Below are 60,948 nucleotides of genomic sequence, written 5' to 3'. Positions count from 1 at the left end.
TTGCTATGTCAGAATATTTTCTAAGGCAAGTCTTAAATACTTCAGAAGACCACCCCCTTCACGATACAGCAAATTGAAAAGAATTATATGGTACCCGGGAAAAGCAATACTTTTATACTCTGAAAATTTGTCAAAAATGCAAACGAACCCTGTGTCCATATAAGGAGATAACAACTAGCCTTTTCACAAGAAATGTTTTTTTCATAACTTCTTTTCTAGCAACTTCAAGTGAGTTTACCATCTGACTACTTAGACCATCACCTCTCCTGTTGCTATTTCCAAGTACTTGTCCTTGACACTCAGAAAGGTCATTCTTGTGACTTTTTATATGATCCCTAAAGACTAATAAAGCACCTTCTGAAGTTGTTATATCACTTACAAACAGAACAGCATCTGCTACCTGACAAGGGCAACAATCACTGAATATTTTATACCCTGTAACCATATTAATCATGGACTCTTGCCCCTGGAAACTTCCCAAGAATCCTTGTTTAATTACATTCACTGGGATTTCACATCAATTTTTAAGAAAAAAATACATATACAAAGATACCAGGACATCAGTCACATCAATATGTATATATTGATGTATATTGTGAGAACCCCCCAAAAGTCAAGCTGTGATCCCCAAAAGGTTTGGGAGAATGGGATGTCTCCTCCCAACATGGACTCTCAGAATGCTGAGAGTTTCCCAAAAAAGTCTATCTGTCCTGGCTTGAATTCAGATTTCCATCCCCAGATGTAAGGTATCTCCACATCAAACTTTCTGGGAACTTGGGGAGAGACAAAAATCTATGCTAACCATAAGTCATTTTACTGCTTACACCTGCTTCTTAAGAGGAAAAAAAAGTTATTTATCATGTAAGTAAAATTATACCACATGATTGGTGCTTGTGACTTTGAGGAAGTTGTGGCTTCATTTGCTGCATATGCACCTGTACCCTCCTCAATCAATACCTTGTAAAATGGACTCGGGACACCTGAGGCTGGCAGAAAATTTCAGGCTCCTGGTTCCCCAAACCTCCATTTGACAGTCTGTGTTCATTATTGTCTCGTCCCCACCCACTGCAGATTGTGACACATATACATTGCAGAATGCTTGAATTGACTTAAATGTATTTACTTCACCAATATTTCTCATTTTTTTCTGGTGACAGTTTTCAATATCCTTCCTTCTAGGATTTTGAAAAGTACAGTGCATTGCCATGTACAGTCACCCTGATAGACAAACTAGAACTTATTCTTAGCTAGCATGACTTACAGTCCACTGACCAATCTTTTCCCACCACTCCCTTGCATTCTTCCTGCCCACTGGTAACCACCAATCTCATCTCAACTTCTATGAGACTCAATGTTGGCAAAAAGCATTTTGTTTATTTTTATTGTAAAGGTGATGTACAGAAGGGTTAGAGTTACCTAGGCCAAGTAATGAATACATTTTGTTTTGAACAGTGTCACCCTTCCCTCATTTTCTTCCTGTTTTTCCCTCCCAAGTCTCCTCCCCCACAAGTTGTATAGTTCATTTTCAACATAGAGAAAAAGTGTTTTGTAGATGCAAAGATATTGGTTGGTACTGACTCAACTTCCAGTTGGGGCAGGTTTTTCCTCGTGTACTTTCTAGAAATAACAAAATTCTGGCTATGTCTAGATCAAGACCTTTGTCTCCATAAATGAAAAAGATATCTTCTCATATGATGAATGTTAGCCACTGATTTTCAAGGTCATTATTTCTCCTGTGGACATCATGTAGCAAGCTTTGAATAACAGGGGAAGATACTGACTTGAGTTCTATTCAACTAGTTTATATAACATTATGTGGATTTTATGCTCTCTCAAAATCTTAATCTTTGTTCATATGTACTGTGAAAAGTTAATGTACAGTTCATCACATAAGCCTTGGATGTGGCATTGTATAAAAACTATAGAACAAACTGCTTGCCACTCAGTGGTACATAATAAATTCCATGGCTTTTGTTGCCTCTTCTTTTCTTCACCAGTGTCATATTTCTGTCCTTTTAAAAGATTTGTGACTTATAGAAATGTACACGTATATTATACTAAGAAGCCATGAGGAACTTTTTGGAATCTCCAGAGTGAAATTTTGAAAAATTGGTATAGGATGGAGAAGATAGATTCGAATAACTCACCTTAAAAATTGGTATATCTGCAAAAGAGTCAAAAGAACAGAGAGCAGGAAGAATAAATAGTCATGACATCTGTATTTTCCCAGAATATCTAACTTTTTTGTGCAATTTTTAGACAGTGAGTGTGCATTGCACGATCTATGAAGAATTGTGTTCATGATTCTGTGGAAGAGATTTCCCAGGACATGACTTAATAAGTTAATGATCCATTAATATAGTAGAAATGCAAGTATAATCTTTTGTTGCTTAAAATATGTGCATAGATAAACTGCTTACATGTATGTGGATCATTTATCTAAGTATAGATACATCTATTCAACAACATTCCTATGCATGAGACTTCTAGTTATGTCCAAGAAATGTACACTTCACCAAATATCCAAACTGATCCTGACAGTACATACTCTGACATATACTGTTCACGAAGCCCAGAATCATTTTTACAGTTGGTACTCTGAAGTCAACTTTTCACCCAGAGTTGCTTCATTGCATTTTTCACCTCTGTGTTTCTGAGGGTGTAGATTAGAGGATTTAGCATAGGTGTTATCATAGTATAAAACACAGCCACAGCTTTATCAATAGAGAACGTGGTAACTGGGCGCAGATACACAAATATGCAGGGTACAAAGAATAAGACGACCACAGTGATGTGAGACACACAGGTGGAGAGAGCTTTGCGCCTGCCCTCAGAACTGTGAGATCTCAGAGTGCCTAAGATGACCATATAAGAGATCATCAAGAGAAGAAAGTTCAGCAGGCAGATGAATCCACTGTTCGCAGCAACAAAGAGTCCAAGAGTATGTGTGTCCATGCACACAAGTTCCAACAAAGGGTTCAAGTCACACATGAAGTGGTCTATGACATTGGGTCCACAGAAGGGCAGCCAGACTGTGAAGAGGATCTGAATGGTTGCATGGATAAAACCCCCAGCCCACGCCACTCCCACAAGGAGGCTACACACCTGTCGGCTCATGATGCTTGTATAGTGTAGGGGTTTACAAATGGCTACATAGCGATCGTAGGCCATGACTGTGAGAAGGATGATCTCGGCAGCACCAAAAAGATGCTCGGCAAAGACTTGCGTCATGCAGCTACCAAAAGAAATCGTTTTTCTCACAGAAAGAGAGTCTGCTAGCATTTTGGGAGTCATAGATGATGAACAGCAACCATCTAAAAGGGACAAGTAAAAAAGGAAGAAGTACATGGGGGAGGCCAGGGCCCTGCTAGTGCTGATGGTAACCATGATGAGCAGGTTGCCTGCCAGGGTGGCCACGTAGACCATTAAAAACACACAAAAAGAGAGTTTCTGAAGTTTCATATTTGGAGTCAAACCCAGAAGGATGAACTCAGTGACATTATTCATCTTCACTGTCTATTAAGTTGATGAGACAAATGATCATCCCCCAAACAAAAAGCCATACTCATCATCAGTAATAAGAAGTTCGTTTACTGAATAAATGCACCCATGGCTGCTCTCCTCTTTTCTTTGAGCCAGTCCTGGGACTTGAACTCAGGGTCTGGGTGCTGTCCCTGAACCTGTGTGCTCAAGGATAGCACTGTACCACTTAAGCCACAGCTTGACTTCCAGATTTTTGCTGGTTGCATGATGGACTGCCACATGGGCTTTCCTGCCCAGGCTGGATTCAAAGTAGAATCATCAGATCTCAGCCTCCTGAGTAGCTAGGATTACATGCTTTGATTTTTTTCTAATTTTAGAAGAAGAAAAAGAAAGTCCAGCTGTCAATGTTTTATACTCTACATTCTATAGGTCACAGTGAAGGTGTGCATATATTATTTCTTATAATTTTATTATTTGTTTTCAATTTTGTACAGTAAAAAAGTGAGTACATTTTTTAAGTCAGAACACAAATGGTATAATTCTTCAAAAAGACAAAGTTAAAACCTAACCAAATAAATACCAGGAAATGGGTACTTGCAAGAGAGGAGGATGGGACCAAGGGGAGAAGAGGAGAAGAATGTAGGACAGAATGGGGGAGAATGCAGGCAAGAATTCACTGTACATACCACAGAACTGAGAAATATAAGGGAAGAGGTGGGCCAAAGAGGGGCGAAGATGTTGACGTGATGACATAGTTGTACACATAAACTTCTTTGTTAAATTGCAAAAAGAAAATTCAATATATAACCTAAATTTAAATTAAGTAATAAGGAGCAGATTGGAGGAGTGGGTGAGAATGTTGAAGGGGTTGACATGGACTAAGATTCATTCTATTCATAAACTGCTTTGGTGAATGACAACTCCTTTGTAAAGGACTTAGAGATCATAAAAATATTCAAAACACAAAAAATCAGGATACCACACATCAAGTTACAAAGTCAATCCATGCTATGGCCAGCTATACAACACATATAGGTAAAAAAATGATGCATGTATTTTACCTGATGGTAGATAGAAATACCAGAGAAAGGTCCTATTTTTTCTTCCAATTTTTACACCATTCAAAAAGAGTCAAGGACCTATAGATTCTCTCCTTCTTTCATCCTTGGTCCTACTTTGGCATCCTCAGCACTAAGATGCTACTACTGCATCCCTCCACTCTCAGTGGCTGTGGTAGAATCTGCCACATAGCCTCATGCTCATCACCTGCTCAAGATGCTTAAAAACAAAACACTTGTTTTATGACCATTGTACTTCTCTTTATTTTTATATCCATAGTGCTGGCCCAAAGGTAAACATTCATATAGCTAAGGAAAGAAGGTTTAAAAACTAGTTAAAAGAGAAAGAAAGGAGATGTGTTAGAGAACAGCAAGGGAGGGCACACACCTGTAATTCCAGCACTTGGAAGTCAGGAGCAAGAAGATCATTAGCTGAAACCAGCGTGGGCTTCAGTAAAAAGTTTAAAGCCATCTTGGGGTATACGGGGAAACTCTGTCTCCAAATGAACAAAAGAAAGCTAAAACAATGAAGAAATGGGAAAAAAGAGAATCTAAAAAATAAATAAAACAAAGAAAGATAAATAGACCCAAATGTCCAAAATAATCCCAATTCTAAACACTGTTATATGTATATTGTTTTATGTATATTGCCTAGCGTGTGTGAGGCCCTGGGATCAATTCTAAGTATCTCACAGGAAAATGTTTCAAAAAGAGAGATTTAGGAGAACCAGAAAACAGAAAGGAGGAGGGAAGGGGGAAGGTGGGTAAATATGATCAAAGTATATCAAATATATAAAAGATAGATGATAGATGTGGAAGGTGATGATGAAGATAGATGAGGAGATAATAAGTGATAGAGATAGATAGATAGATAGATAGATAGATAGATAGATAGATAGATAGATAGATAGATAGATAGATAGATAGATAGATAGATAGATAGATAGATAGATAGATGATAGATAGATAGATAGGTGAAACTCACTAACCACTGTTTAAAAGAGTATAGGAGAGAGAGATATAAAAAGAGAAGTAAAACTAGGCACTGGTGATGCATCCTTGTAATGTGAGCTACTCAGGAGGCTCAGGTCTGAAGATCATGGTTCAAAACCAGCCATGGCAGGAAGTCCATAAGATTCTCATCTCCAATTAACCATCCCAGAAGTGGAGGTGTGGCTCCAACGGCAGAGCATTAGCTTTGAGCACAAAAGCTTAGAGGCAGAGCGCAGGCCCTGAATTCAAGCCCCAGGACTGGCAGCAAAAATATAAATAAATAAAGAGTAGTAGAAGGGATGAATTAGTACATTTTATAGAAATATCCCAATGAAACCCCTTGTGCAACTAATTTATACTATTTTAAATGCAGAAATGTGAAAAATTTTAAATAAAATGAAATTAAAACCACGAGATTAAAAAAAAAACAAAAGCATGCTTAACTTAAAGAAAAGTTTAATTACTACTTATTTGGTATTTTTGTTTTGTGAGAATTTTTGTCTATTCATTTCATTCATTTATTTGTTAGAACCATACAGAACCAACAAGAAACCAAGAAGAAAAAGACTAAAACCAAGAAAGAAAAGGAAATGACTAGAGAAGAAAAAGGAATGAGAAAAGCTGTAGAGTCACTGAAGAATGACTTGCTCTTAAGTGAATTTTTAACCAACTCACTTGTTGGTCATGGCTCTCAGGATTAACATCAAAGAAAAATACTAGCAAATAAATTTCATAGATTATTCTTCCATGAAGAAAAGGTAAGGAAAAAGGGGATCATTTTTGCAGATGCGTATTGAATGCCTGACCTGTCCTTAGTTGGTTAGAGATTCAACAACACTTAAAATAGATATTATCAGAATTTGCTTCAGCACTATGTTGTACAATTAGAGTAACATTAATTTCCTTTTAAAAAATAGTACTTCTAGACACAAAAACCTAAAGGAAGATCAAATAGAAGAAAATAAAAAACATATTAAGTGAAGTAAACTAGACCCAAAGAAACATAGATTCCTATGGTTTCCCTTATTTTCAATAATTAGTATACATCTAGGATAATCTTAGCAGCTGAGCAGAATAGCTCAATAGCTATGTGCAAATGATCATATAAGATGACACTAAGTAAAATGAACTCTAAGTCATGGATACATGAGGTTTTTCTTTGCTGTTGTTGTTTTTAAGGTACTATGTGATTTTTTTGTTTCCTTTGTATACTCTTCCCCTTATGGTTTATCCCCTGTTGTCACCATATTTGATTTTGGTGCCCTCGTACTGTATATATGTTTATTTGAATTAAGGAAAATAAGGGGGACAACAGAATGGTGGAGACAAAGGACAAATGGAGAACCAATGCAAAAGCAACATACACAAGACAGTATGTTAGAAATGATGTATACAGGTTGTGGGGAGGAGGGAAAGTAGGAGAAAAATGAGGGAAGGGGTAGCAAGTTTCCAAGAAATGTACTTATTACCTTACTTACATAACTGTAACCCCGCTGTACATCACCTTAACAATAAAAAAAATTAAGTAGGTTTTAGTTCTTCAACTTACCAATGCTTACATTCTTCAACTTACCAATGCATGCATCAGAATTCTCACTGTGGCCTGGACATTTTCAGCAACACATTAGTCCAGATAGTGATACATTAATTTTGCATTTAAATAGAATTTGGATTTTGAACAGAGTGAGAGGACCTGGGTAGCACTGGCCCATTTCCTTGCCATAGACATCTTAATGTTTATATCGTTTTATGCCTAGTTATGAGAAATAAGCCATTCTTTCTGAAAGATTAAAAACAGTCAATAAGCTATCACTTTTTAAAGATAAAAAGAAAATCACTCAAAAAGTGTCAGCAGTTAATAAAAGACCACCTCGATGAAAAAAATCTCAATCTCTTCCAAGTTTTTGCTTTAGAGTGTCAACGCCTAATAGAGTGCCACATATTTTGGCTCTTGGAAGTCAGGCTCCTTTCTCTCAGAATTTCAGCAGAATTCCAAGTCTTGGCTTCAGAATGTATCTGGGAGAGGCATGGCCTTTGAGATGAGCTCTGGTCCAGAAGTCCTCATGGCATCACCTTCTCAGTTTCTTCAGCTCTCTTGGTTTGAATACACAAGTTTTATATGATGGGTAACTCTCCTCCCTGTAATTTCCTCAAGGAACCGGCAATTAATTTTAGAAGCCTTGGCCAACATGTCAACCAAACAATCAGCCCACCCCCTCCAGTCCCTCTACTCTGAATAACCATTTAGATGGAGGATTCAGCTAAAGAGCTGAGATCTCTTTCAGCTATATTTGGAATGTTTTATCTCCTTTCTTAACTAATGTTGTATAGCATTACCCATGATAGTAACTATACAATACTATACGCTCTCTATTAAACACATTACACACTGGGTGGCATACAAACAATTATAAATGAATTAACTGAAATGTAATAGAAATAATGGAGTCCACAAACAGATTAAGCCAAAGCTCAATAAAAGGAGTATTAGGATTCGGGTGGGATACGTGAGGAGATGGGATCCAGAGGAGAGGGGCAGAAGGATGGATGGGGGAATGAATAGAATGGAGGCAAAAAGGCATTGAGCATGCCACAGAACTGAGAAAAAATAAGAGAAGTGGTGGGCAGAAGAGGGGATGAAGATGTTGAAGAGATGGCCTGGCTCAAGATGCAATGTATATCTGAATTACTTTGTTAAATGGCAAAAAAATCAATATATAGCTTAAAAATTAAGAAAAGTGAGGGAAGGGATGGAGTGGAGGGGGTGGGTGAAAATGTTGAAAAGAGGTGACATGGATCAAGAAGCACAGTATTCAGAAACTGCTCTGTTGAATGGCGACTCCTTTGTACACTACCTAAAGAAAATAAAAATTTTAAATATATTACATGGTATACCTTTTGTAATGGATGCTATTATTTCCATTTCGCAAATGAGAAGACTAAGGCACAAAGCCACCCCTATACACAAAAAATCAACTCAAAATGGATTAAATACATAAATATCAGGCTCAAAGCTATAAAACTACTGGAAGAAAACTTAAAGAAAATGCTTCCAAATATGTGCCAACAATGATACAGAGATATGGGTGCCAAAAGCACAAATAACCAAAGTGAAAACAGATTAGCTAATAATTGTGTGCTCAGAAGGGAACCAAATGATTCAACCTGTGGAATGTGAGCAAACATTTGCAAAATAGATATCTGATGAAGGTAAAAATTTTTTTTTTAAAAAAAAGAATCAGGCTCCAGCATTTTACTGTAATCCTAGCTAATCAGGAAGCTGAGAACTGAGAATTGCTGTTCAAACCCAGTCTGGGCAGGAAAATCTGTGAGATTCCTATCTCCAATTAATCACCAAAAATATCCAGAAGTAGAGCTCTGGCTCAATTGGTAGAGTGTTAGCCTTGGCTCAAGTGGCAGAGACACAGCCTTGAGCAAAAACTTTGAGGGACATCACCCAGGCCCTGAATTCAAGCCCTAGGAAAAGACAAAAAGTTTACAAACTCATAAGTAAATACATTGGATGGTATACAAATGTGCACAGAAGTATCAGCAGAAACACAGTAGATTCAAAGGAGAGCTCAAATACTGTAATTACTTAGAAAAGCAACATCAAAGTTCTGAAGAATAAAACACTAGGAAGTGGGTACACGGAAGGTGTGGGATTCAGTCAAGGGAGAAAGGGTAGGCAAATGAAAAGAAGAGAGGAAAAAGAATCCAATTTACATGCTATAAAATTAAGAAGAGGGAGGGAGGGTAAGTAGAGGAGAGATGGATGCGAATATTGAAAGAGATGACAGTGATCAAGACATATTGCATTCATAAAATGCTTTGTTAAATGTCAACTCCTTTGTACAACCACCTAAAGATAGTACAAACGGTTAAAAGGAATTCATTTATGTTATTAAATCAATAATAAAAATCTAAGCAATTAAAAATTGGCAAAGAATGATAGTAGATACTTCACAAAGGAAGTTATGAAAATGTCTGTTCTATGTAAAAGAGCTTAAGAGAATCATCATAGAAATAATTATCAAACTCTCATGAAATCTCATCTCACACTTATAAAGCTGGTTGTATCTGCAAGAAAAAGAAGGAAAATGATGGTAAAGATGTAGAGAAAAAGGAATTATTACATGCTGTTAGTGGATGTAAGAATTTGATTTGAACCTGTTGCAACAATGAGAAGTACAAGTTGACATGTCCAAAACAAGCTTTACAAGGTCGGTGCGGGGGGGGGGGGGGGGGGAAGGGGGGAAGGAGAAGGATTGAGATTGGGGGGGAGGGGGGAGGCTGGGAAGGGATGTGAAGGGTAAACCAAAGGAGGAGGCTGCAATGCTTGGTAAGAAATGTACGCATTATCCTGCCCATGTAATTGTAACCCCTCTGTACAGTATGTTCACAAATAAAATTAAATTAAATTAAATTTTAAAAAAAAGAATTTGAGTTGATATAAGAATGAACATTCCTCAGGAAAATATATTTAACTTTCTCCAAAAATATTTGCTTTACTTTTTATTTTTTATTTTTTGATTATATCATTATATTATTTTGCTTATATCAGTTTTCCAACAAGATAAACCTGTAATTCACTCTGCCTCGGTCCATAAGAAGAGGAAAATAAAAAACAAAAAACACCAAATATGGAGGGTCAAAAATTGGAAGCTAGCTGGGTGCTGGTGGCTCATGCCTGTAATCCTAGCTACTCTGGAGGCTGAGTATCTGAGAATCTGAGAATCACAGTTCAAAGCCAGCCGGGCAAGAAAGTCCATGAGACTCGTATCTTCAAGAAACCATCAGAAATCCAGAAGTGGTACTATGCATAGTCAAGTGGTAGAGTGCTATCCTTGAGCTGAAGAGCTGAGGGATAGAGCCAGGCCCAGAGGTCAAGCCCTGCAAATGACAAAAAATAAAATAAAATAAAATAAAATACAAATTTTAAAAAATAGGAAGCTTCAGAATCTATTCCAATCAGATTTCAACTTGCCTTTTACCCCCTTTTTTAAATTTAATTTCATTGTCAAGGTGATGTACAGAGGGGTTACAGTTACATATGTAAGATAATGAGTACATTTCTTATTGAACAATGTTACCCCCTCCCTCGTTTTTCTCCCTCTTTTCCTCCCCCCATCAATCCCTCCCTAAGTTGTAAAGTTCATTTCCAACATATTATCTTGTGAGTATCGCTGTTGCATTGGTTCCCCTTTTAAATCCATGAGGACTTTAAAATCCAGCAATTCAACTTTGAGTGCATATTGCAAAGGTAAGCAAATCACTTATCTCACAGAGATACTCCTAATCCCATATTTCTTACAGCATTATTTATACTAAACAAGATGTAGAAGCAATCTAATCATCCATCAGTGGAAGAATAAATTAAGAAAATAGGTCTGTGTACTATGTTGAATGTGAACTATACAACTTGGGGGAAAGGAGATGTTCAGGAAGGGAATACTAGAAGAAAAGGAGGGAAGAGGTGAAAAAAAGAAGGTACTCATTACCTGATTATGTAACTGTAACACCTCTGTATGTCACCTTTACAATAGCAATTTTTTTAAAAGAAGAAAAAAGAAAAGAAAATAGATCTCTTATGGGGAGAGATTCCATATAATCATAATTAATCAAATACTATTGAATCTTTAAAAGGATTTTCTTCCATTTGAGACAATACGGTGGATATTATACTAAGTGAAAGAAGTCAGTCAGAAAGACAAATATTTTATGATCTTGCCTATGGGCAGAAAAATGGAAAATGAACAAACTCATACAGTAGAGAATATAACAGGAAAGGAGAGATGTTGTTAAAGATGAACTAATTTGCCAGATGCCGGTGGCTCATGCCTGTAATCCTATCTACTCAGGAGGCTGAGTTCTGAGGATTGCAGTTCAAAGTCAGCTTGAGCAGGAAAGTCTGTGAAACTCTTATTTCCAATTAACCACCAGTAAACCAGAAGTGGTGCTGTGGCTCAAAGTGGAGAATATTAGCCTTGAACAAAACAAAACAAAAAAAAGGAGTTCAAGGACAATGCCCAGGCCCTGAGTTCAAGCCCATGACCTACCAAAAAACAAAAAGCACTAAGTTTCACTGGTTTAAGAGAAATGGCTTTTAAATACCTAATGTGCAATAAAGTTATACTTTATATTATACTTAGTAATTATACTTAATAATTATACTTAATAATTCTATATTGTACATTTGAAATTTGCTAGTTCTAAGCTTCTCATTGTCAAAAATAATGATAAATATGTAAAGTAACTAACATGTTAATTTTCCTTGAAGTGACTATTGTATAGTATGTGTATATAAAAAATATTTTAAAACTTTGGTACATTTTAAATATAAACAGTTTTGATTTGTCAAATATATCTCAGTGAAAGCAGGGCTACATCAATGAAAAAAGACTTCTTTGGAGAAAAGTACATTAAAATGGCTACTGTTAATGTTCTGTCCTCATTGCTCTAGTTCACAAGAGGTAGATTTCAGGCAAAGTTTGAGACTGATAAGAAAATTATGTCGAAAAATGGACTTTACAACTTTGGTGCGGGGGGCGGGGGAGTAAGAGAGGAGGATTGGGTGGGGGGGGGGCAGGGGGAGGACGGGGAGGGGGGGTAGGGGGAGGACGGGAAGGGGTGGGAAGGGGAAACAAAGGAGGAGGCTACAATGCTTGATAAGAAATGTACTCATTATCTTGCCCATGTAATTGTAACCCCTCTGTACAATATTTTCACAATAAAAACATAAAAATTTAAAAAAAAAGAAAATAGAAGCTCCCTGTGTTGCAAGAGCCAATACAGAAATTAGAACAAAGATTCTGACACTGGTATTAGGCCACAGTGATATTCACATAGCAGATGTCCCAGTAAGGCCAGATCATATAGCATGCATTCCAAGGGTAGAAACATACAATTCCCTACTCAACAATGCTTTCTTCCCCCAATATGTCTCTCCAGAATATCCACTGCTAAGACAAAATTTTTCCAACAAAAAAGATAATTAAATCCCTGGAGAGAAAGCACAGTGCTGTGTTTTTAAGTCTTTGTGGAAACCTCCTATAAATCCATGTAGTGCAAAATGAAAAGAGGTTTGTTGTTCATGTCTCCAGATAAAAATCCATCGTGAGTGGAGTGATTCATCTGAATGTAGTTTTTTCCACCCTTTCTGCCGTTTGCCCTGTGGGAATCGTAGCTTTTCACAGTCTATCACTTCTTCATAACATGTCAACGAAATCCACCAATAATTAAAAGCTTAGATTTTTCTGTGGAACTATTTTGAGTCTTCGGGTTTAAATGAGATTTATGAAGACACTCTCTTAACAACTGGTGGCTTGATATCAAATTATCTGAAGGGTGTTTTTCATGTGACATATATTTCATATTGAAAATTGTTAACTGCAAGAAGAGGAACTTGGAAGATGTGATTGTTTCCAACATCATTAGAATAATCTAAGGACAACTAAGGTAAGCTTTTCTGTTAATTGTTATGCTTACAAAAGATTCATTTCCTTAAATATTAATAAATACTTTTCAGTTCATTTTAAATACAATATCAGAGCCTTTCCAGACCTAGGGCGCACAATGGATAAACATCACTCACATAGTGTGACAGTTGAAAGCTTTAAGGATCATGGATTTAAGCAATTAAGAATTCTGGGGACCTGAGTTTTGGAGAGATACTAGAAAAGGGGGAAATAATTGTGGGTTGAGAGAGGCTAAGATAGAAGGTAGTACCACTGCTGTTTTAATGTGAAGATTTTCTTATATATCTATATGTCTGATATATGCTATTGAAAATGTGCAAACTGAATTTTCCTCTATAATACCATTAAAATAATTATAGTTATATTGGTCATAATAAAAGATTTTACTATTGCAATATACTAGTCAAGCACTACAGAATATGGGCTTAAAGTCTGAATTAAAAGGAATACATAAGAATAACATGAAACCTAATCTTGGCTCTGTACTTCATTAGTTGCTTGATCTTAGAATATTTAACTTCATGTCTCTAGTTTTTCATATGTGAAATAAAAATAATAGCACCATATCCTAAGAAGATGAAATCAGGAAGTGTCTGCAAAAACATTATACACTAAGTATAAGGTGATATTCTATAGTATTATTGTCATTATGTCTAATCATTTTTTAATATTTTTGGTGCTACTCCTGGGCTTGAACTCAGAGTCAGGGTGTTGTCCCTGAGCTTCTTTTGCTCAAGGCTAGTGCTCTATTACTTGACAGCTTTTTTTTTTGGTAGTTTAATGGAGATAGTTTGACAGACTTTTCAACCAGGTTGGTTTTGAAGATTGATCCTCAGATCTCAGCTTCCTAAGTAGCTAGGATTACAAGCAAGAGCCACCACTGAGATTGTGACTCATTTTCCAAGTGGGAACAACACCAGATTGACCACATAAATTGTTATAAACATTGAATGGAATCATTTATGTAGAAAACTGGGTGACATTCTGTTCACATGGCAATTAACAGTGTAAAAGTATGTATTGTTAGCCATTACAGAATAATCAGCTGCCACAGAAAAAGTTATTACACTATCCTTTACGTCACATAATTCCCACCCTCTTACTTCATCTCTTCTCTAAACAGTCTGCTAACTGGGGTTCCTTTTTCTGTTTTTAATTTTCTTACTGATCATCAGATTACCCTGTTTAAGCATACCTACAAATTTTAAGTAATATCCAAAGTTTTCCTTTCCTCAACCCTCTTCATCTTTCTGTTCATATTATCAGATTCCAGCTAGGCCTGTAATCCTAGCTACTCAGGAGGCTGAGATCTGAGAATCATGGATCAAAGCCAAGCAGAGCAGAAAAACTCATTTCCAATAAACCACCACAAAACTGGAAGTGGCACTGTGACTCAAGTGGTAGAGCACTCGCCTTGAGCTGAAGAGCTGAGGGACAGAGCCCAGGCCCAGATTTCAAGCCCCATGACTGACAAAAAAAAAACCCACATATTATCAGATACCTTCCAAGTGTTTCTACCTCTTAAGAATGCAGAGACGCAAAAAAAAAAAAAAAAAAAAAAACCTAAGCATAGAACTTCCCGTTGACCCAGACATACCACTCCTGGGTATCTACCCAGGACATTACAGCTCAGGATACAGTAAAGACATTTGCATATCCATGTTCATTTCTGCACTATTCAGAAGAGAAGTTATGGAAATAGCCCCCTTACCTTACCATAGATGAATGGATTCAAAAATATGGTATCTGCACCCAACTGAATTTTACTCATCCATTAGAAAGAATAAGATTACATCATTTGCAGGTACAAGCAAATCATGTTAAGTGAGGTAAGCCAAGCTCAGAAAGACAAACAGCACATGTTTTCTCTCATCTGTGGAACCTAGATCTAAACTACAACAGGACATGATAACTTATACAGGACTCTAGGCATTCACACACAGTCAGACTAAAGGAAGAACCCAAAGGCATAATTCATCTGGACATTTAAAATACTATTTAGCAAAACAAATTCCAGGAAATGGAAGCACAGGAGTTTTGGAGGTGGTGGTGATGTTTGTTGGTGATAGTATTTGTTTCAGCTTTGGGATATATTGTCTTTTTAGGGGAGGCTATCTCAAGAAAGGGTCTGAAGCACCTCACATGGATATCTCCGGCCTTGTGCATTCACAAAAGTTTCTCATAGCTATACCTAGAATCTTCACTTGGGAAGCAGTTTAGGCAAAAAAGAAAAAAGAAGAATTCACAGCACACAATAGAATACAGAATGTATAACTTATTGGAATGGAGAAATTTAATAAATTCATGTTTGTATTAATCATTCTCTGGGTAATACAATTATCTGTTTGTATTAATCATTCTCTGGGTCATATAGTTATCTATCACCTGGAATAATGGAGATTAGGAACAATGTGACCGAGTTTGTTCTCCTGGGACTTACAGAGAATCCAAAGATGCAAACCGTGGTATTTGCTGTGTTTTTTGTCATCTATATCATCTCCCTGGTAGGCAACGTGCTCATTGTGGCCACCATCACTTCCAGCCCCTTGTTGGGGTCCCCTATGTACTACTTCCTCGCCTATCTCTCCTTTATTGATGCCTGCTACTCCTCTGTCAGTACCCCTAAATTGATTGTAGATTCACTCCATGAAAAGAAAATTATCCTCTTCAGTGGATGTATGTCCCAAATCGTTGGGGAACACTTGTTTGGAGGTGCTGAGATCATCTTGCTGTCTGCAATGGCCTATGACCGCTATGTGGCCATCTGTAAGCCCCTGCACTACAACACTATCATGAGCCGGCATGTGTGTGGCTGTCTGATCGGAGTGGTGTGGATGGGAGGGTTTCTTCACGCCACCATTCAGCTCCTGTTCATCTTCTGGTTACCTTTCTGCGGCCCTAACGTTATAGATCACTTTATGTGTGATCTGAACCCTTTGCTCAGTCTGGTCTGCGCTGATATTCACACCTTGGGGCTCTTCGTGGCTGCTAACAGTGGTTTTATCTGTCTGTTAAACTTCCTCCTTCTGTTGGCCTCCTATGTGGCCATCCTGTGCACCCTGAGGAACCACAGTTTGGAGGCAAGGTACAAAGCGCTCTCCACCTGTGGCTCCCACATCACAGTGGTCATCTTGTTCTTTGTGCCCTGCATATTTGTGTACATGAGACCTCCAGCTACTTTGGCCATTGATAAAGTTGTTGCTGTTTTCTATACCATGATAACGCCCATGTTAAACCCCTTAATCTATACCTTAAGGAATGCTCAGATGAAAAATGCCATTTGGAAATTGTGTCATAGGAAAATTACTTCAGCTGATAGGTAAATGTCCTTGGAGTCTAACACTGGTTCAATTGAGTCAAGAATCAAAAGGGTGCTTTGTATGTCAGCAAGATATATGCATTGGATAAAGAAAAATTGAACCGTATTACTTTGATTAGCTTCCTCCCATTCGTGGGATTCCTGTAGTTCTCTTTGAGTGTTCTCAGCCTGCTCACGCCATTCCTGCCTTTCTCTTTGAGTATTCTCAAGCTGCTCACGCAAATCCTGTATCAGGTTTTGAGTAGCTTCCTCACGCTTATGATATGGAAAGAGTAGAGTTTTTGTTGTTGTTACTTTTGGTGTACTATGTGAAGTTATTTCTTTTTCTTTTGTTTTTCTTTTCCTCTATGATTTATCCCTTGTTGTCACAGTATTTGATTTTGGTACTCTGTGTATTGTATATGTGTTCATCTTAATTAGGGAAGGAAAAGGGAACAACAAAATGGTGAGACCAAGGACAAAGGGCAAACCAATGCAACAGCGATGCTCACAAGGCCTGTTGGAAATGAATTTTACAACTTGGGATGGAGGAGCATTGGAGGAGATGGAAAGTGGGAGAAAAATGAGGGAGGGGGGTAACGATGTTCAACAAGAAATGTATTCACTACCTTATGTATGCAACTGTAACCCCTCTGTACATCACCTTGGCAATGAAATTAAATTTTTTAAAAAGAAAAACAAATAAATAAAAGTATATTTTAAATATATTTTAAATATGGCAGCTTCAATTTCAGAAAACATGTTTTCTATTCATTCCTTACATCTGTCATTTATTAATCATTTTTAACCCAAGTGCCTTGATATTTGCCTTGATCAAGTGCCTTGATATTTGCTAGAACTTTAGTGAGTCCAATAGAATATATAGACATGAGAATGAGGCATGAACATTTCTAGGATTGGATTCCATACATGCAGAAAACATAAAATGAAATAGTAAGCCAAGAAGTCAGAGACACTGGAACAGGAACAGTCAAGAAACTTCTCATAATGGTCTTAAGGCTTCATGCAGACATGAAGACACATCAAAAATATTTTCAAGCTATAAAGTGGTGCAATTCTATTTGATGTTTAGAATGATAATGTGAGCTACAACATTGGTCATGGATTGAAGGGACAAAATGAGGAGCCTGAACTGTGGTGCTGTCAATGCAGAATCAGAGTGCAGTGGATACTGTTTCATCCAGGTCAAATCTGTTCCCCCAGGTCAGTGCATTCATGCTCTAAGTGTCCAGAGTCTGGACTACTCACAGCGCACAGTCCTGTCCTCCGGACACTATGCTAGAGAAAATGAGAAGGATTTTGTCCAGGCTCAATGAATGACTAGGATGGGAGGGAAAGGGGTTAGTCCCCTTGGCTGATTCAGCTCTGTAGTACAATACATACTGTAGAGCAAACAAGGCACTGGGATGAAACAAAATGCATCTGAAGCCATATCCTCTCTTCCCCTTCCCACAGTCAATGTCTTTCAACAACTCACTTGCATTAAAATGCCCATCTCAGGTGTTACATCTAGGCAAAGACAAAATGAAAAAAAAGAGAGAAATACAGCAGTTCAAGAAATGTTTGCTAGTTGTCAACAAAAGAACTTTATACCAAAGATCTTTTATTTATTGATAAATAGTAAAGAAGATCCATGAATACTAAAAAAATTCTGGATTAAACCAGAATTTTGCAGATAAATGAGGCACTAGTAAAGATACATCAGAGAGACAATTCTTCCTGGTCAAGAAAGGTTTAATCCAATAACTTGAAGGCTTGAATGTAACAAAAAGCCTAGATAAATTATAACTCTTGGAAGTGGGGGTGTATGGCTCAAGTGGTAGAGCACCAGCCTTGAGTAATAAAGTTAAGGAACATGCCTAGGCCAATTTCAGCAGAAAAAATAAATAAATATAAGTAAATAAATTCCTGAAAGAGGTAATTTTCTGCCTATATGGAACATTAGTTTTTGTCCTGCCGCAAGTGTGCACTGTAATGTCAGCTCTTTTTTCAACACTTGCACTGAAACAAATGGTTCTTATTTCAGGCCTTAATAACCAGTTATAATCACCATCTGAACAAAGTTTATTTATTCAATTATTTATTTATTTATTTATGTAGTCAGTTGTGGGGCCTGAACTCTGGGCCTGGGTGCTGTCCCTCAGCTGTTCAGCTCAAGCCTAGCACTCTACCACTTGGGCCACAGAAACACTTCTTGGTTTTTTCTGCTTATGTGGTGCTGAGGAATCGAACCCAGGGCCTCATGCATGAAGGCAAGCACTCTACCACTAAGTCACCTTCCCAGCCCCATGAACAAAGCTTATTAGTAGACACAAACCCAACCTCTAGACTAAACTACACCATGATTATGCTCATGATGTAGCTAATGATGCTAATGATCCTCTCTGAGCATCCATTTTCTCATCTTCCAATGAAACTCATACTACATGTCACTGTTCTAAAGATTAAGTAAACTCACAGTAAAAATAGCCCAGAATTCTGGGTGGTTTCTATATTTCCATATTAACTGAAGACTCTATACATATCCCTAAGTACATGTATACGTGTGAATTCTCAGAGAAATAATATATAATTACCAGTAAAACGTAATTCTATCAGTCAAAAGTATATGCTCAAGATTACTGAATAATGCCAAATTCTTTCCAAAGTAATTGTACTTATACACACTTTCAAAAGTACAATTACCTTGGAGAGTATTATTTTCAATTTTTCTAATTCTGCAAATTAAGTGGATACAGAATGTTATCTCATTATGGGTTTGGTTTGCAGTATCCATAGCAAAAAGGGGCAGGACCTCTACACATTTTAAAGAGCTGTTAAGAAGATCAAACAGAATGAAATGATATATTATGTATCCAAGTTTACTGTGCTAGTTGATTTAACAAAAGCAAAAATAGAATAAAATGGAACTTCATCAAACTAAGAAACTTCAATTCAGGAGAAGGAAAAGTGAACAGAATTGAGACTACCCATATAATGGGAGAAAATAGCACACACACACACATATGTGTGTGTGTATATATATATATATATGTGTGTGTGTGTGTGTGTGTGTGTGTGTGTGTGTGTGTGTATGTATATATATATATATATATATATATACACATGATAAAAGGATAATATCCAAAATATATTTTTAAAGCTCAAACAACAGCAAAAATAAATAAATCAATATTTACACCAATATTAAAATGAAGAAAACATTTCTTAAGGAACATGTAGAAACGGTCACCAATCATCTGGAAAAATTCTTGACATCTCTAATAATCAGGGAAATAAGAGTCAAGGTCACCATGATATATTACTTCATACCAGTTATAACGTTTGTGATCGCAAACACAAAAGATAAGGAGTGTTGGCGAGGACACAGTGGGGACCAGATCCTCATAGGAACACAAATTAGTATAACCATTATGAAAAATGGGAAAGAGATTCCTGGAAAATTTTTAAATGAAACTGTCATCTGATCCAGAAATCTTATTCCAGGGTAGATATCCAAAGAATATGAAAGCAGCATCCCAAAGTCATATTTAACTCCTTATTATCCTTAACTCCTTATTATGAAGCACTGGCTATAATAGCCAAAATACAGACTCAACCTAAGAGTTCATTAGTGAAGGAATGGACAAAGAAAATGTGATCTGTACACATGTATAAATGTCCTAAGTGTCTTGGTGTTAGGTCATATGCCTTGTTGACTTACGTATGATTTCAATTTGGAATAGTTACCTTTGGATATTTATTCTGATTTTGTTCCCAGTGGATGCAAAATTTTGTATTTTCCCATACCTTTACTTTCTTGGCACTTACCTATGCTTATACTTGTGCCAAAACTCCTAGAGATTCCAACCTTTCTGATAAAGGATCAGAGACTAAATTTTTCACATTTGGACAAATGTTACACTTATCCTGAAGTTCAATTAAACATTTAGCAACAGTTGAATTCGAATCTCTTCTACACAAAATGGCTCATCCTCCTGTCTGTGCATCTTCAGTAAGAATGTTTAACAGATACAAGTGTATACTTCATAATAAAATTACCACAAATTATGTTCTTACTCTTATTACATGTTTTATGCTTTAAAAATTACAGCTACCTGCTACCATAAAACTTTCACACATAGCAAAATATATAGAATACAGGGTCATATCTTAGTTTATAGCTTAGTTCTACCATTAACATGAGTATTGATCAAATAGTACCATAGTGAGCCTAGAAAATGTGTTGTTAGAAGTAAGTCAGATGCCAGTGGTGTACTTTTGTAATCCTAGCTACTCAGGAGGCTGAGATCCTGCCAGCCCAGGCAGGAAAAGTCCATGAGATTCTTATCTCCAATTAACCACCTGAAAACCAGAAGCGGCGCTGTGCCTCAAGTGGTAGACTTCTAGCCTTGCTTGGTCCTAGGTTCGATTCCTCAGCACCACATAAGCAGAAAAAGCCAGACGTGGCGTTGTGGCTCAAGTGATAGAGGGCTAGTCTTGAGCTGAATTGCTCAGGGACAGCACTCAGGTCTAGAGTTCAAGTCTCACAACTGACCAAAAAAAGATGACTTTAATATCAACCCACTATTCTAGACTCATATATTTCTTAGTTTTAGAGACATTCTAGACTTCTAGTTAATTTATAATTGTTTCTTGATTAATATGTAATAAGTAGCAGCAAAAGTATGAGATAAGAAACAATAAGTCTGTACTGTAATTCAACTTTATGCCTAAGTAGCTATCTTCAATTAATAAGAATAAGGAACCGGATAGCTCCTTATTAGAACTGATGTATTTACAAAAGAATGTGGGGTATGTCTACAAGGGTAGAGCACCTGCCTAGCCAGCACTTAAGACCTGAATTCAAATCCCAGGACTACTACCAAACAAATGAGCCTAGTAGAGTTGAAGTATTCATACGTGTGGGTGTGTGGGTGTATAACATGAAACTTGGTTTACATTACATTTAATACAGTGTTTAATGATCCTGGTTAATTACTATCTGAAGCCACCTTTTTTCTCCAAAGCTTCCTTATTGCATTTTTTACCTCAGTATTTCTAAAGGAATAGATTAAAGGGTTTAACATAGGAGCCACCATAGTATAAAACACAGCAACTGCTTTATCCATGGTCAAAGTGGTCACTGGGCGCAGATACACAAATATGCAGGGTACAAAAAATAAGACAACTACTATCATGTGAGATACACAAGTGGAGAGGGCTTTGCGCCTCCCCTCCAAGCTGTAGTTCTTCAGAGAGCGCAAGATGACCACATAGGATCCCATCAAGAGGAGAAAGTTAAAGAGGCAAATGAACCCACTGTTGGCAGCAACGAAGAGACCGAGGGTGCGGGTGTCCATACAGACGAGTTTCAACAAGGGGTACAAGTCACACATAAAATGGTCTATGACGTTGGGACCACAGAAGGGCAGCCAGACTGTGAAGAGGATCTGAATCGTTGCGTGGAGAAATCCTCCCGTCCAGGACACTGCCACCAGTAGCATGCATAGCTTGTGGTTCATGATGGTCGCATAGTGCAGGGGTTTACAGATGGCTACATAACGGTCATAGGCCATCACCGTCAGCAGGATGATCTCAGTAGCTCCAAAAATGTGCTCTGCATAGACCTGAGCCATACACCCAGTAAAGGAGATGACTTTCTTCTCTTGAAGAGAGTCTACAATCAACTTAGGAGCTGATGAAGAGGTGTAAATCGTGTCTATCAGAGAAAGGTGACTCAGGAAGAAATACATCGGGGAACTCAGTGCCTGGCTGTGGATAATGGTCACCACGATGAGGAGGTTGCCTGATAGTGTCATTATGTACAGAATCAAAAAGATCACAAACACTACTTTCTGCATTTGGGAGTTCTGTGTAAGACCTATTAAAATGAATTCAGTCAGATTCCTTTGGCTCTCCATCTGTGTAGTAGGGTTGATTTCAAAGGAAAGAAGAAAAGGAAGAGAAGCATCATAAAATAATCCAATAGACTGAATAATCAGACATAATCTACTTATTACAAAATGTATTCTCATTTTCTTTTTTTCTTGTTTTTCTTTTCTTTTGTTGTTGTTGCTGGTCCTGGGGCTTGAACTCATGGCCTAGGCACTGTCCCTGAGCCTCTTTGTGCTCAAAGTTAGTGCTCTACCAGTTGAGCCACCACACACCACTTCTAGCTTTTTCTGAGTAGTTTATTAAAGATAAGAGTATCATAGACTTTCCTGCTAATGCTGGCTTCAAACTGTGATCCTCAGATCCAGCCTCTTGAGTAGCTAGGATTGCAGGTGTGAATCACTGGAGCCTGGGTTATTCTTATTTTCATGATGAAAATGAACAATAAACTTGAAGGTAGCATTCTAAACCAAATTTTTGCCATTGCTAGCTCTCACATTAGCTGAGAATGGTGGGACATACCTGTCATTCCAGTTCCAACTACATAGACTGACAGACAGAGACAGATTGACTAGTGTGTGGCATAAGGGCTAAAGAGCTCCCTTCTCATATGTGTGAGGGCCTGGATTCTATCCTAAAGTACCATTAGAATAATAATAATAACAATAACAGTAATAAGCACCAAGAAATGGCTACTTGCAAGAGGAGGAGGAGGGCCAAGGGGAGGAGGGTAGACAAATGAAGGGGAGAAGGGAGAAAGAATGTAGTCAAGAAATTGTTATAGGTACCAAAAACTTAAGAAAAATAAGGGACATGTGAGTCAAAGGGAGCGAAGATGTTGAAGGCAATGACACAGATCAAGATGCATTGTATTGATAAACTGCTTTGTTAAATAGCAAAAATAATTCAATAGACATCCTACAAAAGTAAGAAAAGTGAGAGAAGCTGTAGGTTGAGATGGAGGGGAAGAATGCTGAAAGGGGTGACATTGTCAAGATGCGCTGTGTTCATAAACTGCTTGGCTGAACAGCAACTCCTTTGTATAACAATTTAAGATAATAATAGTTTTGTCTTTCATTGTCAAGGTGATGTACAAAGGGCTGGCAGTTACATAAGTAAGAGAATAAGTATATTTCTTGTTAAACTTATTACCCTTTCACTCATTTTTTCCTGCTTTCCCTCCCCTCCACCCCTCCAAAGTTGTACAGATCATTTCCAACATATTGTCTTATGTATATGACCATTGAATTGGTTTCCCCCTTGTCCTTTGTCTCACCATTCAATAAAGATATTTTAATCTCATTATTTCCTAGACCTCAGATTCATTTTTATTTTTTTAAAGTTTTTTTTTCAAAGTTTGGTAATTTATACCTGTAATCCTAGCTACTCTGTAGGCTGAGATCAGATGATCTGGTTCAAAGCCAGCCCAGGCAGAAAAAGCTGTAAGACTCTTACATCCAATTAACCAAAAGAAAACTGAAAATAGAAATAGAGCTGAAGTGATGGAGGTCCAGAATGAGTGAAAAAAAAAAAAAAAAACTAGTGGAAGGCCCTGAGTTCAAGCCCTACTATCAGAAATGAATAAATAAACAACAAATAAATAAATAAGATCTTTATGTGTCCTTAAAACACAAAGGTCTAAGATATGTTTTAAAAATACAAAAAGTGCAATGCATTGTTTCCTTCATGGACGGGATATACATAATAATTTACACAGAGAGAACACCTATTCCACATGAGCCTATGAACACTTTGTTGAGAAGCTTACCTTAGGACTCCAAGCCTGGGATCATGACCTCCCTTCTGGAGAGTCCAATGTGTCAGAGAATCCTTCCAGGGACAAGTGCCCTGAGACTAAAAAGGAAGGCACTCCTAATTGTCAACTCTCCTCTAGAGGTGAAAACCCTCGGGAAAAGCAACAATGGGCTAATAGGTTTTTCTGTCTTCAGCCTGTGCCAAAGATTACATTTTATGATTGAAAGTAGCCTAGAAAACCCCAAAGTGACTCATTGGTTTACATTATTTTATCATTTGAATCTTTTTTTGATGCAGGGTTCTTTGTTTATTGTTTGGCTAGATGATGGTAAGGCAGAAAAGGATTCTCCAGAGAAACAAAACCACCCAAACATAAAATAAGAAATTATTTCATGTGATCACAGAGATTGAGCAATCCTGGCTGGCAATGCAGGGAAGCTGGTAATAAGTTCCAGTCCCAAAGATCTGGTAATCTCCACATCCAAGAAGATCCTGGAATTTCTATCTGAGTTTCAGGGCCACAAAGGACCAATGCCCCAGCTCAGTTTTTTTTTTTTTTTTTTTTTTTTTTTTTTTGGGTTTTGGGTTTTGGTTGGGGATTTTTAATCTTTTTTTTTATTTTTTTATATTTTTATATATTTTCATTTTAATCTTTAAAAAATCTTGAAGTAATCTGAATATATTCTCTCTTCCTATAATTTTTATCTTTTTTCCCACAAATTAGACAGACACAAGCACAAACAAAACCATTTATTCATGTGTCAAAATTAATGTCTCTGATGTTATTGGGAGTTTTAAGCACAAAATCTATTTCCTTTTCTGTCCTGGTCCAATGATCAATAGTGTATTTATTAACACTCAAATCCTTTAATGCCCATAGTTTTGCAGAAAAACAAAAAATAATTTGATCTCCATAAAGGGACCCTCTAAATCTACAATTTAGAGATCCAAACAGGCTAACTTCCTTCTAGATAAACACCATTACTTATTTAAATTCCAGGTAGTCAAGCAATTTTAAATGAAATTTTTACTGAATGTCTGCTTTTCCATGGTATAAGAAATATGAGTGGGCTGGGAAGGTGGCTCAGTGGTAGAGTGCTTGCCTTGCATGCCTGAGGCCCTGGGTTCGATTCCTCAGCACCATATAAGAAAAAAGGAAAAACCCGAAAGTGGCACTGTGGCTCAAGTGGTAGAGCACTAGCCTTGAGCTGAAGAGCTGAGGGACAGCGCCCAGGCCCAGAGTACAGGCCCCACGACCGGACCCAAAAAAAAAGAAAAAGAAAAAGAAAGAAATATGAGTTACACATAGAGGTGTATTTATCCTCCTCACACTTCTTGTGTAATGTTTTTTTAATTGTTTTTGCTATTCAACAAAGCAGTTTATCAATGCAATGCATCTTGATCTGTGTCACTGCCTTCAACATTTTTGCTCCCTTTGACTCACATGTCCCTTATTTTTCTTAAGTTTTTGGTACCTACAACAATTTCTTGACTGCATTCTGTCCCCCTTCTCCCCTTCATTTGTCTACCCTTCTCCCCTTGGCCCTCCTCCTCCTCTTGCAAGTAGCCATTTCTTGGTGCTTCTTCTTATTATTATTATTTTACTTTGGGATAGAATTCAGGGCCTCACACATATGAGAAGTGAGCTCTTTAGCTCTTATGCCACACCCTAGTCAATCTGTCTCTGTCAGTCTATGTAGTTGGAACTGGAATGACAGTTACGTGCCACCATCCTCAGCTAATGTAGTTGGAACACACACACACACACACACACACACACACACACACACACACACACACACACACACACACACATACACACACACACAGGAAAAAATTCAAATTCTGTTTCTTGTTTATTTTTCTAATTGTATTCTTATCTCTTCCTATCAGTAAGAGGTATTTTCCCTCTCTTTCATCCCTAGGAATTGCCAAAGTCAGAACATTGTTTAAAGAAAATGAATTATTGTGCATAAGCACATTTAAGTAACTCACTCTTGGTAAGCAATTCAGTGACTCATCCAGTGACTCTAATCTGCATTTAAATGCTAGAAACTAGCTCTTACAATTCTGTAGATTGCAAATCTTTTCCATATAGATTGTAGATATAGCCATATGTAGAATTTAGGAGAACAGATATTTCTTTTTCTTTTATTAGCACATATTAATTGCAAACATCTGAAGAATATCCTAAAATATTTGCATATGGTCAGAAACTAATACTTCATTGATTTTAATTGTGAGGCCCTTATAGGAAAAATTGGAAATACGATAAATAAGGTTAAAAATCAGCCATTGCAGGTAGCTTACCGTGATTGCTTCTGCTGTTGAGGTGAACATCCAGTATATTCAGAAACACAAAGGAATTATTACACATCGCCATTCAAAAGGCACTTTATGTAATGTATGCTTCAGAAATCTCCATTGGCTATGCAACATTACAAGAAGTAAACAATGCCAAGATAATGCAGATTTCTTCAAGTGGATTCGCCAAGTATTTTCAAACTCACCAGCCCCTTTGTAACTCACATCAAAATTAAAGAGCCTTCGTGTACTAAAGAGAATTTTCTGACTGCCAATTCTGCCCTTTCATGAATAAATAATTTCTTCTAGCATCATAGTGTGTACAAGAGGATACTGAGGACTACAGATATATACAGAGAGAGAGAGAGAGAGAGAATGTCCTGCAAGCTAAGGCTTTGCCCTCCCAGGAATTAATTATCTAGTCTTAAAAAAAATACTTTATCTTAGAAACAGATACTTGGGAATATTTATCTATAGAAAAACACCTGTTCACCTGATTTGTTCTTTTCCCTGAGTGAAATGGGCTCATTAAAAGCCCATTTTTTATTAGTAGAAATATCGGTAACACTGTGAAAAAAATCAGTTCATTAAAAGCTTATGTTTTACCATTAGCCTATATTTTACGATTAGAAATATCAGTAATACTGTGGGGGAAAAAACACAAACCTTGAGGATTGTGAACTGGAGCATGAAGGACACTAAATGCTGTGATAACAACCTGAAGTTTCACTGCAAATGTGTCCCTGAGGAAACTCCTCAGCCTGGGGTTTTCAAGGAGGCTGAGATACTGAATCACACAGCTGTACCCAGCATAGCTGGACATAGCCTATCCACATAAATGAGCCTTGGTAAACAATATGGTAGCTAGGGATGGAAGAGGTCGATAAAGGCTGAAATTCTAATGGCAACTTTCCCACTGTAGAAACCAAATATCTATTCTAGTTTCTATGCTTTCCCATTATATTCCACATCACTTATGTTTTTCCTTTTCACTCACCTCAAAGTAATTATTAATTTCTTTTGTGATTTCCTCTTTGGCCCATTAGTTATTTAGGAATGTGTGTCATTTAAATTACATATTTATATATTATGTGTTCATCAACACCCATTTATAATCCCTGCTTCTTGCAGTTGCCTTTTAAGCCAATTAAGAAGAAAATAGGCATATATCTATATCGATATCGATATAGATATATAAAGGGAGCCAAAGGGCTCCCTTTAGAATATATTCTAGAGCACACTCAGCAACAAAACCTCTTGGTTTGTGTTTATGTGCCTTGGAATATTTTAATTTCTCTGTTTTGAAAGGATTTTTTGACAGTACTGGGGTTTGAACTCAGGAACTCACCTTGCTAGTCAAGTATTCTACTGCTTGAGCCATACTCCAGACCTTTATGCTTTAGTTTACTTTTCAGATAAGGTCTCAAGCTTTTTCCCCAGACCAGCTTCAGGTTATCATCCTTATACCTGCCTCCTATGTAGCTCAGATTATATACGTGACCATTATACCCAGTTTGTTGTTGATATAGGGCATTAGTAACTTTTTGCCGGGATTGGCATTGAACAATCATCCTCCATCTTTCTATTGTATAGATGGGTTTACAAGCATGTGTCACCATACCTCATCCTTAAGGATGATTTTATTTGAGAAGAAACTCTTGGTTGACTGCCTCTTGACCATCATTACTTCTAATGAAAAATAAGTTGTTCATTTTCATGAGAATCCCTTATACAAGGTGAAGTAATTCTCTTTTGTTGCATTTAATATTGTCTCACCATCTTTGGCTTTTGAAAGATTTATTATTATAGGAAACTCTGGAGTCAAGTTGTGAAACCAGTAAAGGGTTAAAAGGTTGGACTGCAGCCTCATCCATACTGAGAAGGCTGAGAACTGCACCCTGGAAAGGTCAAAACAGACAAGGCAAGATAAATGCGTAACTTACAATTAACTGGATCCTATGATGCCTAAGTCACAATTGATTGGAATTTATGAAGCTCGAGACAATGAAAATAGGATAACATTTATGTTACAGTTATGGATTTTGAAAGTGTTCACCACTTCTCACTGTCCCCTAACTACAGGGAGTTAGTTTTTATTATGCACACAAACTATGCTAGTGATTGTAACCACAAGATAGAATGATAGCTTCTTCTCTGCAAGTATCTATAGTAAGCTTCCCTGTACTGAAATAAATAAATAGGGTTTCTTATGGGAGCTCTAAGCAAGAGCCGGTGAGCACTGGTCCCCCTAGGTCCCCATTTTCTATTCTCTCTGTCTGTTTTCATTTCATCAGCTACAGTTTCCCATCATGCTATCCCTGGTTGCAGTTAACAATAGATTATGACCACACAAAATCGCTGATCAATAAAAGGCGTATTTTTCAATCTTCCTGAATCTGTGTATTTTCTCTTGTTTCAAGGTATTGATGTTTTCTGTTTTACTACACTGTGATCTGATGAGGTAAAAGAAATTACATCCATTGATAAGCTTTGAGTTATAGCCTAAAGGTTAGTATCTTTTCATTTTTGTTTTTAAATTTAAATTTAATAAAATTTAAAGGATGTACAGAGCAGTTATAGTTACATAAGTAACCTCACACTTCTCTCCCTCAAGTTGTCATGTTCATTTCTAACTTAGTGTCTAGTGAGTATTGCTGTTGAATTATTTTACCTTTTTTCACACTGCTTCTGTGATTTCCCCTTCAGCAACACTACTACAATGTTGGTGGGGATGCAAATGTGTCTAAACACTCTGGAAAACAGTATGGAGGTTCCTCAAAAGACTAAACATAGAGTTTCCCTATGACCCAGCAATGACCGCAAACCAGACTACACTAATGCCACCAGCACAACCATGTTCATTGCAGCATTGTTTACCATAACTAAGATATGGAATCAACCTAGACTTCCCTCCATAGTATCATTTTAAAAACAGTCCCATGGTATACTAAGAACAAGGTATATACAAAAAACATTTGGTGAAGTATTTCATATGTAGAATTTACATATTACAATGTAGATTTCTGTTTCATATGACATTTCTTTGTTAATTTTTTTAATCTGGATAAACTATCTGTTGATGAGTGTGGGTATTGAAATCTTCCAGTATAGTTGCATCTAGAGATATATCTGTCCCTTTACATCAAGTAGTGTTTGTTTTAAAAGTTTGGTGCACCAACATTCAGTTCATATTTACAATTAATATATTAAAGGGAATGTATAATACAAGGACTTGAAACCCAACCTCACTCTTACTAAACAAGTGATCTATCACTTGAAATATACTGCTTATATTTGTGTGTGTGTGTGTGTACATGAGTGTGTCAATTCTGAGCTTGAACTCAGGGTCTGGACACTATCACTAAGCTTTTGTACTCAAGATTAGCACTCTGACCCTGAGTCACAGCTCCATTTCTGGATTTTTGCTGATTAATTAGAAATAAGAGTCTCATGGACTTTCCTGCCTGAGTGATGACTTTAATTCAGTATCCTCAGATCATAGCCACCAGAGTAGCTAGCATCACAAGCATGAGCCACCAGCACCCAAATGCTACTTCTGTTTTTAGAATAGGGCCTCACTAACATTGTCTGTTCAAACACTGATTCTCTGTCTGTTCAATCACTCAAGATCCTCTTGCTTCTGCCTTTCATGTACTAGGGATTGCAGAAAGAAACAATCATATTAAATCTCTGTTACAGTTTTTGCTTATCTTTATGACTATGTGGCTATCTTATTTACCTCATTTGACTAAAAATTTTTTTTGTGTGTGAAAATACCATACAGAGTGGTTACACGGGCAAGGTAATGAGTACATTTCTTATCAAACATTGTTGCCTCCTCCCTTGTTTCCCCTTCCCATCCTTTCCCATCTCCCCCCACACACACACATCCACTTCCCCCAACCTGCCAAAATTGTAAAGTTCATTTTCCAACATAATGTCTTGTACATCTCATTGTTGCAATGGATCCACCTGTATCCCTATTTAAATGATTTGTTTTTTCCCTTCCCCACCACACATTATACCAACATCAAATACAGTGAAAGCAGGGGTTATACCGTGGTGGAGGGACATACAAAGCAACAAAGAAATCATCTTATAAATATGTTAGAAACAATCGCAAGAAAGAAAAAACATTTGAATCCTAATCTTGGAGTTCATTTCGCCTAACATCAACTTATCTGACCATTTTTGCTTGTCTCAGACATATACTGGTTATTGCAAATAAGGGAAACCATGGGACCTATGTTTCTTTGGGCCTGGCTTACTTCACTTAATACAATTTAGTCCAAGTTTTTCCATTTCCTAACAAATCAGGAGATGTCATTCTTTCTAATGGAGGCATAGAATTCCATTGTGTATACATATCACATTTTCTTGAGCCATTCATCTACTGAGGGGCATCTGGGTGTGATTTTTTCTTTTGTTCTATGTATTACATATCTCTATGTTTCTTTGGCAGTGCTGTCTTTTTGGTCATGAATTGTCTTGGCTTCAACTTGTCATATAAAGTATTTCTCTGTCAAATGTGGTATGTATACACAATGGAATTCTATGCCTCCATCAGAAAGAATGACATCGCCCCATTTGTTAGGAAATGGAAAGACTTGGAAAAAATTATATTAAGTGAAGAAATCCAGGCCCAAAGAAACATAGGTCCCATGGTTTTCCTTATTTGCAATAACTAGTATATGTCTGAGACAAGCAGAAAAGATCAGATAAGTTGTTGTTAGGGAAATGAACCCTAAGATATGTATTCAAATGTTTTTATTTCTTTCATGCAATTGTTTCTAACACATTTATAAGATGATTTCTTTGTTGCTTTGCATGTCCCTCCCCCATGGTACAACCCCTGCTTTCACTGTATTTGATGTTGGTATAATTTGTGAAGGGGAAGGGAAAAAACAAATTGTTTAAATCGGGATACAGGTGGACCCATTGTAACAATGAGATGTACAAGTCGTTATGTTGAAAACAAACTTTACAACTTTGGTGGGGGGGGGAGGAGGATTGGGTGGGGGGCAGGGGAGGATGGGAAGAGATGGGAAGGGGAAACAAAGGAGGAGGCTACAATGCTTGATAAGAAATGTACTCATTATCTTGCCCATGTAATTGTAACCCCCCTGTACAGTATTTTCACAATAATATAATAATAATAAAGTATTTCTCTGTCAATATCAATTCATAGCTTTGTTTAATATAGTAATCTTCATATGCTCAGAGCTTGAAATATGTTCTTCCTTGTCTGCTGAAATGTCTGATTTAATTCTGATGAGTTTGCATTTTATGTTTGCAGCTTCTAATATTCTTTTATTGTTCTGTAGTCTTGACATTTAACTGTAATATAATTTGGAGTGGTTCTACTCTGGTGTGTTTATCTGGTGACTTCTGTACTTGGATATCCATATCCTCCTCTAGAGTTGGGAAAATCTGGAAAAAAAAAAGATGCTTGTCCTCAACAGAATTGATCTTCAAGATGGCTGCAAAAATTGAAAATGGGACTGGAAGACAGTGAGGGAATGGAAGACACTGTCTGTAAGAAAATGTACTCATTCCCTGATGTAATTCTAATCCCTGTGTACATCACCTTCATAATAACAGTGTAGTAAATTAAAAAATAAAAATAAACTTAAAAAAAGAAAGTGTAGGATGGGAAAATAATGAACAGAGACATCAAGGGATAAAGCCAGCAACTATAAAGCTGTCATCTTTTTGACATGGTGTCAGAACATGCCATTATTATAAGGAACTGCCCATATGCCAATGGCTTATGCTGTAATCCTAGCTACTCAGGAGGCTGAAATCTGAGGATCACAGTTCAAAGCCAGCTGGGGCAGGAAAGTCTGTGAGAGCCTTAGCTTTAATAAACCACCAGAAAACAGAATTGGTGCTGTGGCTCAAGTGGTAGAGCACTCGCATTGAGTGTTGAGGGATAGTACCAAGGCCCAGAGTTCAATCCCCACAACTGACAAAAACAGGCCCAAAGAAACATAGGTCTTATGGTTTACTTTATTTGCAATCACTAGTATATGTCTGAGACAAGCAGAAATGGTCAGATAAGTTGATGTTAGGCAAAATGAACCTCAAGATAAGGACTCAAAGGGTTTTTCTTTCTTGCAATTGTTTCTAGCATATTCATAAGATGATTTTTTTTGTTGCTTTGTATGTCCTTCCCTGTTTTCACTGTATTTGATGTTAGTATAATTTGTGGAGGGGAAGGAAAAAAACAAATTGTTTAAATAGGGTTACAGATGAATCCATTGCAACAATGAGATATACAAGACATTATGTCGAAAAATGAACTGTACAACTTTGGTTGGGAGTAGGGGGCATGGGAGGGCAGGGATGGTAAGGAGAAACAAAGGAGGAGGCAACAATGCTTGATAAGAAATGTACTCATTATCTTGCTCATGTAACTGTAACCCCTCTGTACGGTATTTTCACAATAAAAAAACTTATTAATAAAAATAAAGGATCTGCCAATGGAAACAGTTGATCTCAAGAAAACCACAGAACGATGGTGCAAGAGTCATCAATGCCTAAGAGAGGAAGCCAAACATGTAAGAAAAGGTGACTAGTAAGACACATGTTCCTGGACATCCTGGTGCTGTAATGCAAAGGGTGGAAATGGCTACACAGCGATCCAGTGCCATGGAAGCCAGGAGGTAGAACTCAGTGATCACCAGGGCAATGGAGAGAAGACACTGTGTGAAACATCATGCATAGGAAATGATCTTGTGGTCTGAGAGGAAATGCAGCCTATTTGGAGTAGTGCTGGAAGAGTAAGAGATAACAGTAAAGGACAGGTGCCCCAAAAAGAAGTACATGGGGTTAGAGATGGAAATTGGTCCTGAAGAGAACAATCATGCACAGATTTCCTACCCAGTGTGATTCCATAGATAGCCACAAATGCCCCCAAAACAGAATCTTCTACCACAGTGTGCTGTCTGTGGACCCCAAGAGAATGAATTCCATCACAGAAATGTGGTTTGGGGAAACGTTTTCCTAACCCTTGAAAGCTGGAGGCGATTGTGTTCATCACTTTCCATCACTGTGACCAGCAATTTCTATCAGAAACAACCTCAAGTTGAACAAATTTATCTTGCTCCCAGTTTCAGTCCATGGGTACTTAGCCCCTTGCCATATGGACAGAGAACATTCTGTTAACAGAAATGGGTGGCAGAGGAGCTAGTTATTCACCTCATGGCAAACAGGAAACAGAACAGGGAACCAAGGACTGAGGGCCAAGTATTACCCCCCAGGTACAACCTCCCTACCCCTGCCCTCCCAGCCCTGACCCCCAATAACCCATTTCCCCCAGCTATGCCCTACCTCCTAAACTTTCCACAATCTCCCGAAATAGCACCACCATCTAGTGATAAAGTGTTCAAACATAAGTTTATAAGAAATAGTTCATATTCTAAACATAAAAAGCATGATTCATATTATTAACACTAAGAGTAGTTTGTTTAGCCCATGGATTTCAGTTATAAGTGCATTGGTAAACAGTAGTTTTATTATTTCACCTGTTATCTGGCTCAATGTTTTCTATAACTCTGTGCGACACGTGTTATTAGAGTTGTTTTATAGAGTCTGACTGGGTCAAGCACTCACATTCCCTTGACTAAAACGTTTTGTACCTCAGGTCTGAGCTCTAAAATTACTCTCTAGTCATAGCCACAGGGAGGCTTCTAAACCAGCCTAGTCTAGCCTACTTGATTTTCCTTACACACAAACACACACACACACACACACACACACACACACACACACACACACACGCACACTTTGGTGGTAGATGTCATGGTCACAAGAGAAAGAACAGGACAAGTTGATTTGACTGCCATCTTGGCTGAAGCTACTAAGTCTAATCCTCTGAGAGGTTAGAACATAATTAATTCCTTTTTAATTACATAATATCCATTAAATACTTCATAAATCCAGATGTGAAAATGTTGATAAGGATGGATTCTGTGGTTTCATGACCCAAGAAGATCACATAAGAGTAACTAGCCACAGACTACTGATGCTGCTTGGTTCTTACTTTTCAGTTATGTTTGATCCAGAGATTTAAGTAGCCAAGAAGCAATCTTCAGGCTGGACTTACTTAGAAAAATCCTTAACAGATCTGCCTTCAGAATTCTACTGCCCTAATAACTTTGATATATTACGTTTTTCATGAAGCTTAACATCCTTGATTCTGCGTGCTTCAATGTAGTTTACTATTTTGAGTTTTTTTTTAGTGAAATAAAATCTCAGGTTCATTGGGGTGTTGCTTCTTTTTTTAAAAAAAATCACACTTAACTGGTCACTTCAACTAGAAATGAGTAGAGAGATGGTCTGTAGAGAGATGTCCTCCACAAGTTAGGATTTTCAGGGTTATTTTCACATCAACTTTCTGAAGCCTAATGATGCTTGAAACCTGACCTTTAAAAAAGTTTTTTCCGAGCTGCTATGGCCATGTCTCACATTTGCAGATCCTATGACTCTAAAAAACAAAATAAAGCCAGCCCATGAACTCAGCTTCATTTAGAAGGCCTCTGTTACCCATCTTTTCAAGTCACTACTTGAAGAAACTGAATATTCTACTGAAGGTAAAAATGGATACACATGCAGTGCAGAGCAGCAGCTACTATACAAACTGTTCCCTGAGAACCAGGTGACTTGTTATGGAATGGCCTGCTACTCCAAAACACATTCAAACAGGTGGGTACATTCTGTGACTTCCTTATTGATATGTGTCCTCAACAAGTTTAGTCTCAAAACTACAGGAAACTTAGATTTAGGCATCTGTTTCTACTGCCATGAATTTTTTTTTATTTTTTTATTGTAAAGATACTGTACAGAGGAGTTACATGAGTAAGGTAATAAGTACATTTCCTATAGAGCATTGTTCCCCCCTCCTTTGTTTTTCCCCTACTATCCCTCCCCTCCATACCTGCCACTGATTTTTTTTTGCCTTATGGCAGCATACTTAATCAAGTAAGAAAAAGTAACTCAGGATTGATAAGAAAAGTTTTTGATAAAAATTTTACTGACTGTAAAAGTAATGAATGGTACATTGTAAAAAAAAAAAAAAGACCAGTTCATAAAAATGAAAACACACCTAAATTCTCCTTAATTCCTTAATTCAAACAAGCATTATTAATCTTTAGCATACTCTTTGGGAAATATTTTTCTATGCATATCCTACAATTTTATGGTATCTTAGACCATTTTAAACCATAATATATGAGCTATTTTATATTTTGTTTTCCATCTATAAAATATTGGAAGAATCTTCCATAGCATTAATTTATTAGACATCAGACATTTGTCCATTTGACATTTCAAAACTCTAATGCATATTAAAATTCAAATTACTTGTTCTTTTGCACTTATATAAAAAGATATTGTGAAATATAACCTTATGCATTTCATCCATATAGTGATTAAATAGAAATATAATAATAAGTATGCAGATCTAGTTATAAAGTTCTTGTTTGATATTTAAACTTTAAAATATATCAATCCATATACTCCAAGACTGGGTATTATATTCTAATAAATCATTACCAGCTTTCAAGGTTTTGTTTTATTTTTAAACTACATTTCTTTGACTGTATAATATATAAAACATAAATGTCTAATGTTTATGAGAATTATTTTTATAAAGATATGGGAAACATTTTAATTTTTAAAGTTTTTATTGTTATCATAAAGGTGATATTCAGAGGGGTTACAGTTTCATAAGTCAGGTAAAGAATACTTTTCTTTTGGACAATGTCACCTCTTCCCTTGCTTTCTCCCAGACCATTTTAATTTCTAAAAATCTATTTCCAAAATAAGTCATATTTGTTGTAGACTTCTATGTTTCTATATCTCTATAGTTGAATTCATTTTTCCTGTGTCATATACTAGTAGGTTTTTGCTTAAAATATTTTTCCTATCTAGAGATTATATTCCCATCTGCTTTTCTAGTTTTGAAAAGATCTATGTTTCATTGATAGTGCTTAAAATAGCTGATTTTCCCTCTTTTGTCTTTTTGCTAATTGTATTAAGAGAAGGTACAACTTCAGAAAATATCCTATCCAGTTACTAAATACCTTGTATGAAATGTGCTTAATATTCTTCTAAATATTTCTAAAACCAATTATATTTCTGTGATTTGGCAAGACTCACTCTACTTAATGTATTGGTCTGTATTCATTAGTTTTTGCTTGTATTTTTAAAATACTAAGAAGCAGCTTCTAAATTTATCTGTCAAGTCAAATTTCCTATTGCCCGGCTGGGAAGGTGGCCCAGTGGTACAGTACTTGCCTTGTATGCATGAGGACCTGGGTTCAATTCCTCAGCACCACATAAGCAGAAAAAGCTGGAAGTGGCACTGTGGCTCAAGTGGTAGAGCGCTAGCCTTGAGCTGAAGAGCTGAGGAACAGTGCCCAGGCCCAGAGTTCAAGCCCCACCACTGACAAAAAAAAAATTCCTATTGCCTAACATATTTATTTCTGTATTCAACCACCCTTCTGAATATACGTAGCAGATTTTATTTCTTAAGTTGAAAACTTATGCCATTTGTTTTCTCTGTTAATATTGCAAGTAAATATTTAAAAGATAAAAATGGTGATAGGAAAAATTTTTGTTTCTTCATCAAGAATCTGGAGAACCATATGTTTTACCTTCAGAACATAAATTTTGACAGATATAATAATGATATTCTTGAATACCTCAATATTATTTATTTCCCCCTTTTAGTATGTAAAGCCTTAAGAGCACTAAGATCAAGTTCAGTACCCAATATCTTCTTTTAAAAAATTTTTATTGAGAAAATACCATACAGAGGGGTTACAATTACATGAGCAAGGTAATGAGTACATTTCTTACCAAGCATTGTTGCCTCCTCCTTCGTACCCAACATCTTATAGCTAATAACCAGAAGACTCTCTCTCTCTCTCTCTCTCTCTCTCTCTCTCTCTCTCTCTCTCTCTCTCTCTCTCTCTCTCTCTCTCTCTCTCCCCCTCACCCCAGAAAACACACACTATCCAGTCAATTATGGTCATTTCTTTAGTTTAAATATAACCTTTCTAATCATAACTGAAGTTCTCCAAATAGTGAGTTTTAACATTTCAAATAACTTCAAGGATTGTGGTATGACCTCACACAGCCTAGTTCATGCTTTGGGGATATGCTTCTTCCAGAGATGTTTAATTGTAACTATCATTGTGTATGTGTATGTGTGTATTCCAGAGATACTTAATTATGATTCTTATATGTATGTATATATTTTTAATTACCTAAAAAGCTTCAAAACTTTTTAAATCAAGTCTAATCTTTCACCGTGACTCCCAAAATAGTTGTTTCACTCATTGAAAACAAAACTATTTTCTTGGGGGGTTGCATGACTCTGCTCTTTGCAGAGCATTTCTTTGGGGGAGTGGAGACCACCAGGATCACAGTGATGGCCTATGATGGCCTGATATTAGGCATCTGCAAACTCCTGAACCACGTGATCACAATAAACAAGCAACTGTAATTGTATTGGTTGTGACACAGCTCACAAATTTAGCTGCCAAAGTGTATCTTACCACATGCTCAAACATTTACTCAGTTTAGTTGATTATGAAATGGGACTACATCTTCCCTAATTTCAAATTAAATTTGCCTCATGTTCAGTCGCCTGAAAATGATTAAAAATAATAACAACTTCTGTCCTGAAGCTTCATAGGTATTAAGTGAGTGAATGTGTAATGAAGAGAATCCAGGGTGTAGTCTCAAGCATTCAAGCATCTGTTTGGTTATAGTTCTATTTTTTTGTTTTTGCCTTTTTGCTTTTTTTTTTGTCAGTCATGGGGCTTGAACTCTGGGCCTGGGCGCTGTCCCTCAGCTCTTCAGCTTAAGGCAAGTGCTCTACCACTTGAACCACAGCACCACTTCCAGTTTTCTGGTAGTTAACTGTAGATAAGTATCATGGACTTTCCTGCCCAGGCTGGTTTTGAACCACAATCCTCAGATCTCAGTCTCCTGAGTAGCTAGGATTACAAGCATGAATCACCGACGCCTGGCTATCATCCTATTTTTGTTACTGTTTTCAAAGGGAAAAATACAACTGTCATTTATTAGTAAAAGGCAAAAGATTTATATGACCTGAAGAGAAACCAGATAATAACTGTCAGTTATTAGGAGAATATCCACCCATGTACAGGTAAAGGAAAGCATGCTGTTGTGTATCAATGGATGTGTGTGCATGTATATTTGCTATAATGATAAGACACACTTTTACATGTTGGATTTTTCTGCTTGGGATTTCCATCAGTGTCACAGAAAATGATCCTGACAGAAATTATGTGCCTGTCCAAATTTTGTCTGTCTGGAATTCAATCCTTGTGCTGCTATACACAGATAAATCAATAATCCAGATGTCAAAGCCTATTCATGGAGCAAGTGAACAATGTGACAGAATTTATCCTGCTTGGCCTGACCCAGAACCCAGACATGCAGAAGTTCTTATTTGTTATATTTTTACTTATCTACTTTCTCACTCTCATCGGCAACCTGCTTATTGTTGTAACCATCACCTCTAGCCCAACCCTGGACTCCCCCATGTATTTTTTTCTGTCCTTCTTATCCTTCATAGACAGTTGCTGCTCTTCAACTATGGCTCCCAAAATGATATTTGACCTACTCAGTGAAAACAAAACCATCTCTTTTGGGGGATGTATGACTCAACTCTTCGCAGAACATTTCTTTGGAGGAGTTGAAATCATTCTGCTGACCGTGATGGCCTATGACCGCTACGTGGCCATCTGCAAACCTCTACATTACATGATCAAAATGAATAAGCGAGTGTGTAACATTCTGGTGTCCCTGGCCTGGGCTGGAGGACTTGTTCATGCTCTGATTCAAATTCTTTTCATGGTCTGGTTGCCCTTCTGTGGTCCAAATGTCATTGACCATTTCATCTGTGACCTTTTCCCTCTCCTCAAGCTCTCTTGCATTGATACTCATATCTTCGGACTCTTTGTTGCTGCCAACAGTGGGCTGATGTGTATGCTCATTTTTTCTATTCTTATCACTTCCTATGTCCTCATTCTTTGCTCTCTGAAGACACACAGCACTGAAGAACAGCGAAAAGCTCTCTCTACCTGTGCCTCCCATGTTACTGTGGTCATCTTGTTCTTTGTACCCTGTATCTTTGTGTACCTTCGGCCCATGGTCACCTTCCCCATTGACAAGGCAGTGGCTGTGTTTTATACTGTGGTAACACCCATGCTAAACCCTTTAATCTATACCCTTAGAAACACAGAGGTGAAAAATGCCATGGGAAAGCTCTGGAGCCAAAGAAACATCTGGACCCAAAGGGAAATTTTTACATGACTAGAGAAGAGACAGATAAAATCTATTTGTTTTTACCAAGTACAACTAATGGAAAGGAGTCTTGAATTTAAAATATGTGAATTTTAGCATATTTTGTTTCCATTGTTTTCTAGAATCTTGAGTGGTTCCTCTAATAAGAAATTAATACTTGATTAAATGATGGCTCAAGATCCCTCCATTACACACTTCTCATCATTTGTGAGTGATCAAAAACTAATTGTTAGTTGCCATAAAATGTCATAATACATGAAAATTTTGTAAATTTAGGTTTTCACTGAAACACATTTTTGCCAAGTTTTCAGTATAGATTATATAGCTAACAGCCTAAGTAATTGTAATATTTAAGCTAAAAAGCCTAATAGGTAAATGTTTTTTGTTGAAATGAAAACTAATGAGATGTAGGTAGGCTTATTAGGAGTAACAGATAGAAAGCAGAAATGAATGGGTTTTGAGAAACAAGTCATTTAAGGCAGGACTTAAATGAATGCTGTTGTGTTGGGTACCTGCAGGGGCAGCCTTCTTCTCCCTATCACCTCACCCCAGTTAGAATGGCTATAAACAAGAACTCTAATAACAACAGATGTTGGAGGGGATGTGGGCAGAAGGGAACCCTACTGCATTGTTGGTGGAAGTGTAAACTTGTTCAGCCACTTTAGAAAATAGTATGGAGGTTCCTCAAAAGACTCCACATAGAGCTCCTCTTCCTTGAATAAACAAACTATTCTCTCTGCTTCTTCAAGGATATAAAATTCTTCTAGGTACAGCCTTAGTCCAACATTGGGTGTGATTTCTCATGTACAACAAATTTTTGGGGGGATCTTTTCCTGTCTAAAAAAGAAATCCTACAATTGACCACTGGTGGTTCACATCTGTAATCTTAGCTACTTGTGGAGACTGAGAGTGGGAGGATCATGGATAGAATCTATCCCAAACAGAAAAGTTCACAAGACCCTGTCTCAAAATAACAACCCAGAAACAGGACTGGAGATGTGGTTTGATGGCAGAGTGCTAAACTAGTAAGCACAAGGCCCTAAATTCAAACCCCATTACCAAAATTAATTAACTAATTGATTGAAATGCCATCTTAGGTGTCATTTCACCATCAAAATGGCTTGTACTGGCCATCCAGTTCCTTAGATGATAGGGCAAAGGTAGGTGGCACCAAAGGTAGTTGATCTCAGTAATAAGAGCAAAAATATCTTCACATTCAGATTTGAGTGAAGAAGTGCAGAACAATGAGATCAGAATTAACTGAGATGTGAACACAACAAAATTTAAGGATATTTGGAAACTAGAAAAAGAAACATCAAGGAACAACAAAAGCCTTGAAAATCTTAAGTATACTTCTAACTTCATAAAGACTGTTACTGTTACTGAAATTACTCTTTAACCATGCCTGTGTCGTATTAAATATAGACTATAAACAGATTGTTATTCAGAGGTTAATATTCATCCCATGGGGAAGGCCAGTTGTATCTCAATTGTTGCCAGCTCATTTACTGCTCATTAAATATCAATAAACACTATCTTATTTCCAAGCTCATTTGTCTTTTAAAAAGTAACCTACTAAGAGAGGTGCTAGATGCTGCATTCAGGTATTCTTTTCCCTATACAAACCACCTGGGCTACTGAGTATCCATGGGAAGAAGAACTGCTGTCAAGGACCATCCATCCCGTGGTCAATGAGCAGGAAATAAAATTGTATGTGTTAAATCACTGAGACTTTAGAATTCATTGGAAACCATGGCAAAATGCAGCTTGTTCTGTATCATCTTCATCTTTTAGAAGATTTATTAGTAGTAAGGACAGTCACTTTTGCAGTTACCTTGATTCTCAAAAAGATTACAATGGATAGTCATCATTATAAAACCAAGTCCTAAAAGAGCCTTTTTCTGCTTGATATAATGCATTATCTAATAGTTATACTATCTGATGTATACATTAGCTCTAACAGAATCACACATATCTGACAGAAATCACAAATTTATTTATCATCTTTTCCGTTTACCTCAGCAATATGGAAGAAAAATTTAAAAATATACACTGGAAAATGATAATAAAAATTCTGAATTACACTGTAAACTAGGTCTTCAAATTTTCCCAATGAAATTCTTTCAGTACTGCAAACAGGTCTTTCTAGCTACATGTTTAAACTTTCTACCAATTCCACACAACTATAAACTTCTTTAGCAATAATTATCTCCAAATTCTAATCAAACAACAGCAAAATAGAAGAATAGAACTTTCATCAGCAGGACGTTTGTTACTGTACTTCTATATCTGATGCATATGAATGGAATTCAATTGAATTTAGCCTTTTGAATTCAACATTTCTCTCTCATTTTAAAATGTGTATCAACATTAATTGGACAAAATAAAGGCATTCATTGCCTTACTCACCCCCAACAACAACAAAAAAAAAACCTTTCTAGTACTTGTTCCCACTCACAAACATCAATTTGAACAACTACCTATGCTCAAGAAACCTTTACAAGAGCTACAAGTGAGAGCTAATAGCACCTGGAATTGGCACAGAAATAAAGAGATTCTTGGAAAGGACAGGAAAGAAACACAATGAATTTTACTCATTCATTGTAAATAATATCATACCATTTGTAAAGAAATGGAAAGAATTTGTTATGTGAAATAAGTCAGGCCCAAAGAGAGACAAAGGATGCACATTTTCCCTTATATGTGAAAGCTAGATTTAACTTACAAACTTATAAGTAAATATATTGTGGTATGCCCTGTACACAGATGTATTAACTGAAACATGGTAGATTCAAGGGAGATCTCAAATAGTGTAATTCCTTAGAAAGATAAAAGTTCAGAAAAATAAAAGTCCAGGAACAGTACTCAAAAGGGATGGGTTTGGGACCCAGGGGAAAAGGGTAGACTAATGCAGGGAGAAGAGAGGGGGAAACACAAGCAAGAATCCAATGTATATCCTACAAATCAAGAAGAGTGAGGGAAGGGGAGGGAGAGGAGGGTTGGGTGAGAATGTTGAAAGGGGTGACATTGATCAAGATATATCATATTCATAAACTGCTTTGTTAAATGGCAGCTCCCTTGTAAACCACTTAATGATAACCATTTTTGCCCACATCACTCTCCCCCAGGTCTCAGTGTGCAGAGATGCCCTCAGCCTGAGGAAAGGAGAAGTGAGTGAGTGTTGGGCTTTGCATTACACCACAGCACTGGAACTGCCCTGGTCAAGCCCAGCACTGGGAAGTTCCCCATGACCCAAAGCTCCAGGACTGCACTACTGACCTGGTCTCCAGGTCCACAACACTACTAGGATAAGCACAATTGCTTCAAACGTTAGGCTTGTCCTAGGTCCAAGCCAATTCACACAGACTCAGACTAAGGGGCCTGGGTGACTCTAGTGGCTGTGGGAGATCTTGGTAGGAATGGTGTATTCTTTATGGGAAACACCATGGAGATTCCTCAAACACATAACTATGGAACCACCATACAATGTTCATATCCCATTTCTGAGTATCAAAAAAAAAAACTTGCAATCAAAATTTAAGAGAAGGGGCTGAGCATGGTGGTTCACATCTGTAATCATGGGGAAAATTCAGAGGACTGCAGCTAAAAATAGCAAAAAGCTAGTGAGACTTGCTCAAACAAGCTGGGGTCTTGACACATACCTGCAATCCCAGTTATATGGAACACATAGGAAGGAAGATCAATGTCTGAGACTACCCTAAACTCTCATCCCCCAAAATTCAAGAAGCTACCTTTAAAAATAAAGTAGCTATGAGGAAGTAACAATGTTCGACAAGCAGGGGAGTGGGGGAGGAGAGGAGGGGAATGGGAAGGGATGGGAAGGGGAAACAAAGGAGGAGGCAACAATGCTTGATAAGAAATGTACTCATTACCTGCTCATGTAAGTGTAACCCGTCTGTACGGTATTTTCACAATAAAAAAAAGAATGCTGCATGTTCTTTGCAGCATGTTTATTATGATTGTTAAAAAAAAGAAAAGTACTCATCACCTTACTCATGTAACTGTAACCCCTCAGTACAGCATCTTTACAATAAAATAAAATATAAAAATAAAAATAAATTAACTAAAGCAAAAAGGGCTGGAGCATTGCCCAACTGGCAAAGCACTCACCTATGAAGTACAAAGCTCTAAATTCAAACCCAGTACAGAGAAAATAAATTTTAAGTTAATTTAGTGTGGTCATTGCATGACTCATGGTAGCTATTTGGTGAAACAACTTAAATGCCGATTTATAAATGACTAGATAAAGAAAATTTGAGAGAAAGAGAGAATGAGATAGAAATAGAGATAATCAAGGTACATACACATGTGTGTACGGATGCCTATACAAACCTACTCCATCATAAAAGAAGGAAATCCTGACACATGCAACTACAATGGACAAATCTTGTAAGCAGTATTCTAAGTGAAATCAGTCAGTTCCAGAAGGGCATATACTGGATTACTACACTGATGTGGTTGTAAAATATTCAGACTCACAAATCAAGTGGCGATTGTTATAGTCTGCAGGGAAAGAACAATGGAGAATTGACTTGCCAATGGGTAAAAAGTTTTACTTATACAGGGTGAATAAAGTCTAAAGATGTACTATATGACACTGCATCTAGAGTTAATACTATCATATTACATACTACACTCAAAATTTTGTTTAAAATTGCCTATCTTACATTCAATGTTCTTACTATAAATCAAACTCAAGGGATGATGGATAAACATAATTTAATATGTACATTAACTGAGTTATTATTCTCCTTTCAAGAGAATTAGGGTTGTCCTTTTATCCAAAATGTAGTCTCTTTGCACAGTCTCAGTTATTTCTGGCCAATCAAGTTCTGAAAGCATTAAATACAAAATTCCAAAAACTAAATAATTTGCAAATTTTAAAGAGTACATTATTCTAGAAATATGATAAAAAGCTGTGTGCCCCTGTCTTGCACACCTGACAGAGAAGTTCCTCCTTTGACCAGTGCATCAATACACTGTTGATCCACTAGTCCCCTAGTAAATATCTTAGGGATCAGCTTGACATTCATGCTAACTAGTGTTTGGGTTGAAGTAATGCTTATTTTAATTAATAATTTCTCAAAAGCATAACATCTACCAAAGAGAATCCATAAAGTGCTTTCTTAGAGGGAAAGGATGTAAGTTCTTAATTTTAAAAAAGGAAATATATATATATATATATATATATATATATATGATGAATTTGCATGACAAAAGTAAATAACTATCCATGATATTGTGAAGAAGTTCAGTTAGTTTGGTTATCACATCTCAAACTATAGAAGCTATGTCCACAGTTTTGGTAAGTTCTGAGATTTAAATATTTGGTACTACCCACATTTTCAAGTGTGAGAAAAACTTTCTTTACTAGTTAAGTGGGTTGCTTAAAAGTTCCTCCTTTGGCCTGGTGGCTTGACTATTGATTATTATTCTTCTAAGATAGTATTTCTCTGGTTAATTATCCTGCTAAGACAGTATCAGCAAGTACTGAAAGGGAAAGAACTGTTTTGGGATAAGGAAGTATTTTTTGAAATGAAATGTTTTTTTCCAAGATGTAAATAAAACACACCTCAGAAGATACACCTCAGATTGTTCAATTTACAAGCAGAAGGTGTGGGTATATTTTGAGAGTACTTGTTTACTGTTAATCTCATCTCAAAATCTTTTAATGGTCACCTTATGTAAATACATCTTATTCCATTCAAACTAGCCAATCACAAGCAGACTGTAAACTTGAGCTCCGCCAATCTGAGCAGAGGGGCAGGGCGTATGCATTAGAGACAAAAGGTGAGCAGCCTGCCTGTTTCATTGCGGATTTTTGGCTGATTTTGCACCCTTCTGCAGAAGTACAGTTTGCCTTGCTGAGGCCTTTCTTTATTTTTTTGTGTATCCGTGACTCCAGTGGTTCTTGGAGAGCATATTTATAACACCACCCATTTGCTAGGAAGAACCTTAGAACATATTCCCTACAGAAGAAGAGTGAAGTTACTTTAAATTTCTTCTAATTAAGCTTATTTCAAATGGACAGATGAAATTGTATACATATATACATGTATACATATATACATATATGTAAATCATGCTGGAATGTATCTACACAGTGTAGAATGGCAAATCAGCACAAAAAAATTTGTAACAAAACCATTCATAGACACAAAAGCACAGATTAAACCCTAATACAATAACAGTAATCACTACAGATTATATTACTCAAGTCTTATCCTAAACCACAGCTGAAATACAACCCCACCTCAATTGCTTTTCTAAAACTAAACATCAATGATGTCTGTGGGGAACCAGTGGGAGTAAGGCAACGACCTTCATGTTGTCATGGCGAAGATTTTATCTGAGCCAATTATGATTCCTCTGAATAATACAAGGTCAATGAATGGCTAACCCCTGCACTCTACAGAAGTATATTTAAATATTTCTCTAGAGTCAGGGAAGAAGGAATCTGAAAGAAGAAAGGATCTGTGAGTAAATGGCATGCAGAATAGTGGACCAACAAGAGGAAGATTAACTTGGAACACCAGAAGCAAGCTAAGTGGAAAGAAGGAATATAGTTGAGAGGAGATCTTGAGGTAGGATTCAAAGAAATTCCCTGCATATTGTTTATGAGCTTTTAAGATATTTTGCCACATTTAGAAAATGATATACACTGAGTATATTTAATGTATTCACTTATTTTTTTAACTTGAAAACTATTGTTGAATATTTTTGAATAATAACATTTTATTGTTATTATAAAGGTGATGTACAGAGAGATTACAGTTATATAAGTCAGATAATGAGGGTATTTCTTTCTCAGTTTTTCCCTCCCATCCCCTCTTAAAGTTGTATAGTCATTTTCCTCATAGTGTCTATAATATTGTTTAATACTTTTCCTGTTTATATGTTGTCCTTCTTCAATTATTTTCAACTTGGAATAAGTACTCAAAGGAATTTTTTTTGAAATTTCACTTATACCCTCATGGAAAAAGATGGATTAAGACTAAAGCCATAGCCAACAAAAAAGTGAATTGACAATGGGAATCAAATAAAGTGAAACATCCAAATTGCAGAGTATTCCAGAAAATAACTATACCAATACCCTACCTGACAGTTCACAGAAGTCATTGAAAGCTTTATTGCATATGCTCAAATAGGAAGAAAGCAACAACTGCACTCAATCTAAGAAAAGGAATTCCACTACCAATTAGTCTCAGGTCAGTAAAAATGAAATATATTTCCCAACATTTTAGGCCAATAACAGGATTTGTTCATTTCCAATCCCCAAAGAAATTTTTTGACTCAAATTTAGTATTTTAACATGAAAATGAATTTGAGCACAATAACAAATGAAACAATATCAGTTGAAAATATCGTAAAAATATTGTCTGTGCTTTGTTAAAGCAGATGCTGTTAAAATTATTAAAATCAGTTCCAAGACTGTAGTAAATGTGAATGTGCCACTATATACACTAACTCAGAACAGCTTAGATGTGATGGTTGAAATTTTTCACTCTTGAATGATTTCTATGCTGCAATTGTGAAGATTAAATTTGTAAAATTAATTCATTTAAATGATTGATGACATAGTTATTGTCTACAGGAGCCAAGGATAAAAACAACTCAAGGAATATATTTTTCTGAAAGCAAAATACATTCATGTCTTTATGCCATTTCTAAAAGGCAATGGGAATTTTACCTAATCTAGAATATAATCTATTTGTAAGCAAAATATAACTAACAAGAAAAATTTATTTATAAAGTGTTGTGAAAATCCACAGGGAACTGTGTACTATTTCTGTATTTACAACCCAAGGTAGAGAAAGAAAAATAATAAAATAAAGGCTCCTGTAGAGCCAGACAAAACAGGTAAACATGCAAATGAATAATGCACCAGGAGCTATAACAATAACTACATGCATTCAGTGCACTCAGTGCACTTGCTTCCTATATATGTTGGTTTTATCTGAAACTGTATCTCTTTCCATAGAATGATATGACTTTACATGGTGAAAAGAAATTATAGGTCACAGAACATATCTGGTTCAGATTTAGCAAAAGTAGAAAATTTAGTTTCAAAAAAGAGTTGATTAACAAAATACTTAATAATATGTACATGGGAGGGAAAAAATATGAATTAAAAGTAATTGACAGAGTTCTGGGAAGATGGCTGAGGAGAAGCTGGAGGCTAAACAAGCTCTCACATAGAAAGCAGTTTTAGTGTTCCAGTGAACAGTTCTAGGCCAGAGAATCACACCAAGTGTGCCATCACAGTACAGAGAGTTTGACCAGAGAGGGAAAATCCAGGCAAGAAGACAGATCTGAGCACTAGTCTGTAGCCATGGCTGCAGCCATGGCGGCTGGGGCAGCTGCCGTAGCTGCCATACCTACAACACAGAGAGCCCAGGACAAAGGCGCCGGATGCAGCAAGGCAAGCGGATTCTACTCAACACCAGCAAGAACTGACAAGGAGCAGACATCTTAATCCTGCAGATCGCAGATCAGAGATGACCCAGGAACCAACACTCCGACATGAGTAGAACCCTGACATCCTCACTCCTTCTCAGGGAGCAGAGGAGGGAAGGCCACCCCTCTCCTCCCCCACTACCGGAGATCTCCAGCTTTGATAATAACAAAGGCTCTGCTGAGCAGCTAGCTCCAACTCAGGCCTTGGGAGAAAACAAGAGTCATTTAGCAGGTCACAGGAACCTGCCTTGACCTGCCAGGCTCAACTCCACCCAGGGGAAAGTCACCCAGCCCAGGCAGTGGTAGCTCTGCCCCCAGAAGAGTGGCTTTCTTCACTGGGTAAACAGAGCCAGAGGCTACCACTCCCTACAGCAGTATAGACAATCAATTGAAATTAAGTAAACATAAACCCTGAGAATGGCTCCAGGCTGGGCTCTGTGAGTGTCTCAGAAGCTAGCCCCTCAGGGAAAAGCTACTGCTTGATGAAAGGCCTCAACTCTACCCAGAACCTAGCCTCATCACAGCATATCTAAACTAGCATCTCCAAACTAGAGGAAACAGCCATCTTCCTCTTTTGTGATACTCAAAGCAGATCTCGCTCCCACTGAACTAGCCTGGGAGGAGGACCACAAATTCTTTTTTTTTTTTTAATTTTATTTTATTTTATTTGAGAACATACTGTACAGAGGGGTTACAATTACATGGGCAGGATAATGCATATATTTCTTGCCAAGCATTGCAAACTCCTCCTTTGTTTACCCTTCACCTCCCTTCCCAGCCTCCCCCCTCCCCCCCACCCAATCATACCCCCCCTCCCCCCACACACACCGACATTGTAAAGCTGGTTTTGACATGACATTTTGTACTTCTCATTGTTGCAACAGGTCCACCTGAATCCTTAAATGATTTGTTTGTCCCCATCTCCTCCACATGTTATACTGACATCAAATATAGTGAAAGCGGGGGTTACACTGTGGGGGAGGGACATACAAAGCAACAAAGAAATAATCTTATAAATGCGTTAGAAACACATGCATGAAAGAAACAAAAACATTTAAATACATATTTGAGGGTTCGTTTTCCTAACATCACATTATCTGACCTTTTCCGCTTGACTCATACATATACTAGATATTGCAAATAAGGGAAACCATGGGACCTATGTTTCTTTGGGCCTGGCTTACTTCACTTAATATAATTTTTTCCTAGCCTTTCCATTTCCTAACAAATGGGGCAATGTCATTCTTTCTGATGGAGGCATAGAATTCCATTGTGTATATATACCACATTTTCTTGATCCATTCATCTACTGAGGGGCATCTGGGTTGGTTCCATATCTTAGCTATGGTAAATAATGCTGCAATAAACATAGTTGTGCTGGTAGCTTTAGTGTGGTCTTTTTTGTAAACATTAGGGTAAATGCCCAAAAGTGGGATTGCGGGGTCATAGGGGAGTTCTATGTGAAGTCTTTTGAGGAACCTCCATACTGCTTTCCAAAGTGGTTGAACAAGTTTACATTCCCACCAACAATGAAGTAAGGTTCCTTTCTGTCCACATCCCCTCCAGCATCTGTTGTTGTTAGAGTTCTTGGTTTTTGCTGTTCTAACTGGAGTGAGGTGATATCTCAATGTTGTTTTGATTTGCATTTCTTTTATGGCTAGGGATGTTGAACATTTCTTCATGTGTCTATTGGCCATCCTTCTTTCTTCTTCAGGGAAGCTTCTCTTTAAGTCTTTTGCCCACTTATTTATTGGGCTGTTGTTTCTTTGAGGATTTGTTGTTGGGTGGTTTAATTTTTTGAGTTCCAAGTATATTTTAGATATGAGACCCTTGTCCGTTGTATGGCTAGTAAAGATCTTCTCCCAATCCGTGGGCTTTCTATTGATCTTGCTAGCTATGTCATTTGCCCTGCAGAAGCTCTGCAACCTTATGCAATCCCATTTGTCCAACCTTTCTTTGATTTGTTGTGTTTCCGGGTCTCTATTCAGAAAATTTCGGCCTGAGCCAAGGAGACCCAGGGTTTCTCCTATTCCATCCTGTAATGTTTTCAGAGTGTCTGCTTTGAGTTCAAGGTCTTTGATCCATTTGGAGTTGATTCTGGTGCAGGGTGATATATAAGGATCTAGCTTTAGTTTTCTACATGTAGTTAACCAGTTTTGCCAGCACCATTTACTGAAGAGGCTGTCTGTCTTCCATTCTATTGTTTTAGCTCCCTTATCGAAGATTAGATGGCTATAGGTCTGTGGGTTCATTTCTGGGTTTTCAATTCTATTCCATTGGTCCTGAGGTCTGTTCTTATGCCAATACCAAGCTGTTTTGATTGCTACGGCTTTATAGTAGAGTTTGAAATTTGGTATTGATATTCCTCCAGCAGTGTTCTTTCCGTTGAGGAGCGTTTTTGCTATTCGGGGTCTTTTATTGTTCCATATGAATTTTTGGATTGCCTCTTCTATTTCCTTGAAGAATGAGGGTGGAATTTTGATAGGTATTGCGTTGAATTTGTAGATAGCCTTGGGAAGTATTGCCATTTTCACGATGTTAATCCTTCCAACCCAGGAGCATGGGAGGTTTTGCCATTTTTTAAGTTCTGTGTTGATTTCCTTTTTCAAGATTTTAAAGTTTTCATCATAGAGGTCCTTCACTTCTTTAGTTAAGTTAATTCCTAGGTATTTTATTTTTTGTGGGGCTATTACAAATGGAGTTGCTTTCCTAATTTCAGCCACACTTTTCTCATTGTTGGCATACAGAAAAGCCATGGATTTTTGGGGGTTAATTTTATAACCTGCTACTTTGCCAAAGTTTTGAATCAGCTTAAGTAATTTGGGAGTGGAGTCTATGGGATTCTTTAAATACAAGATCATGTCATCTGCAAAGAGGGAGAGTTTTATTTCTTCTTTCCCTATTTGGATCCCCTTTATGTCTGCATCTTGTCTTATTGCTGTAGCTAGGCATACTAACACTAGATTGAAGAGAAGTGGAGAGAGTGGGCATCCTTGTCTTGTTCCTGAGTTAAGAGGAAATGGCTTTAGTTTTTCACCATTGAGTATAATGCTGGCTGTAGGTTTGTCATATACAGCCTTTATTGTACTGAGGAATGTTCCATGGATTCCTAATTTTTCCAAAACCTTCATCATAAAGGGGTGTTGGATCTTGTCGAATGCTTTTTCTGCGTCTATTGAGATAACCATGTGGTTCTTATTCTTGCTCCTGTTGATGTGATGAATAATATTAATTGATTTGCGTATATTGAACCAGCTTTGCATCCCTGAAATGAATCCTGTTTGATCGTGGTGTATGATTTTTTGGATGAATTGTTGAAGTCGGTTGGCCAAAATTTTGTTGAGAAGTTTTGCATCAATGTTCATCAAAGAAATGGGTCTATAGTTCTCTTTCTTTGATGAGTCCCTGCCTGGTTTTGGGATGAGGGTTATGATGGCTTCATAGAATGTGTTCGGTAGTGAGCTTTCTCTTTCAATTTCATTGAAGAGTTGGAGGAGAATTGGTGTGAGCTCTGCTTTGAAGGCCTTGTAAAATTCCGCTGTAAAACCATCTGGTCCTGGACTTTTCTTAGCTGGGAGGTCTCTTATTGCTGTTTCTATTTCAATGCTTGATATGGGCCTGTTAAGATAGTTTAACTCATTTTGGTTTAGTTTTGGCAAGGACCACAAAACCTTGGGTAAAGCAGAACATTTTTTCTGCCTTCCCAAACAAACTGGCTTAAAAAATCAATCAAGCCACAGGAAAACCAAACACCACAAGCAGACCAGAGACTCCACCAAGAGACTTGTTACGAACACAAAGGAGATACAGGATATTCCCATCCACCCCACCCTACCCCCAAAAAATCAAAGAACTCTTTTTTTGTATTTTCTTTTTAATTTTTGATTTTTTAAAAAACTTGTTTTCTATTCATCTTTTTTTTTTCTTCCACTTATAACTTTTATTTTAGGTTATATGTGTGTGTTCCTTTTTTTTTAATCTCTACTGACCATTTGGTCCTTTTTTTTCTTTTTTTCTTTCTCATTCTTTTCACTTTTTCTTCTCTTTCATTCTTTTTTTGCATGACTTAATTGCTGTTCTGCTCATCCTCAGATAGACCCGTCATCGATTATTGGACCTTATCCTCTATTGTGCACACACTTAACCGAGAAATTTATTACTCAATTCAAAACCTCTTAGGCTTAAATTCCACAATAGCAGTATTATCTCTTTATACCTATACAATATTTTAAGTATTTTTATTTTTCAGTTTTTCATGTCTCCTTTCTATCCTTCCCCTCGTCTCATCCTATCCCCATTCTTCTATCAATATTACTTCTTTAAACTTGCATAATTTTTAAGTGTTTCACCTTTTAAATGTTTGTTTTTCCATTTTTTTTCTTGCCTCTTTTTTTCTTTGTTTTTTCTTCTCTCTCTCCTAACATTCTGTCCAGGCCATTTCCCTCTTTGAGATTAGGACTTGGTTAATTTCACTCTCCTTTTATCTTTCCACATCCCTCTAACACTATTTTGCCCCACATTTCTCCGTAAACCTAAAAATTTCTGTTTTGCAAAATTCTACTTTGCTGTTCTTAGCAAATGAATACATAGTTGTTTGATGTTGAAAAGACTGTATCTGTTGAACTAGATTGTACCTGCAGACTTTTGACTGTGCAATTATAGGATTTGGGTTGATGCTTGCCTTAAATAGTGTTCTAGTACAAAACTGGTATTACTTTCATACCAAATGGGCAGAACAAGCTGGAAAAACACAAGAAAAATGGCAAGTTGGGTATCTCAACTCCCACTCATGATAATCAGGTGACAGAACAAATAATGAATAATCCAGAGGAGAGTTCCCAAAATGCTCTACAAACACTACTGGTAAACATGGTGAATGAAAAGATTGAAAACCTGTGAAGGACTCAGTGTGAGCTTGATAGGGAGTGAGAGGAGGCAAACCAAAGATCAATACAGGAAGCGCATGAGTGTGAGGTAAGATGCATAATATGGCAGGAACTCCCAAATACATCTCAGTCCTTCCTTTTAACATTAACGGACTTAACTCTCCAATTAAGCGACATAGACTGTCTAGCTGGATTATAAAACAAGATCCTTCTATCTGCTGCCTTCAGGAGTCACACCTTGCCCATAAAAACAAACACATTTTCAGTGTGAAAGGCAGGAACAAAATCTACCAAGCAAATGGCCCCCATAAACAGGCACAAGTTGCAATCCTAATATCAGATAAAATAGTCTTCAAATTAAAATTAGTGAGAAGAGATAAAGAAGGTCGCTACATACTAATTAAGGGATCTCTCCTTCAGGAGCATATTACAATCCTAAATATCTATTCACCAAACAATGGAGCACCCAAACTTATCCAAGAAACACTACTTTCTCTCAAATCTCACATAGATCCAAAGACATTAATTGTTGGGGACATTAACACACCACTCTCCCCACTAGATAGATCAACTCAGCAAAAACTCTCAGAGAAACCAAAGATCTAAACAACTGCATAGATCAACTAGATTTAAAAGACATTCACTGAATATTTCACCCAGCAGCATCAGAATACACGTTCTTCTCAGCAGCACATGGAACATTTTCCAAAATAGACCACATTTTAGGTCACAAAGCAAACTTGTCCAAATTCAGAATCATTGAACTTATACCTTACATTCTCTCAAACCACAAGAGAATAAAACTAGAACTCAAAACCAAAAGCCACCAAAGAAAGTCCAGTATCACATGAAGGCTGAACAACACACTGTGGGTCATGGAAGAGATTAGAAAGGAAATTCAAATGTTCATGATATTCAACAAAAGTGAACCCACAAATTACCAGCTCCTCTGGGACACAGCTAAGGCAGTACTCAGAGGAAAGTTTATAGCTCTGAGTTCCTACATCAACAAATTGGAGAAATCTGAAAAAATTTAATGAGACATCTGAACCTCCTTGAGAAAGAGAAGCAAGATAAACCCAATCCAGTAGATGGAAAGAAATAATTAAAATTAAATGAATTAGAATCCAAACTAAACTATAGAAAGAATAAACAAAACAAAGAGTTGGTTCTTCAAAAAAAATAACAAAATTGACAAACCCTTAGCAAATCTTATCAGAAAAAGAAGAGAACACACCCAAATAAATAAACTCAGAGATAAGAATGGAAACAGCACCACAGAAACAACCAAGATTCAGAACATTATAAGGGAATACTTCTCATACTTGAGAAAGTGGCAGAAATGGACGTTTTCCTAGCAAATATCAACATGCCAAAACTAAACCAAGATGAGTTAAATCATCTTAACAGGCCCATATCAAGCATTGAAATGGAAACAGCAATAAGAAACCTCCCATCTAAGAAAATCTCAGGACCAGATGGTTTTATAGCAGAATTCTACAAGGCCTTCAAAGCAGAGCTCACACCAATACTCCTCCAACTCTTCAATGAAATTGAAAGAGAAAGTTCACTACCGAACTCATTCTATGAAGCCATCATAACCTTCATCCCCAAACTAGGCAGGGACTCATCAAAGAAAGAGAGCTATAGACCCATTTCTTTGATGAACATCGATGCAAAACTTCTCAACAAAATTTTGGCCAATCGACTTCACAATTCATCCAAAAAATCATACACCACGATCAAACAGGATTCATTTCAGGGATGCAAAGCTGGTTCAACATACGCAAATGAATTAATATAATTAATCACATCAACAAGAGCAAGGATAAGAACCACCTGGTTATGTAAATAGATGCAGAAAAAGAATTTGACAAGATCCACCACCCCTGTATGATGAAGGTTCTTGAAAAATTAGGAATCAAGGGAACATTCCTCAATACAATAAAGGCTGTATGTGACAAACCTACAGCCAGCATTATACTTAATGGTGAAAAACTAAAGCCATTTCCTCTTAAATCAGGAAAGAGACAAGGATGTACACTCTCTCCACTTCTCTTCAATCTAGTATTAGAATATCTTGCTACAGCAAGAAGATAAGATGCAAACATAAAGGGGATCCAAATAAGGAAAGATGAAATAAAACTCTCCCTCTTTGCAGATGACATGATCTTGTTTTTAAAGAATCCCACAGACTCCACTCCCAAATTACTCAAGCTGATTCAAAACTTTGGCAAAATGCAGAGTATAAAATTAACTCTCAAAAATCAATGGCTTTTCTGTATGCCAACAATGAGAAAAGTGTGGCTGAAATTAGGAAAGCAACTCCATTAATAATAGCCCCACAAAAAAAATAATAAAATGCCTAGGAATTAACTTAACCAAAGAAGTGAAGGACCTCTATGAAGAAAACTTTAAAAACCTGAAAAAGGAAATCAAAACAGAACTTAGAATGTGGCAAATCCTCCCATGCTCCTGGGTTGGAAGGATCAACATCGTGAAAATGGCAATACTTCCCAAGGTTTTCTACAAATTCAATGTGATACCTATCAATATTCCAACCTCATTCTTCAAGGAAATAGAAGAGGGAATCGAAAATTTCATTTGGAATAATAAAAGACCCCGAATAGCAAAAATGTTCCTTAACAGAAAGAACAGTACTAGAGGAATATCAATACCAAATTTCAAACTCTATTACAAAGCCATACCAGCTTGGTACTGGCACAAGAACAGACCTCAGGAACAATGGAATAGAATTGAAAACGCAGAAATGAACATACAGACCTATAGCTACCTCATCTTCGATAAGGGAGCTAAAAAAATTAGAATGGAAGAAAGACAGCCTCTTCAGTAAATGGTGCTGCAAAATTGGTTAACTACTTGTAGAAAACTAAAGCTAGATCTTTATATATCACCCTGCACTAGAATCAATTCCAAATGGATCAAAGACCTCAGAGTTAAAACAGACACTCTGAAAACATTACAGGATGGAATAGGAGAAACCCTAGGTCTCCTTGGCACAGGCCCAGATTTTCTTAATAGAGACCCAGAAACACAACAAATCAAAGAAAGGTTGGACAAATGGGATTGCATGAAATTGCAGAGCCTCTGCAAGGCAAGATCTATAGAAAGTCCATGGATTGGGAGAAGATCTTCACTAGCCATACAATGGACAAGGGTCTCATATCTAAAATATACCTGGAACTCAAAAAATTAAATCCCCCAACAACAAATCCTCAAAGAAACAACTGCCCAATAAATAAGTGGGCTAAAGACTAAAAGAGAAACTTCTCTGAAGAGGAAAGAAGGATGGCCAATAGACACATGAAGAAATGCTCAACCTCCCTAGCCATAAAAGAAATGCAAATCAAAACAACATTGAGATACCACCTCACCCCAGTTAGAATGGCTATAATCAAGAACTCTAATAAAAACAGATGCTGGAGGGGATGTGGACAGAAGGGAACCCTACTGCATTGTTGGTGGGAGTGTAAACTTGTTCAACCACTTTGGAAAGTAGTACAGAGGTTCCTCAAAATACTCCACATAGATGGGAAGGAGAAACAAAGGAGGAGGTTACAATGCTTGATAAGAAATGTACTCATTATCTTGCCCATGTAATTGTAACCCTCTGAACAGTATTTTCACAATAAAAAAAGGCTCCACATAGAGCTCCCCAATGACCCAACAACCCCACTTTTGGGCATTTACCCAAATGATCACAAACAAGGCCATACTAAAGCTACCAGCAGGACTATGTTTATTGCAGCATTATTTACCATAGCTAAGATATGGAACCAACCCAGATGCCTCTCAGTAGATGAATGAATCAAGAAAATGTGGTATATATACACAATGGAATTCTATGCCTCCATCAGAAAGAATGACATTGCCCTATTTGTTAGGAAAATTATCTGCAAAGATAGGTAAAAGTGTGGCCTCATTAATTTTACAGACCAGAAATAAACAGGTGAAAAGTATTTTACTATTAAATTCAAGGTACACAGCTGAGGGCAATTCTATTTTCAGGAGGACCATACCATACACTCACACAAGAGAAATTCATAGAAAGGATGAACAATGTGACAGAATTTATCCTGCAGGGCCTCACTCAAGATCCAGAAGCTCTTATTTGCTGTGTGTTCAATCATCTATTTGGTCATACTGGCAGGTACCACATTCATCTCCATCACCATCTTCATCAGCCTAGCCTGGGGGTGCCCCATGTACTTTTCTCCTGCCTACTTGTCCAATAGATGCTTTCTACTCTTCTTCCATTATTCCAAACATGATCGTAGGCTTGGTTTCTAAGAAGAGCACCATATCCTTCAATGGCTGCATCAAACAGCTCTTTGCTGAACACTTCTTTGCTGCAGCAGAGATCATCTTGCTCATTGCCATGGCCTTTGACCGCTATGTGGCCATCTGCAAGCCCTTGCACTACACCACCATCATGAGCTGCCCTATGTGCTCTTTCCTGGTTGGGGTAGCTGGAGTATTGAGGTTTATTCATGGAGGGATATAGGTTATCTGTATTGCCAAGTTGCCCTTCTGTGGCCCCAATGTCATTGACCATTTTTTATGTGACTTACTGCCTCTGCTGAAGTTGGCCTGTGCCAACAGCTGAGACTCACCCAGAAAGGAGGTAAAAGAATCACTCCATGAGCTACTGGTCTCTTTCACTGAATAATCTACATTGCCCTCCTCACCAAGAAATCAGTAGACAGAACTACATGTAGCAGCTTGCACTCCTAGCTGGAGGCCTATAGCAACTCTACTAAGAGGCTTTTTTTTTTCAGTTTACCTGGCACCTTACTCTTGCATTCAATAAAATTTGTCTCTGTTCTCATTTTTCTTACCTCATAATTCTCTATCTGACCCGAGTGCTATAGAAGACCATGATCCCCTGAAAAGAAATTGATATGAATTCTCAATTATCCTATCAAGTAGCTGGAATCCTTCCACCTAAATCACTCCAATTGTCAATAATAAAACATTTTCAGAACTCTAAGCCTTGAAAACTGACATTTTCAGTCCTCAAAGCAATGGCGCTGTTTAAATAAGTCAGATTTTCTGAGAGATATCCATTCTCTAACTTTGACATGTTTGAACTACACTATATCTTCGACCATGTCACAATTATGGGGCAGAAAAATTCTGTCAAGAAGTTTTCAAAATTATACTATTCAAGTCTGAACCTAAACCATAGCCAGGACACAAGCTTTAACTTTATTCTAACTGCATTTCTAAAACTTGGAACTAACGCTGTTAGTTTATAACATCCATGTTCACTGCTGCACTATTCACAATAACCAAGGTAAGGAAACACCAACATACATACAGATGAATGGATTAAAGCAATGTGGTACCTATACACAATGGAATTGTACAGGGACAGCAAAAAGAATTAGATTATGTCATTGTCAGGGTATTGGATGGACATAGAACAAATCATGTTAAGTGAGATAAACCAAGCTCAGAGAGACAAACAGCACATGTTTTCACTTCACTGTTTAAATTAGATCTAAAATACTCTGTAACGTGGTAAAATATACAGGACTCTGAGCATTCACACACAGTGAGACCAAAGGAAGACAGGGAGGAGCACACCGCAGCAATGCCTATGTGCATCAGGTCATACAAAATAATATTTATCAAAATTAACTCCAGGAAATGAAAATAGGGAATTTTTCTTTGTGCTTGCTTTCATATCCTTATAGCATATTTGTCCATGTATCCAATTTGGGGAAGGCAAAAAGGGCACAGAAAGGTATGGACAATGGGTGAACAAATGCAGCATTGGTACTTGTTAGATATTATATTGAAAATGAGCTATATAACTTGTGGGTAAGAGGGAAAAAAACTGGGAGAGAGTGAGGGAAAGGGGTAACATTGTCCAGAAAAAAATGTACTCATTACCTTACTTATGTAACTGGAACACCACTGTTACATCACCTCTGTAATGATACTTTAAAATTAAAACATATGGAAAATAACTGGTCACTAATGATGTTTGTACATACCATCTGGGAAAAAATCAATCACACTCACTTTTGTTACACAAAGATTTTAGCAATAGCTAATTACTAATCCTCTAGGTAATTTAGAGGCCTTCAAAGCATGACCAAAGCTATATTCTGAGAGTATATTTAACTACTTCTCTAGAGTCAGTTAAAAAAAAAAAGAATCACAAAGAAGGAAGCATCAGAGTAGAGCCAGAGACCAACAAGAGGAAGATTTGTTTGGGAGATTACTTTTGAGGTTGGTCTGTCTCTAAGAAAATAGAGTGTACCGAAGAACTAGGCTGATGAGTGAAACACGTTATATCTCCATATAGCTCATGTGCTTTACAAGACAAAAATATTTTGGCCAAATTGACTGTAAAACTAAGCATGTCCATGTGATTTATTTCATTTCTATACTTGAAAATTGAGTACACTAATGTATGCTCATTTGGTTAATTGGGCTTTGGTATCATTATTTTTGCTTGAAACTGACCATAATTTAAGGGTATAGGACAATATTCATTTGGAAGAATTCCTGACACTTTCTTTGGAAACAAGGAAAGGCAGTGGATATTTAGTTGTAGAACAATCAATATTTCCTAATGGACACAGCACACATTGTGTGGAAAAGAAAAACACACAAACAAACATACTAACAATGAGAGACACACAAACAAAAGTGTCCAAATAGGACAGTCATCTGGAGAGACAATCATTCCAGTTTCCTCAGCTTTCACTTCATGGAGATCATCTAGTATGGATTGTTCAGAGTGGAAGATATAAAGGGCAGCACTCATTCTGAAAAATTCAAAATTCCATAATCAACTGCACCCAGGTGAGTAAAAACTATATCTTTGCCCAACATTTTGAAATTATTTTAGGCAAATTTTGTCTGAAATAACTTTTGTAGTTGCATATATGATTTAAATATTTACATTGTGCTAAGAAAATGTATTTGAGTACGACAACATGAAAATAAACATAGAAAACACTTCATCTAGTTCAAACCAAAGGCTTCTGGAAGAACTGATACTTTTTTTTAACATTGTGGCTAATATTTATGTATTTTAAGCATACAGATTCTATGCACTTTCACAGTGAATGCCCAAAAGAAGTGGAGTGTTTTTGTTTTTGTTTTGTTTTGTTTTTGCCTTTGCATGATTTCCAAGCTGCCATTCTGAACTTATAAGACTCCATATAGAGGTCCCCTATGACCCAGCAATCCCACTTTTGGGCATTTACCCAAATGATCACAAACAAGACCATACTAACTACCAGCACAACTACATTTATTGCACTTATTGCAGCATTATTTATCATAGCTAACATATGGAACCAACCCAGATGCCCCTCAGTAGATGAATGGATCAAGAAAATGTGATATATGTGTATGTATGTTCCTCCTCCACAGTATAATCCCTGTTTGCACTGTATTTGATGTCGGTATAATTTGGGGAGGGGAAGGGAAAAACAAAATGTTTAAATAAGGATACAGGTTGACCCATTGTAACAATAAGATGTACAAGACACTATGGTGAGAAACAAACTTTAGGATTTAGGCAGTAGGGGGGGAATGTACTTGTGGAGATGGGAGAGAAGGGATGGTAGGGGAAAAACAAAGGAGGAGGCAAGAATGCTTGATAAGATATGTACTCATTCCTTGCCCATGTAATTGTAAACCCTCTGTATTGTATTTTCATAATATATGTGTATGTATGTATGTATTTAATTCATTCAAGACATCTACCTATGTCAAGAAAAACTAAAAACTCCTCCTACTCAAATGAATTAATGCCACAGCAGGATATTGTGTTATCTTAGCTTTCCCAAATATAATTTTTTATGTCCACAGGAATGTCAGAGTACCTAATGTCTCATTTAGTTCCTTTTGCATGATATGAGTGGAGATAATTATTTAAAGAATCCAGGGCATAATCTTGTAGCTGATCAAAGTTCAACGTCAAGGAAAAT

At 37.1% G+C, this 60,948-nt stretch overlaps 4 protein-coding genes and 1 pseudogene across 4 annotated transcripts; 3 read left to right on the top strand and 2 right to left on the bottom strand.

Moving 5' to 3' along the window:
- Positions 1-2,604: 2,604 nt before the first annotated feature.
- Positions 2,605-10,395, bottom strand: LOC122104973 (olfactory receptor 4C12-like). The gene is made up of 2 exons (XM_042676034.1): positions 10,377-10,395; positions 2,605-3,512 (listed from the first exon to the last, which is right to left on the bottom strand). Coding segments are annotated over exons 1-2 (909 nt in total). The 5' UTR covers positions 10,378-10,395.
- Positions 10,396-15,405: 5,010 nt separating this feature from the next.
- Positions 15,406-16,335, top strand: LOC122105050 (olfactory receptor 4C46-like). The gene has a single exon (XM_042676147.1). It carries the CDS (start codon positions 15,406-15,408, stop codon positions 16,333-16,335), a length of 930 nt encoding a protein of 309 aa, XP_042532081.1.
- Positions 16,336-21,304: 4,969 nt separating this feature from the next.
- On the bottom strand, positions 21,305-22,246 carry LOC122105002 (olfactory receptor 4C12). The gene has a single exon (XM_042676084.1). The coding sequence runs from the start codon at positions 22,232-22,234 to the stop codon at positions 21,305-21,307; it is 930 nt and encodes a 309-aa protein (XP_042532018.1). The 5' UTR covers positions 22,235-22,246.
- A 16,379-nt stretch (positions 22,247-38,625) lies between these two features.
- Positions 38,626-40,045, top strand: LOC122104964 (olfactory receptor 4C5-like). The gene is made up of 2 exons (XM_042676018.1): positions 38,626-39,576; positions 40,020-40,045. The coding sequence occupies exons 1-2, from the start codon at positions 38,676-38,678 to the stop codon at positions 40,043-40,045; spliced, it is 927 nt and encodes a 308-aa protein (XP_042531952.1). The 5' UTR covers positions 38,626-38,675.
- A 15,165-nt stretch (positions 40,046-55,210) lies between these two features.
- LOC122104688 lies at positions 55,211-57,599 on the top strand (annotated as a pseudogene).
- Positions 57,600-60,948: the final 3,349 nt, after the last annotated feature.

Source organism: Dipodomys spectabilis, unplaced genomic scaffold (assembly GCF_019054845.1).
Source record: "Dipodomys spectabilis isolate Male_0828 unplaced genomic scaffold, ASM1905484v1 ptg000030l, whole genome shotgun sequence".
Classification (NCBI taxonomy): Eukaryota; Metazoa; Chordata; class Mammalia; order Rodentia; family Heteromyidae; genus Dipodomys; species Dipodomys spectabilis.
This window is presented reverse-complemented; position numbering and strand designations above follow the sequence as displayed.

Bases quoted from the DNA above. Each gene is read 5' to 3' on its own strand.
- LOC122104964 (XM_042676018.1), top strand. From the start codon at position 38,676: ATGGAGCAAGTGAACAATGTGACAGAATTTATCCTGCTTGGCCTGACC. The intron at 39,577-40,019 runs GCCAAAGAAACA...AATGAGATGTAG, and splicing joins TGCCATGGGAAAGCTCTGGA to GTAGGCTTATTAGGAGTAAC.
- LOC122105002 (XM_042676084.1), bottom strand. From the start codon at position 22,234: ATGGAGAGCCAAAGGAATCTGACTGAATTCATTTTAATAGGTCTTACA.
- LOC122105050 (XM_042676147.1), top strand. From the start codon at position 15,406: ATGGAGATTAGGAACAATGTGACCGAGTTTGTTCTCCTGGGACTTACA.